The sequence below is a fragment of the Micromys minutus genome, assembly GCF_963924665.1.
Source record: "Micromys minutus genome assembly, chromosome: 1".
Taxonomy (NCBI): domain Eukaryota; kingdom Metazoa; phylum Chordata; class Mammalia; order Rodentia; family Muridae; genus Micromys; species Micromys minutus.
In genome coordinates this window covers 169,890,794-169,952,560 of record NC_137969.1, presented here as the reverse complement: position 1 = coordinate 169,952,560, position 61,767 = coordinate 169,890,794, and the positions used below count along the sequence as shown (strand labels likewise).

At 46.3% G+C, this 61,767-nt stretch overlaps 2 protein-coding genes across 4 annotated transcripts; one reads left to right on the top strand and one right to left on the bottom strand.

Annotated features, from left to right (window-relative positions):
* Positions 1–1,244: 1,244 nt before the first annotated feature.
* On the top strand, positions 1,245–37,187 carry ATP6V1C2 (ATPase H+ transporting V1 subunit C2; the record flags this gene model as incomplete). Of its 3 annotated transcripts, XM_080909104.1 has the most annotated exons (14): positions 1,245–1,373; positions 2,841–2,908; positions 14,582–14,667; positions 15,505–15,534; positions 21,717–21,811; positions 25,152–25,243; positions 27,802–27,900; positions 28,396–28,464; positions 30,842–30,934; positions 31,039–31,132; positions 33,487–33,624; positions 34,435–34,532; positions 36,703–36,835; positions 36,989–37,187. In XM_080909104.1, 14 exons carry the CDS (start codon positions 1,245–1,247, stop codon positions 37,076–37,078), a joined length of 1,314 nt encoding a protein of 437 aa, XP_080765230.1. In that variant the 3' UTR covers positions 37,079–37,187. The 3 variants fall into 3 exon arrangements, with proteins under 3 accessions (XP_080765230.1, XP_080765231.1, XP_080765232.1); XM_080909105.1 differs by lacking the exon at positions 15,505–15,534; XM_080909106.1 differs by lacking the exons at positions 15,505–15,534; positions 33,487–33,624.
* Positions 37,188–37,557: 370 nt separating this feature from the next.
* On the bottom strand, positions 37,558–54,881 carry PDIA6 (protein disulfide isomerase family A member 6). Its single transcript, XM_080909092.1, has 13 exons — positions 54,810–54,881; positions 51,588–51,729; positions 47,920–47,977; positions 47,375–47,501; positions 44,503–44,609; positions 43,277–43,407; positions 42,925–43,039; positions 42,106–42,246; positions 41,376–41,460; positions 41,203–41,275; positions 40,781–40,939; positions 38,670–38,766; positions 37,558–38,017 (listed from the first exon to the last, which is right to left on the bottom strand). Exons 1-13 carry the CDS (start codon positions 54,841–54,843, stop codon positions 37,949–37,951), a joined length of 1,338 nt encoding a protein of 445 aa, XP_080765218.1. The 5' UTR covers positions 54,844–54,881; the 3' UTR covers positions 37,558–37,948.
* Between the last annotated feature and the right edge of the window lie 6,886 nt (positions 54,882–61,767).

Here is a 61,767-nt window from a genome sequence, read left to right as displayed (position 1 = left end):
TCCCGGGAGCCGGCCGTGCGCTCCCGAGGAGCCTCCTGCCTGGTGTCCCTACAAGTGTCATCTACAGCTCAGGTAGTCTCCCGTAGCTCCTGGTAAGAACTCAAAGCCTAGCGGCAACAAAAGTCAGGGGTGGGGAGCGAGCTGTCGAGGCCGCGACGAGCGAGGGGCGACACGCGTTCCTTTGGTCGAATCCGTACTTCCGTGGGTCCTCGTGGTCTGGGTTTGCACTTTCTCAATGGGAACATGGGAAGCCGGCGCCCACACCGCACTCTCCCTGGCTTGGCAGGTGGCATCTCCCCGGGAGCTGCGCTCTAGCCAGTTTGTCCCCAGGCGATATTCACTCAGCTCAGAAAGAACAGCTTTTGGTTTGTGCAAGGTTAGCAGGGCCTGGCAGGGTCTCAGGTCCGTATGAGGTGGTGAGATGTAAGGAGAGACAAAAGGACTCAGAGGGGCACCCGTTATCCTGCGGCGATTCTCCAGTTTTCTGCAGATGTCCCAGGACGGGATGCACTAGGGAGATGACAGGCGCGGAGAACCTGCCGAGGGGAAAGTGTGGGTGTGCACACATTTGAATGAGCAGAACAAATCGAGGCCCCTACACCTCTCTGGCAACATTGAAACTGCTAGTTCTGCCGGCCCAGCCAGCTACCTGGTCCTACTGAGACCTGTCTCCCTTGGCAGAAGACTCTAGTAGCCCTTCGAAAAGCTTCTTTGAAGTTTGTTTTTAAAGTTTGGCCAGTCTTAAAATTGGCCAGCTGAGATCTGGGCTTGGCCTGATGTTGTACTGTGAAAAAAATCCTTTGTCTCCCACCTTCACCCTTCCTGGGTTCCATACAAGCCAAGATGAAAAAAAAATCCTCCCAGAAGCCTTCCATGCTTAGCTTGCTGTCTGTCCACCTTAGAACTGCTGTAGACTGGAGCTGGGAAATGCAAGGAACCAGTGTGGGCCAATCAGAGCCACCCAGGGAGGGTAGGTGAGAGGTTTTCCTAGGACACGGGGCTGCCCTAGGGCAGGGAATAATATTGCATGGTGGCAAATGGGTGTCCTTAAAGATGCTGAAAATGAACTAGAAGGTCAAGGAATCCAGGCATGACAAATGGAAAGAGTGACAGGGCCCAGAAAGGATTAATTCTGAGGTAAGGAAAGGTGAAGTAGACACCAGACACATTTCTGCTCCTGTTTCTGTTTGTGTGCATTAGTCTTGGTGCCCGTCAGTAACTAGATAACCGGAAGACTTACAGACATGTCCGAGTTTTGGCTTATTTCAGCCCCTGGCGATAAGGAAAATTTACAAGCTCTGGAGAGGATGAACAACGTAACTTCAAAGTCTAACCTGTCCCACAACACCAAGTTCGCCATCCCAGACTTCAAGGTAAATTCTTGCAAGAGGAAGAAGGAGATTATGGATTGGAGGAGGGCATGGATTTCTGAGCAGGAGGTGGCTTCTGAGCAGAAGCCAGGCATAAAGACTTCCAGCAAATGTAGAACAGTGACCATGAACAAGCCTGAGTTAGAAGATGGACAGAGGGGTCAGTGGGATGTTATGTCATAGCCCCAGGTTAACGGTGGCCCTTCTGGACCTGAAGCCATAGATAAGTACACACAGGGTAGGCCACGTGGATAGTGTCCATGGGAAGTGGAAGGAAGGGCACTGTGTATGTACACTCTGATCCTTTGGAGTGCTCCTCAGAGGCTGCTGCATCTAAACAGACCCATAGCACAGCTGGGTGTATACTTTAGGAGCTTTGTACCAGTGCTTCTGTTTGCATGTATGTATGTGTGTGCCTGGTGCCCATGAGCATCAGAGACCTTGGAAGTAGAGTTACAGTTGTGAGCTGTCCTGTGGGTACTGGGAGTGGAACCTGGGTCCTCTAGAAGAGCAGTCTGTGCTCATAACTATTGGACCATCTCTCCATCCCCAGGAATAATCTTTTTCAAAAAGATTAGGGCAGGCCAGGCCTGGTGGCTCACATCCACAAACCCTGCACTCTAGAGGCAGACTAGAGGGTTGCTATAAATTCTAGGTCAGCCTGCTCTACAAAATGGCTAAATTGTGAAACCCTATCTCAGAGAGAGGGGTTGTGGCAAGAGAGAGGGAAGAAGGAAGCTTAGGCTACAGTCAGTTGAGGACCTGAGTTCAAGCCTCAGCCCCCAGGTAGAAAGTTGGGTGTGATCTACTTGTAATCTTTTCTTCCCATATCTCTGAAAGACCCTTTAAAAGTTCTTTAGATACTTCATTCAGTTTTATACTAGGAAACAGACCTTAAATAATCCAAAAAGGACCTCTATAAACTGGACTGAGGTCAGGCCACCAACATGATAGTCCTTCCTACAAGAGAGCTACGTCAGCTTATTCTGTTGTCATTCTGTCCATATGTTCATGTAATAAAGTGCTTTGTGTACAACTGCAAGAAACCAAGTTCGGATCCCTAGCATCCATATGAGGTTCACTGGCGTGCTCCTTTAATCCCAGCTTGGGGCACAGACAGAGGTCCATGGTCAGCTGGTCTAGCTGAACCGGTGAGCTCCATATTTCAGTGGGAGACTCTGTACCAAACAAACAAGATAGAAAGAAAATGAAAAAGATGCTGTATATTGACCTCTGACCTCTACATGTATAAGTATCCACATACATGCATGTGCACACTACACCCAGAGATAATAATAATGAAGTAAAATATATAGTCCTCAGTTGATATGTTTCCACTTTTTAGTCTGGTTGTTGGCTAAAAATGACCAACTCAACATGAAGTGAGAGTCCCTGGTGTGGTTGTTAGAAGAACACCTCACACTTGTTAGCCAGAAAGCACCTGAGCTTAACTCCTATGGTTTTTCCTAGGTGGGGACTTTGGATTCCCTTGTTGGTCTCTCTGATGAGTTGGGGAAACTCGATACCTTTGCTGAAAGGTAAAATATTTCTTATTTACTACATACAAGTAAGAATTTGCCATTGTTGTCAGAGGACACAGTGTTCTTGCTTTGGCCAAACCAAAGTATGACTTGTCTAAACCTGGTCTCAGAAGCCAGAAGAAAGAATCCATGGGGTCACTTGGGCATGTTGTGTCAATAGTGCTGTGTCCTCTGGGTCCCTTGTTGCTTTGATTTTTGGAGACAACTTTCTTCCCTCCCTTCCTTCATTCTTTCCTCTCTACTTCCTTCCCTCCATACTTCTTTCCTTCCTCCCTCCCTCCCTCCCTCCCTCCCTTCCTCCCTTCCTTCTTCTCTCCCTCCTTCCCTCCTTTCCTCCCTTCCTTACTTCCTTCCTCTCTCTTCTCCCCTCCTTTTGTTCCGAGTCTCGGTAAGTTGCCTACGTTGACCTTCAACTGTGTAATAGCTATGGCTGCCTTTAAACTTCTTCAGCATGCTAAGTGCTAACCAAGGCTACATGTCTGCCTACAGTTTTTTTTTTTTTTTTTTTTTTTTTTTTAGTAATGTGTGCACATAAGAAAAACAAAACAAGACTACAGAGTGAAATTAAGTTTTCTTTGTATCTGTTTGTCTACTCCATGTTCCCTCATCTCCTGATTATCTCTCTCTCTTGAAGCTTTGTTATCATAACTTACTAGGTGAGGCTTCATGAAAGTACAAGTCAGTATGTATAGCGTTTCTGAGGGCAGTGACACATGCCTGTAGCCCAGCACTCAAGAGACTGAGGTCAGAAGATTATGAGTTCCAAACCAGCTATGTCAACATAGCAAGATTACTTTTTTCATTTTCCTTTTTCTTTCTTGTTTTGGGTTTTGTTGTTGTTGTTTTGTTTGTTTGTTTTACTTAGTTTAAGATAGGGTTTCCTCTGTGTAGCCTTGGCTGTCCTAGAACTCACTTTGCAGAGTCCTGGGATTAGAGGCCTGCACAACCACTGGCCCAGCCCTCTTTTCTTGTTTTGTTTGTGTGTGTGTTTTTTTGAGACACCGTCCCATGTGCAATAGCCCTGGCTGTCGACAACTGTTGTTGTAGGCCAAGCTGGCCTTGAACTCACAGAGATCCATTTGCCTCTTCCTGCCTCCCTCCCTAGTGATGGGATTAAAGACATATACCACTACACTCAGCTCAAAATAGCAAGATTTCAGTAACAAAATAAGCTGGATGTGATGGCAGTTGCCTAAAATCTCAACCCATGGGAGGCAGAAGCAAGAGGGTCCATAACTCAAGCATAGCAGGGTCGGCCTGGGATGCTTGAGACCATCTCAAGAGACACTACAAATAAAACTGTATAGCCTGAGAATACCTTATGTAAATGATAACATATATCCTACCTTTTCTTTTCTTTTGCTTAATAATATACCTCAATGAAAGTTTCATGTTAGCTCATGGCTGGCTGCTTGTTTGTTTGTTTCTGGAAGTGTTGCCTTAAGCAACTGCACTCTGACTTGCTCGTCTCTTTGTTGCTGGATGCTTATGTCTTCTAGTCCTTGGCCCTTTGTGTACGTGCAAAGGGATGAAAATAGAGATATGGGTTCAGAGTCTCTGCACATACAATTATAGGCACACCCCTGGCACCCCTACAACTGTCAGTCCCATTTATACTCTCACCAAAATGCATGAAGATCATGGCTTAGGCATTGGGCTTTCTGCCAGGCAGTGGTGGCATACACCTTTAATCCCAGTGCTGTCAGGAGGGTCTCTGAGTTCCCAGCCTGCTCTACAGAGCAAGTTCCAGGATATCCAGGGCTATAAAGAGAAACCCTGTCTCAAAAAACAAACAAGAAAATTGTGTTTTCTGATCCTTGACCAGTCCTTTTGTTCTATATGGGAGGTTGACTTTATATAGGTGGAGGCAGTCCTCATCACTGTAGTTTGCAAAGCCATGAGACGACACGAACCATGAAGACAGCTGAGATCACTGTGGCCACTGCTCTGCTACCAGGGCAGAGTGAAGGGGACAGATGTAATGCCAATCTTGTAGTTTTGAAAGCATGTCAGTCACCCAGGAAAAAGGAGCAAAGCCCCTTGTATCAACTTCCTTTAGAGGCTGCACTGCACCAAATAACACATGTCTAGCTGGAATGCTAGGTCCTAGTCAGTCAAAACAGGTCATCTGCACAGACGTAAAGAACCTGAAAGCAGGCCCCTGCCGTAGACTGCCTTGAGTTTTCGGTTTTGTCTCTGTTCAGGCTGCAGTGCGCACTGCCATGTACTTAGGAAGTGCAGGCTGTTCCCTGACGGCCTGCAGAAATGGCAGCTGTTATACAGTTCCTTTCTCTAGACCATAGATTGTTAGCTGCCCCTCCACACACACCATAGTGCCTCCATCTCTCACCGAAGCCCAGACAGTGCTAAAGCTCTGCCGCAGAACGATTCGCTCCCCCGTTGCTTTTAGCTTTGCTTGCTATTTCCCACTAGCAGGCACTCATATTTTGTCCTCTGCCTTTTGATTATGCAAGTCTCCTTGATGGTAATTCAACATGTGCTTGAGGAACACACACGTGTACGCAGGATGAGGACTGTCACTGGGAAGCAGATGCCATAAAACTATCTTTAAAAGCAGACACTAGGTGTGGTAAAAAATGAAAGTTTATATTGTTTCGTGTGTGTGTGTGTGTGTGTGTGTGTGTGTGTGTGTGTATGTATGTATGTTCCCAGGCACTTTCCTGCTGAGGAAAGAGGACGGTTGTGTGCTGTGAGCACCCCCAAATACTGTCTCATTCAAGACTGTATTTAGGAGTCTTGCCTTACGAGTCTATACTAGAGCTTAGGGCAAAACGAATGGACTCATAAATCCCTCAGTCCTTTGGAATGGCCTCCCTCATTCTTTGAATGGTACTCAAGTGTTACTAGATAAATAAATGCTCTCGGGGCCTGTAAGTCATGCAGCAGGAACCTGTCAGCACTGCCTCTGCCCAGGGGAACAGAGCAGGGACAGTTTTCAAGGTGTATTGTTTCCATATCCTTTTATTATTTATTTACTTGAGCACAAAGTGTTTTTCCATGTAGCTGCAAGGCTTACACTTATGAGAGCATTCCGTTTTTAGAAAGGTTTATTCCTTCACAATGCCCATGTTAGTTTACTCTGTAAATCATTTTAAAAAATAATTTAAGAAACCCAATGATTTTACCTCCCCTACCCTCCTAAAGGGTTGAGTCCTTCACAGGCCCTCAGCCTGCTCTGTGGTGCTGGTTGATATACTGCATTTCACATGCATATGGCCACTCAGCTGTGCCTCATGGGCTCCTCTGACATGTCCATGCCTGCCACTTGCCCTTGGGTACGTCACCTGTCATGTGGCTTTTCTTTTCCCTCGTGATTCTATGAAGCTGTCTCAGAGTTGGCTGACAAAAGATTCCATAGCCAGAGAGTTCTCATGAGGACACTGTAGCGGGTATGGATCTCTAGGTTTCCTCCCTCTGGTTGTATGACCTATGACTTCTAAAATTTTTAAACGTTTGCATATACTCTTGTTCCCTTCCTGCTTTATTTGGGTGCTTTTATTTTCTGTTTCCAAGAAAGCATACTGAATTGCTTGTTTAGTTTAAAATTTTTATTACATTTTTGTTTGTTATGTGTGCACAAATAGGCCAAAGAACAACTTATGGGAGCTATTTTCTTTCTGTCCATCATGTGGGCCTCAGGGATGGAACTTAGTTTGTCTGGTTTAACCAGTGAACCATCACACCAAACTTGTTTATATTCTTATTTTTTGAAATGCCAAAAGCAACTGAATTTGCCTCTGTAAATTATATGCTATGATTTCAATTGTCATATGCTGTGTTGTCTCTGCCCACCCCCTTTGGTTTACAAGATGGGGGTTTCTCTGTATAACCCTGGCTATCCCAGGACTCTCTCTATAGACCAGGCTGGCCTGCCTCTTGCCTCCTGAGGACTGGGATTAATGGTGTGTACCACCATGCCTGGAAATGCTGTCTTATTTTTTTTTTTAATTATTATATGTGTGTGTGTGTGTGTGTGTGTGTGTGTGTTTGTGTGTGTGTGTGTGTGTGTGTGTGTGTGTGTGTGTGTGTGTGTGAGTACACTATTGCTGTCTTCAGACACACTAGAAGAGGGCATTAGATCCCATTACAGATGGTTGTAAGGCACCATGTGGTTGCTGCAAATTGAACTCAGGACCTCTGGAAGAGCAGCCAGTGCTCTTAACCACTGAGCCATCTCTCCAGCCCCCAGCTGTCTTATTTTTAATTTAAGTATTCTGCAGTTTTTAATCCTTCTATCGTTGGAAGGTTGATTTTTTTTTTAAAAAATTGTTATTTCTGCATCTTTCCTCCCATTTTTAGTTCAATTGCTGTGTTGTTAAAGAATGAATCAAGGGCTACATCATCTACCTTTGAGATTCTGGAATTTTCTTCATTACCTGACCTGCTGCTGATTCCTTTTTAAAGATTGTGTGTGTGTGTGCACGTGTGCACAGTGCTTGTGAATACCAGAAGAGAGTATCAAATTCCCATTTGTAAGCCACCTGACAGGGGTTCTGGGAGACACACTTCTGTCTTCTGTGAGAAAAGTAAGCCTTCTTAACTGCCCAGCCATCCTCCCTCCTCCCTTATAATGTAGCCCAGACTAGCTTTGAACTCTCCTAGTCTTACTTTCTCAGTCCTCCTGACCACTAGGATTATATAGGTTTGTACCACTAAGCATGTCCCTCCTATCCACCCCCTCTTTCATTTATGGTGATAGAATACATGTTTCATTCTATTATAATTAACACATTGAATATGTTAGCCATCTTTGTTCTTTTAAATATTGCTTTCATCATTAATGTAACTATTTTTTAATTACCCTAAAATTATACCCTCAGATTGCATTATAGGTTTTTCTTGGGTTTGATTCCCAGTAGTACACACACACACACACACACCCCACATGGAATATTTAAGCTGTTTGTACACATTGCTAAATTGTTCCTGTAGTGTGGCAAGAGGCCCTTTCCTCACCCCATCAGCTAAGTGCCCTTGAGAGACAACACGTTTGCCTGGCAGAAGGAGGAGGCTGTGTGGTTGTTTCTGTGCGTATTTCTGGGATTCCCAGCCAGACTAAACACTTTCAAGTGCCTATTAGCCACCTGTAGTTCCGCTCTCTTGCTTTACCAGTTCCCTGTGTTTGTTCATGCAGCCCCTGGGCACCTCCCCAGGGTGCCCTTCACCTTGGGTGTCCTGGAGCCCGACTGAGTCAGGGCACAGTGGTTGTGCTTGTTGGTGTGCAAAATATAAATGCCTATGTGATGACCCTTTCCTATTCTCTCGATGTTTAGGGGGTGCTCGTCTTAAAAGGCCCTGAGACCTTAGAACATTTCTCGACAGTCCTCTGGGAGCTGAGTTCAGATCTAGCAGCCTTCCTTGCCTGTGTCTCCTCTGGGGGCAAGTAAACAATGGCTTAGGGTGCTGTGGCTTTCTGTCATCTTTATTTTTTTGAGACAAGGTTTCATGTAGCCCAGGTTGGCATTGAACTTGTTATATAGCCAATGATGACCTTAAACTCCTGATCTTCCCCAACCTCCTGAGAGCTTACTCTGCTGGGCCATAGCATACAAGTTCTAGAATGCCAACTAGCCCCTTAAACAAGATCTCACTAAGTTGTCCGACTTCCTGTCCTTGAACTCAGTCTACCATCCAGGCAGGCCTTGAGTTTTCCATCTTTTTACCCTGAGCCTCTTGAGTAGCCGAGATCACAGGCATGCCCTCCAAAGCCAGCTTCCTTACACTTCCAGTGTCTTTAGAAGTTCCAGTCTCTCAAAGTCAGTTAGAATTAAAGCAAAGTGTGACTGGGCCCAGAGCTTCCTGGAGCAGAGAATCTCTAGACACCTCTGGAAGCTTCATTTGACCTTTGTTTTTATATTAAGAAACTCTCTGCTACCTCTTCCTGAAGTCTATAGACTGATGTCATTGTCATTGTCCTCTGGCAGAGGTGGATGCAGAGAGACAAAGACTAGGGTGATTCACACATCCCACCCTCTGTGGAAGTTTCTGGGCTCACTAGTCAGGCACTTCTCCTGTATGAGATTTCCCATCTGGACACATTGGAAACAGTGGGACACAGGGTGACTTTGGAGCTTTTGGTTGCCCTGGGGACACATGAGCACCTGTAGCAGAGGGAGACCTGTCTCTGTGATAGACACATGAAGCTTAGGGCAGGGTGTGTGACTTGGGGTCAGTTTTTCTGGCTCTCTGCCTCAGTTTTCTCAGCTCTTGGGCTTAGTCTTGTTCCGAGAAGATCCAGGTAAGCTCTACAGCTTCCTTTTGGTGGACCAAAGAAGGCTCCCAAGGTGGAATTTGTTCTTGGTGCTCCAAGCCCTGAAAAGGCTCAGGTCCTATAACCTGTTTTCTTTTCTCCAGGCATCTGAGCAATTTCAGACCAACTACATCCTGCTTTGCTAAAATTCTACAAAACGAGTCAGGGAAGAGGGGAATCCCTCCCATCTGCGTGTGTGCATGTGTGTAGGCCAAAGCACAACCTCAGATGGTGTTCCTTCCTCAGGGGATATGCACTTTTTAAAATTTTTTTTATTTTTATTTTTTTTGAGAGACAGAGCCTCTCACCGGGACCTGGGTCTGTCTCACCAAGTAGGTTGTTAGGCTGGTTGGCCAGGAAGTCTGAGGAACCTGTCTGCCTCTGCCTCCCCAGCACTGATTATAAACATGCACCATCACACAAGTCTATTTTATGTTTAGCATGGGTTCTGGGGATCTCTGAGGCAAGCAGTTGACCAACTAAGCCATGTCCAAAGCTCCAAAGCCTGGCTTTTGCAATTCAGATTTTCCCTCAGGAACTTGGAACCCTGCATCTGCCAACCTGAGAGATGGAGCAGGGTGATACTTCCTACTAGAAGGCTAGAGGGCTGGGCTACAGCTTCTGGGGCAGGCGGGGTTCCAGATGACAGCTTGTCTGGCAGAGCTGCTCACTGGGACTCTGCTGTAAAATACGTACAGAGAGAGCCCTTGGGGCCACTGTGTCTGAAGGCCACTTAGGAAGAATCTGCTCTGTGCCTGAGTCCTGAGAACTGTGACTCAGGCGACTAAGGATTGAGCCTTCCCTTCCAGATTCATCCAGTGCCTGCAGCCTCTGACTTCCTACCTACTGACAGGGACTGAGAGGACCCCAGCGTTCCTGCACAGCAGGGGTTTCTTGATGTGTGGTTACAGAAGCTAGGGATCTGAGATTTCTCCCACCTGGTGTTCATGTATACCCCTGGAGAGGAGTCTGCCTCATGCAGTTCCATGCTTGAACCTCGGGAAGCTACCTTGAGGGGGGGGCATGATCTAGTTTTTGTATATTTGTGTTTGCATGTGTGTGTGTGTGTGTGTTATAGAATTGTCATTCAATAATTAAAACAAACACCCTGTTATATAAATCAGTAAATGTGCAAATGAGACTATTAAAATAAATTAGGGTGGTGGCACATGCCTTTAATCCCTCTGCATTCAAGAGGCAGAGGCAGACAGATCTCTGAGTCTGAGGCCATCCCAGAGTCTACAGAAAGAGTTCCAGGACAGCCAGAAAAACCCTGTCTCAAAAAACAAATCAACAAATAAACTAAGGTCTGGGAAGATGGCTTAGTGTTAAGAGTACTTGCTGCTCTTTCAGAGAACCTGAGTTCAATTTCCAGGACCCACATAGGTAGCTTACAACTATAACTCCCTGCAATTTCAACTTAGGGAATCTGACCTCCTCTTCTAGATTCTGGGGGCACCTACACTTACAGGCATATATATCCACACAGACACTTGAATAAAGATAAAATAAGTACTGAAAATGAAATTATAGACAGCTGCATTATTATACATTTTTTAAAAATCTGTTTTATGTTTGAAAACCTTTCCTTCTCCTTTTCAACTGATTTGTATATTTTCTTTAAAAAATGTTTGCAGCTTTGTATGTATACATTTTTGTGGGCACATGTGTGTGGGCAGGTTCCTGTGTCTATGTGTGTGTGCATGTGGAGGCTACAGGCCCGCCTCCCTCAGTACTGTCCATTGGTTTGGTTTTCCTTTTGCTTACACAGGATGGGTAAGTGGTTCAAGCCTGTAATCACACTTGAAGGTATGGCACAGAAACTGGAAGACCTTGGGCTTACTGGTCAACCAGTCTCACTGAATAGTTGAGCTCCAAGTTCAATAAGAAACACTATCTTAAAAAACAAGGTGTAGAGTGATTGAGGAAGATATCCAAGGTATACCTCTGTTCTTTTCACATATAGCCAGATATTCACATGTACCTACACACAGGCACACATGTACATGCACAGCATGTGTACATACATACATACATACACTTGCCAGCTCACATGCATGCACATGTAAAAGAGAGAGAGAGGGTTATATACAGTGAAATGTGTCCATCTTTAGTAAACAGATTGGTGAGTTTTGACAAATATGTATATTCATGTGTCTGTATTCAGCAGGCCTGAGGAAGGAGGGACATGTAGCCTCCTGGATGATCATAAACCCATTTCTCTCCTTCCCTCTCTCCCTCCTTCCCTCCTTCTCTCCCTCCCTCCCTCCTCTCTCTCTCTCTCTCTCTCTCTCTCTCTCTCTCTCTCTCTCTCTCTCTCTCTCTCACACACACACACACACACACCTATACAAGAGGGTAAAATGTATGGATCATTGCAACATCAACTCAGACATGAAACAACCTAGTGTTATGGAATGCCTTGTGGCAGGGCAGGGTGGTGAGATTCTACGCTGTAGATGAGGAAGCTGCTCACTCTGACATGAAAGGGATATATACACACATAGTGTAAAGGGAGAAAAGGAAATTTGAAAATGGCCCTTTCATTCCTTTTGCTAGGAAAAACAATCTTCTCGCTAGGTGACATGGTAATTCTCTGGTGACCGCAGTTTCTGATCACAGCAAGTTGCTTTTGTTCTGTGGAACAAGAGACTTTTCTTGCTTTTAAGCTTCATCGGAGCATGCTAGTCTGAAGTGTTCTGAAACCCAGTATGTGCCGAGAGACTCCATTTGCCACAGTGAGACACCTTGAAGGGGCCCAGATGGAGAACAGTTAAGAATTCCGGATGGATGAGGTGCTGGTTTTGTTTATTCATCCAACAGACATTGCTGAGCAACTGCTGGGCCCGGTGATATGGTAGTGCCCATGTAAATTGGTAATTACTGGATGGGTTGCAGTGGCTGCAGTAATTGGATCAACTTGCATGTGTTACTAAGGTGATTTGAAAAAAGGAAAAGGAATTTTCAGTAGTACTGAAACTGAAGTTCTGCGACAGCAGGGACTTTGCTTAGTCTCAGCACCTACATATTGCTAGATGCACAGTAGTTGATAAGTTAGTATAAAAAATCTCTTACCAAATCAGTCCCAGCAGATGACAGGAGGCATACTCATTTTAGGGTAACTGGAGGAGATACAGTTCTTGTAACAAAGAGATACAGGGTTGTGTGGGACTGTAGCAGAGTCTTACTGGACAGTGAAGAGACCTGGGCTGAGACAACCCTGAGGCTGCAGGAGCTGAGAGCTCTGCCGGAGGGAAGCAGACTAGACATTAGGTCTCCCTTTGATCTGCTGAACCCACTTGGGAGCCAGAGGGCAGAGAACCCAGAGCAGTCAGCCAGGAGCCCATTGCTCATCTCTAGGTCTCTCACGGAAACACCTGGGACCCCATCCTTTTCTCCGAAAAGAACCTTTGACCCTTTGGTACCACCCCAGACGAAAGCCCAGAAAACAGCTTAGCTAGGTTCGTGGTCAATGCTGCCCAAAGCAAGACTATTAACCTCAATTTGAAGAGATACAGGCACACCGGTGGGCATTTAAATGCAGAGCAGGCGACAGTGTCTACAGTGTAGCGTGACACAGTGGCCAAGACACTTGAGGGGGAGCAGATCGTTTCAGTTTCCTCGTGGAAGGGGTAAGACAATACTCAACTTCCCAGAAGCCGAGTGAGGCTAAAACAATGATCACAGGAAAATTGACTGACACCTGTTTACATCTACAGATGGGAGTCGATATCAAGAGAAACATTGAACACACTTGACCTATGTGGGAGGTAAATTCTGGAAGAATGCATAACTGGTTGTTTCCTGTGCTTGGAGAACAATACATTATATACATACATATATACATATGTGTGTGTACATGTATATGTATATGTATATGTATGTATGTATATATGCTTTTTGTAAGGGAAGGTCTCACTGTGTAGCCCTGGCTGGCCTTAAACTTGTTGTGCAGACTAGGCAAACCTCAAACTGAAAATTCACCTGCCTCAGCCTCCCAAATACTGGGATTAAAGGAGTATAGCACCATCTCCACGCCTACTTATTTTTGAGCCTGGGTCTTATGTAGCTCAGGCTGGCCTCAACTTTACTAAGTAGCCAGGGATGACTTTGTACGTTTGATCCTCCTGCCTCCCCTCCGGGAGTGAAGTCATGGCATCTGCTTTACAGTGCTGGAGACTGAACCAGAGCTGTGTATCTGCTGGCAAGTATTTGAGCTGCACCTCTAGTCCTGTCCACTCTCTTCCTCGTTTCATTGTTTATATATTTTTAGGCAGTGCTGAGGATCAAACCCGGGGCCTCACACAGGTTAGGCAGGTGCTGTGGTTGTTCACTGTAAACTACTTTATTCTGTGTCTTCCAGTTTCTTTCGGCTATCAGCTTCATTACTTAGGTCATGGAAACGTGTCTACCTGCTTCTCCTTTCTTACTCTCAACAACAGGGTCTTTCAAGATGTTCCTCTGCCCAAGGTTCCACACTATGAGTGGTCAATGGGACTTATGCCTGCCAATAGTGGAAGACGTGTAACTGGGGACATAACTCAATTGGTAGAGTACAAGGCCCTGGGTTCAATCCCCAGCCCCACAAAAACTAGGCATAGGGATAAATGACTCCATCCCCAGCACTGGGGAGGTAAAGACAGGGGCATTAGAGTTTAAGGTCATTTTTGACTACATAGTAACCTTGGGGATATTCTGGGGTACAAGAAACCTTATATCACTTGGAGTTTTGAGAGAGAAAGAGAGCAGGGGAGAGAATGAGAGTAAGAGAGAGAGGGAGAGGGATTGAGAGAGGATGGATGCATTGCATTTCTCTTCTGTGATCTGGTATATGGCTTGAGTTCTTTTAGTATGTTTACTGGAGGCCCGAGGTTTGGCTTTTTTAATAAAATGACTGCCAGATTATAATAAAAAAAAGTATCAAGTAGAAATATTTGCCCATAACACAGCCAGTGAGCATCTTACTGTCTAAGTTTCTGTCTTGTGTTTTTCCATCTAACGTTATAATACATGCCTTGTTCCACGGTATTTAAAATTCTTTGTAAATCTTATTTTCAATGTCTGCCTAATAATCCCTCTGCTGGATAGACCATCCTCAAACAATTCTCTATTGTTGAACCTCCAGGTTGCTTCCAATTTCTTATTGTCAGCAACTGTGCCGCAAAGAACATATTTTTATTCAGAAAGCTTTTCTGTATTTTTTTTCCTGTTTCCTCAAGATGGTTTCCCAGAAGTGGAATGACTGGTTCAAAGGTTCTTAATGTTTTAAGTCTCTCCTTACAGATTGCTAAATTGCTGCCCCCAGCGGCTATGAGGGCTCCTTTCTCTGCCAGCAGGATGGGCGGAGTGGTCCTGCCAGCAGCGCCTCACCTCACTGGCTCTTTCTTCTCTCCCCAAAGCCTCATAAAGAGAATGGCGCAGAGTGTGGTGGAGGTCATGGAAGACTCTAAGGGAAAAGTACACGAGAACCTCCTGGCTAATGGAGGTAGGTCGGTGACTGAGTTCTTCTCTCTCAGGAGCCATTTCCCTCACCATGGCCACAGTGGAAGGTCTGAATATCCAGCTCTGTTAACCCTTACTATCCCATTTATAGAAACTCTCACACACTTCCACCCACTTATCATTTTTTACCCAACAAGGTGTGAGAAGCATCCGCATGTGCCAAGCGATGCCTCCAGCCAGAGAGATCAGGGCTGCATCTCAACACTTCCTGCCAAGTGTTCCCATTCCAAAATTTTGCTGATGGACACATATTCCAATACTATCTAATGTTGGTTTAGCTATTAAATGTGCACACGGCATTTGGGCTGTATTTTCAATGTGTAGCAATAACCTGGAGACTTTGGAGTCCAGTTGTGGTGGTGTATACAGGTAACCCTACCACTGGGGAGGTGCAGGTGGGAAGATCAGGTTGTCAAGGTCATGCTGAGATAGCCAGTAAACTCAAGGCCAACCCAAGCTATATAAGACTCTATCTCAGAATGTATATAAAAGTAACACACGTGCGCACACACACACACACACACACACACACACACACACACCAAAAACCTTGGACATGTTGAAAGCTCTAGAATTAAATATTTACATAGATAGAGAGAAAATTAACTTTAAGTCTTTACATGAACATGAGAACATACATGTTTACAATTATATCATTTGGATAAGTAGCACGTAGATGAACACAAATGCCCACTTGCCCCCGTTAACATTTAAAGGCTTCCACATTTACTGGCTGAAACCAGCAAATGGAAACACTCATTCTGAACCTGGGTTTGCATGTCTTTGCGCTTTAATAACCCCATCTTACATTATGTTTCAGGTCTGAAGGAAAAGATGAAATGCTTAAAGAGTAGGTTGTGTCTTGTTTGCTGTGCACGTGCTCAGTGTGCTGTTGCATGTCCCTGGGGAGTGGGACCTCAGGCTGGTTGTGGGGGTACAGTGATCAGGCCTTAACAATTTCTCAAGCAACAACTTTAGAGCTTGGTCACCATACCCAGAGGATGCAGCTCAAAGTTGTTTCCTTCCTGTCTCCCTCTCCTTCCCGTCCCCCTCTGCCTCTCCTGAGCAACATGCATGTTACCTGGAAACTGCATCAACTTCGTGGGCTTTGGGTGAATCTCATCCTTTGCTTGTTAACTTCCTGGTCTGAAGGCCTGTTTCTTGTGTCCCACCTGCTCTCTAAGGATGTCAGCTTAGATGCCAGGCCTCGCTCATGTGGCCTGGATGAGGTTTGTCTTCTAGAGTCTTCTAGAATAAGCTACTCCTGGTGTGGCAGAAGGAACTGTTGACTTTGTATTTTTTTCTCATCTTCAGTAACTGGCAGAATAAAAGAGCAAGTAATATTATTTCATTTTACTTTTTGAGAAAATGCCATATGGCTGAGGCTGGTTTCAAGCTCACTATGTAGCTTGGGGCGATCAGTGTGTTTCCACTCCCCAAGTGCTGGGATTGACAGGTATGTCCCACTACCCCTGGCTTATGGTTCTTGTGGTGCCGGAAATGAAACCCTGGTATTTGTATGTGCAAGGCTACATTGAGCTACATCAGCAGGCCAAGCAAGTCATTTCAGAGTGAATAAAAATCCTCAGAACAAAAGACTCTATGAAGTCTACCAGCTGATCCTGTTTCCTAGCTAATGACTTGAAGGGCCTCAGACTGACAGGCTGAGGAGGTTCTTTTCTGCATCAAAATTTCAAAAGGTCTTCTGGGTAAGAAGGAAAAATCAGGATTTAAGTGTACGCTCAAATGTTGGTCAAAATGCTCACATGGTCCAGGCCTGGGAATGGGGATCATTGGCTGTGTTTGCCTAGCAAAGTGCCAGACCGCAAGTTCTACCTTAACAGGGCACTAAACCAAACAATCCATGGAAAGCAAACAAACCCATACACTTAGCTTTCACCTCAAAGTTGATGCCACTTAACTGTTCTATGTGGGATCTACCCCTGTCTGGGTACACTGTTTCTAAGAGACAGAGCACTAAGAGGCCAAGGGAACTTGGTTTTTGTTCTTGGTTAGCATGTATCATTATCTCCAGGCCTCCTGCAAGGTCTCTGTGGGTTAGTCCCAGTCACTTCCAAAGCTATTTCTGAGCATGCTCTGTGAACTAACCCTCCCAAAGGCCTACCAGCACCATGAGGCACTGCCCACAGTAACAACCCAACCTTAACCATACATCAGTACCTCCCAAAAAGTCTAGCTAGGGAGACCTTTTAAACTTCACTCAACCCCAAATCTCCCAGAAGCCTTTTCTTCTGCAGGGCACCATCAAATTGGGGATAGAATTTCCTAGAGTTCTTTGCTCTACAAATGGGCTTTTAATCCTGTGTCCTTTGGGGGAGTTTAGGGAATTGATATCACGAAGGCCTGAAGTATTCAGACCTGGTCATGTCATGCTGTCCATCCTGGTCTTGGCCGGTTAACTCTCTGCATCTCTCACTTGTGATGGACTTAGTAACAGTCGTATTCTAGGATCTTAGCCTTTACTTCTGTTTGCTTTGCCACCAGCTGAGTGCGGAGCATGGTAAGACCTAGACACATGTGAATCCAGAAGAAGTAGAGCAGACATACACGTGTCTGGCTTAGGCTGTGGAAGACCTGTCGGGCTAGCCAGGAATTGGCCTGTTGCCTATGTAGTCAGAATCCTGTATGCTGGCAGGGCCTTGGCTCAGTTTTTCAGATGAAGTCATTGTTGCTCAAGAGGCAGCCGCCTGTGGGGAGTATGTTTTGAGAGGGCAGGAAGGCTGGGGTGGCAGAGGCCACTCTGGAACAATATTCTTGCCCAAGGTGTAGACGGGAAGGACTTTCAGGTTGTGATCTGGAGCAAAGGTTAGTGTCCAGAGCTAACACTGGAGTGGGAGACATGGAAGAGGATCAAGGATGAAGAGAGCAAAGCCACCAACCCAGAGGCCCAATGGGCTCCTGCAGGAGATCATTGCCATCCTCCAGAGTGCCTCTGAAAGCTCACAGGCATTGGGAAAGAGACCCACAGTGCCCTGCAACCTGCAGTAGAATTCAAAAGCCACAGAGGCCTTGGACTTGGTAGCAAAGCATGAAGAACAGAGCTTGCTCAGAAGTGTTGCTCAGCAGCCTGCAGAGTGTAAATTTCCACTGTTCTCTTGGCTGTGATGACCATGGCTGTTGGCGTCTTAAGCATTCTGTGGAGCACTTGGTTCTGTGGGGTCCCGTGATAGGCTCTGGAGACACTGAGGGATGGGGTCAGTTAAGGCAGCAGATCCAACCTTAGCATTGACTGATCAGAGCAGCTGGCAGAGGGACTGGGGGTTGGGCACTACATGGCCTGGGTTGAAGGGTGACATGTCTGGAGGTGACAGTGAGGGTGGGGAGGGAGTGTCCCTGAAAACACATCACTGTGACATCTGTTCTGGCTGCTGGTTCCTCGCCTCCAGGAAAGGCTTAAGATCTCCAGTGGGAGGTCTTTCTCTTGCCCAATGCTCTCCCACAATTAGCACTGCTGTCTCTAGAGAGGCTTCTTGTGACCTTGTTTAGTTTTGGGGTCATGCTAAGGACAAAACTTGTCCTAATGCTAAAACCTAGATTAATATCTGTCAGTCCAATTGGACCACCGTCCCAAAATTCCACACACTGGGAGGCTTCCACAACGTATTCTATGTTCTATGGTCCAGGCTGGCCTAGTAGAACTCACCATGTAGTTCAGGCAAGGCTCAAATCCAAAGCAAACCTCCTGAGAGTTGAGATTGTGGCTATGCACCACCACACTTGGCCAGGTGGTTCAGGTTCTAATGAGGACTCTGCTGGTTATGGGTAACCCTGATCTGTATCCTCATAGTCTTTCCTTGGCCGTAGGTTGGGAGACAGTGAGCATGGGCCGGGCTCTCTAATGCCTCCTCTTCAAGAACATGAATTGTCAGGTGTTCTGTTCCCCAACATCTTAGAGATCTTCTGTAAATTCTAACACCAGTGTGATTACTGTATGGTTGCAGCGTGGTTACACACAGATTTTCTCTACAGCCTCTGCCAAGTCCAACCACTCTAAATAAAAAAAAAAATCAGGAGTGTGGATGTTGTACAGGAACAGGTGAGGAGAGACCCCCCCTTCCTCCTGCAGCTTAGCTGTACCCTGATGCTGGAGGTGACAGTGAGGGTGGGGAGTTGGACATGATGGGGCGAGGGACCAGGGACCTTCCTTCATGATAGTGTTGGGTGCTCTGTTTCCTTTGTTCCTGCTGCAATCGGGCATATAAAACTTACCATGGGCTGGTGTTTTCCCCATGGAGACAATGGCATTCCTCAATAGGGCTGAAGGGTAAATCAGATGAAATGATTCATGTATCCAGGCCCAAGGTAAGCCTCAATCCACATCTCCTTACTGGAGATCTCTGTTATTCTAAGGCATTCCTGCCAGCTTAGTACTGGGGCCACTTCCCTCTTAAAGCTCATTTGGTTTCCATCTTCAAAGTTGAACTTACCCCAAGCTGAATCCAACCTCTCTGCCCTGTCCCTTCCATGGCTCTGTGGTTCCCAAGTAAATTAGTGTCCCTCCCTCCACCTAGTCACCCAACCTAGGAATGTGGGTATCACTTTGCTTAATGGCCTGTGTGTCATTGGCCCCACATCCTGCTGAGTGGGTCACCTCCTTCCTACTCAGAAAGCTTCTCTTGCCCCTCTGGGCCTTCTCTCCCACACCCCCACTGGCTCTGTCCACTCCCAGCATGGACTCTCCCACTATGTTTAGTCCTGTCCCACTTCTCCATGTCCTCGTCAGACATGAAGGTACAGATGTGACCTCACACCTGGTCTGTCTTCCTCCCTAGCTCCTGCCCACCTCCCCGATCCAGCAATTTCATGTAGACACCTAACATTACCTTCCCAGTGTTCACCATGGTCATTGTGACCCTTGACCTTCTCATAGCCACAAACAACAGCCTCTGTCTGCCAGCTTCTTCAGGGTCCCTGTCCAATTGTAGCCATAGTGGCTTCTCTGGGAACTTGATATTGTTTCTCACCATTGCTTACCTAACTGTCCCTGCACACTTATGAGCACTTGGGGTGGGGGGGCGGGAAGGATGTGTGCCCTGGACTCCAAATATCAGGGAGCCAGATTCTACACAAGTTCAAGTACAGAGTGTGATGATAGGTTCTATCCAAAGGCTTAAGGAAAAGCACACATAGGGAAGGTCTGGCATGTAAGGACCCTGTGGTGGGAATCATACACACACACACACACACACACACACACACACACACACAGAGGAAAGGTTGGTATTACATACCTGTCATTCCAGTTACTTGAGAGACTGAAGCAGGAGGATGGCTTGAACCCAGGAGTTCAGGCCAGGGTGGGTCACACAAAGACAAAGAATTCTCAAAAGAAATAAAGGGAAAAAAAGAAAGAGAGGAAGGAAGGAAGAATAGGAAAGGGGAAGGAGAAGTTAGTTACAAGGTCTCATAGCTTTCTCTGGATCTGCAGAGTATAATTAATCCTTTATGCCAAATGTGGTGGTGCATGCCTTTAATCTCACCATTTGGGAGGCAGAGGCAGGTGGATCTCAGGAGTTTGATTGTAGCCTGGTCTACATAGTGAGCCCAAAACTAGCTGGCCTGTATATTGAGACATTGTCTCAAAACAAAAGAAGCAAGCCTGTAAGAGGTGAGTGAGTGGTCTGACTACTTTCTCTGCGAGGAATAGTGACTCAGTTTTTCTCTTGCTTGGGATCTGGGCCTTAAACCAGTGTCCTAGTTTCATTTGTGATCATAAAAAAAAAAAAAAATGACTTTAATAGAAAGTTTACTTCCCTGACAAAGGTTACAGTGCATTACTGAAGGAAAGTCAAGGTAGGAAGTTAAATCAGTAGTCATAACCTCAGTCAAGAATAGAGAGAAAATAATGCATGTGTATTTCTTATGTTCAATTCCCTCTCCATACTTGTACAGTCCAGGACCCCAAGGGAATGGCACTGCCCACAGTGGACTGGGTCTTCCCACGTCAGTTACTTAATCAAGATGGTCTACATGCAAGCCCACAGGCCAGCCTGATCCAGACAGTCCCTCACTGATTTTCTTCCTATGTGATTTTAGATTGTGTCCGTTAACAATTGAAATAAGTATTACAGCTGAGCATGGTGGCTCACTGGGAAGCAGAGACAGGCAAATCTTTGAGTTCAAGGCCAGCCTGGTCTATATAGTGAGTTCCAGGCCAGCCAGAGATACACAGGGAGACTTGGTCTCAAACAATCAAACATATAATTAGTCAGGCTTCTTGAACTAAAATGCATCAATTCAGCTGGGCCACCATCAGCTCCTTCCATTCCTCTTCTGCACAGCTGACTAGGGTAGGCAGGAACATCTGTTTTTACAGTGGAATTTGTTTGGTTTTAATGAAAATGCGAGAGGCATTCACTGAATAATACCTATGGCTCCAGGTCGAAAAGCCAGTCAGTCGCCAGCAAGCTCCAATGTGTGGCTGAGTTGTAAAAGGTCTTCCTTGTAGTGGATGATGTGGGTTAACATTGTCTTGCTCTTGTTGGGGCTCAAGAAACAGGGAGACTATACACCAAACAGGTGGCACCTGTGACAGACCGTGGCTGTGTGGTTTGGGGAGCTTGTTTGATGCTTTCTGGCATGCATTTGGGATACCCTAAAACAGCATTGACCCAGCTGAGAAGGGTAGGCCAAACAATTATGAAAGGTGGAGAAGTTACCAATGGCCACAGAATGTTACCTTCTTGGTTTTAACCTCTATGAAGAATGGGCTTCACAGCAAACTCCAGGCAGAAGCTGTGAGAGAGACCAGGGGACTGAGTTTAGTGTCCTTCTCTCAGCTTTGGAGTGTTTTGATGTCAAGCTGATGGCTCCCATTGGCTCTGAACTGCTCCCTCATGGAGCATCTTGACTTCCAGAGTCCACGCCTATTCTTCAGCTTCTCTCTGACTGCTTCTTTGGTGTGAGCAGCAAGCTCAGTTTGTCTCATCTTGGCTTGGTTCTGGGTTCCAGTCTTGGTCTTGGGAGGCAGGAAAGCTGTGTTCACTTATCAAGCTGTCTTTGCTCTTCCAGTTGACCTGACATCCTTTGTGACACACTTTGAGTGGGACATGGCCAAATATCCTGCCAAGCAGCCACTGGTGAGCGTGGTGGACACACTGGCCAAGGTGAGGAGAATCTGCTTGCAGACATCTGACCATCTGAGATGATGGGCATGGAGTTGGGTCTCAAACAAGGAGGGCACGCAGTGTTGGGGTGTTAACTCCCTGAACGACCCTGGGTAGGTCTTACCGTGCTCTGGGTAAGGTTAGAACTCAGGAGAGACTTGTGTGTACTCTTCTGTCCCTGTCGCCGAGAGAACTGTCCATAGTCTCACAGGACAGTCTACTGAATGGACCTGAGGCATTTGACTTTTGACCTCAGACCCAGACACCAATTCAGTTCGCTCCCTTGTTTCTTTTCAGAATCCATGATAGGAAGGCTTAGTCTTTCCTCCCTCACTCTGCACTTGGGAACCCAGTGCCCCTTGGATGATTGATTGGTGGCTGATTGATTGATTTTGTGGTACTGGGTATGGATCCCAGAATCTTTCACATACTAAGCATCCTACCGCAGCTCCCTTTTAATTTTGATTTTGACCAGGCTGGCCTTGAATCTGCTTTGTAACTCAGAATGGACTTAAACTCATGACCCTTCTGTCACAGCCTCCTTCATAGTTGGAATTACAGGCATTGGGTACCAAGCCTGCCCCCCCACCCTGGGAAGAAACCTTATTGTTTTTTTTCAAGACAGTTTGGCTAAGAACCCCCAGAGTCAGACTGTGCCAACTCATCCCCTAAGTGTCTTGTGATAACAACAAGGTGGCCCCATGACAGGGTGCTGTCTGTGAAGCCATGGTCTCCAGCTCACTCATACTGTGTACAAGCCCATAGCAGAGGGGTCAGCAGGGACATTGTGGGCATCCCATAGCCAAGGTGGCTTCTATGTGCCTTCACCATGGGTGAAAGCTGACCTGTCCTGCCCTGTTACCGATATATACAGAACTCCATCTGTGTCATGTCTCTAGCTGGCCTGATGGCTGGGGAGATCCCGGCTCTACTCTGAACAAAACTGCCCTGTTCTCTAAGTGAGTAGCTGAGTTTCCCTGAGGGTGGTAGGCAGGTTAGGGCAGGAAGGGTGGCTTTGAATCCTTTTCTTCAGGTTTCTTAGGAATCTGGGTGTGGTTCCTTGGGCTTACATCCCCTTCCAAGACAATCAGGCAGAGGTTCTCAAAGGTATTTCTACAGGGGCAGCCCAGGCATTGTGCCAGGAATGACTTTCTGGAGAGCCTCCGCCTGTCCACCACTGAGCCAGAAAATACATTTTTATGAGGTTGGGCACACCAACTTGGGATTTTGAGTCCCAGGGAACTAGGCTTGGAGGACTCAGAGAGCAGTAGAATCATAGAGGAGACCTGGTCCCCTCAAGTCCAGGGCTCCCAAATGCACAACACTTGAAGCATCAAACTGGGAGGAGATGTGAGTAGGAAACAAATCCCACAAATCCCACAAGTTGTGCTGTGTGCGTGGCTCCACTTTCCAGCATAGGAAACCTGTGGGCTAGTGGGGCAGAGGGTGTGGAGACTGGTCCTCAGTCCGTGTCGCCACAAGAGCCTGTGTCTCAGGCCAGCCTCACTTGGTTCTTCTGAGGTGGTGGTAAGGTTTTTTACAGTTTGTGTAGCACATTTTCCTGTAGTCACATGGTGTAGCCGCCCCTTGAGTGTGGCATGTGGCTATGATCCGAGTGTGTAGTGCAGCTGTGCAGCCTGTGTAGCCAAGTGTGCAAGTGAGTAGGGTGCCAAATGAGTGTGCAAATGAGTTGGATGGTGTCAGCGAAGAAAACTTCAGAAGGCACAGGGATCTCGGTGAAGCATTTTTGTAATGTCCTGGGAATATATAATCTTTCTGAAGAAAAATGTGTTTAAAATGTAAGGAAAAGATAAATCTTAACCCCATGATCAATGTAAAAACAGGGACATTGAAAGTCTGCCACTGTTTCAACTCCTGATCCCTTTCCCTCTCTAACAGTGACCAGTGCCTATGGTTCAGAGAGGACCCTCCTTTTTTGGATGTCTCTTTAAACTCAGAGTTTCCACAGTGCCGTGGGTTTCATCTCATGATCTCAGTGTCTCCTCATGAGCATCGTACCCTGCCCTACAGCACAGACACGCAGTGCTGGGCCAAGCACTCTCATCATAGCCCACTGTTGAACTGTAGCAAGGGGATGCCAGACGGCTTGTGTGTTAAGGCTACGGCAGTGGTTTTCAACCTTCCTAATGTTGAAAATATTACCTCTAATAAATAACCCTCTAATACGGTTCCTCATGGTGTGGTGACCCCCCCAACCATAAAGTTATCTTCACTGTTACTTCATAACTGTAATTTCACTGCTGTTATGAACTGTAATGCAAACACCTGATATACATAATATCTGACATGGGACCCTATTAAAGAGTCATTCAACTCTCAAAGCGGTCACAACCACAGGTTGAGAACCACCGGGCTACACTTCATACTCAGTTCTGAAGTACCCACCACTGCCTGTCAGCCGACATGCATCCATGCACTATCAAATACACACCCACCTGTTTGTAGTTATGGCTACAGGGCATTGTTCGCTGTCATGCTGTGTCTTTGCAGGGCCAGATCTCTGTGAGCCCTTGGAGACGCAGAACTTTCTTTAAATTACCACAAAGCTCAGACTGTGGGCGGGGCTCCCTGTGGCTTTGAGTCACTTGCTACCTTCTGGCCTCAGCTTAGTTACCATAGCCTTCTCGAACTGCTCTTCACAGTGGCCAACTGTTCTTGGGGCTCTTCTAAAGTGGCATTTGTGCTCTGTTGGGTAGATGGGAAGCCTGAGGCAGGGAACGGAGATGCTCAGTTACTGTCAAGCCTGGAGAGGTGGACCACTGGGAGGCTGACTATGGAAGGTCATCACAGAAGACAGGATAGATGAATGGCTGCCCTCCAACAGGGCCAAGGAAGGTTGACATGGGGGTTGCCTGGCTGACAGTTCAGCATTGCTTGCTAGAAGAAGTCCAAGCTAGTGTTGACTGGGCAAACTGCGTGGCTGGTACCTCAGCACCTATAAAGTGAGGTTTTGTCCCCCTTCTGCTTCCCCATGTGGAGACTAAGAGGGCCAGATGCTTGGGTGTTGGAAGAGTCAGGAGGGAGACAAATGGGACCACCCTGGTGAGTCAGCAGGTTGCTGGGTTTTTTTCTTTTTTGTTTTCTTGTTTCTTTATTTTTACTCTGAGACAGGATTTCCTATAGCCCTGGCCTCAAATTGGCTACAAATTGGTTTTATAGCAGAGGATGGCCTTGAACTGATCTTCCTGTCTCTGCCTCCCAAGTGGTGGACATGGTTGGCTTGGTCACTGTTGTTAAGTGTCCCATGGATGCTTGGTGAGATGTTTGAAGAGTTTCACTAACTCCTCAAGGTCACCAGGACCTTCCTCCTCCCTCCCAGCAACTGGCACAAATCGAGACAGACCTGAAGTCCCGGACAGCTGCCTACAGTGTTTTGAAGGCCAACCTGGAGAACTTGGAGAAGAAATCCACGTGCGTACTGTGCCCATTGCATTCTCTGTACACGTATCTGGTGGGGTTGGTGTGGGAACATCCCCATGGCTGTGGCTCCTGAGCCAGGTGGACAGATGGAGCCATGAACTAGGAACCTGGAGCAGATGAAGAGAGAACAGAGCCAGGTAGGGTGGCTGCCCTGCCTATGCACAGGAACATGATGTTTCTTCTACACGTTCCTTCATTCCTTCCTCCCTACTCCTCCCTCAGTTTCTGCACAGGCCTCTCACTGCATCCCTCCCTTCAAGGGGAGCAGGTAGGATGGGATGTTAGAGCCCAGATGTCTTCAAGGGGAAGATAGGATCAGCAGCCACCCAGGGTGGACAGCTGCAAGGACTCAGTCATAAAACTGTCTGCTGGTCTTATCAGGACAGTGTGTTGTTCAGGCTCCTGACTAAAGAAGCTCCAAGGTGGTGGAATCAGTAGAAAAGCAAGCTCAGGGCCTTCATGGCAGAGCCCTCATGGCAGAGCACCCTGGAGAAACTGTTACCTAAGAACCCCTGGCATGCTCCTGTGTGAAATGGAAGGATGCATAGGGCCAATTAGCATGAGGTGGCCCTCAGCCCTTGCCTCTAGATCCTGAATCTGTGGTCAGAAAAGCAGAGTGGCCCAGGATCTCAGAGCCAACGTCCCTCCTTCTCTTTGGTACTGTCAATTAAGCTTCCCTTGTTAGGGTCCCTAGACCAGATTTACTAATCAGAAAAGAAAACAAAAATTGACCATTCCTAATCTTAAAACTCAGAATTCAAAATGCTCCCCAAAAGGGGGGAAGTTTTAAGCATCGTTACGACTCTTTAAATGGGAAGTTCTGTACCTGAGCTCATGGCTCTGGCCACAGCCACCACACAAAGACTAAAGCTTCCATGTAAGGATGCCTGCACCTACTGTGTGAGCGCTCTATGAAGCCAGTGTGTTTCTGCTTTAAGCTACCTTCTACTGCCAAGAGAGCACGTTATTCTAATAAAATATTCACATGTCCAAAACAACCCCAAGTCCAAACAGAAGGGATGTGGAAGCTGCTGTTCATCTGCTGTTAGAAAGTCAGTTTTAGTTGTCTGACTGTCCCAGGGTAACTGGACGTGAGCAAAAGTGGATACTAGTTGTTAAGTCAGACACAAGTTACCTTGAGCTCAGGATAGGTTAGTCCCTCCTCAAGCCGGAGTCCAGACCATGGTGGGCCACCCACTCCACCACCAAGTTATGAACAGCTTAGCAGCTGGCCAGATGGATCAGTGGGTAAAGGTACCTACCACCTTCACGATCTGAGTTCAGTCCCTGGGTCCCATCTGATAGAAGGAGAGAACTGACTTCTGCAAGTTGTCTTCTGACCTCTACCAATGTTTTGTGGCACATATGGAACACACACAGTAAATAAATACAAAGTGTAATTAGAAAGAGAATTGGGAAGCCTGGAGTGCACATGCCTTTAGTCCCAGCACTCAGGCAGAGACGGGCAGATCTCTGTGAGTTTGAGGTCAGCCTGGTCTACATAGTGAGTTCCAGGACAGCCAGAACTACACAAAGAAGCCCTGTCTCAGAAAACCAAAGAGGAAAAAAGGGAATTGGGATCTTAGCAGATGACTGGTCCATGTTCTCTTCTCCCATAGAGTCTCTTCTTCCTACTCCTTCACCAAACATGCTGAAACAGTTTCTACCCTTGAAAAGTCAATCACTCATTCAACAAACCTGTGGGTTGTTGCTTTGGGCTGGGTACACTATAAACCAGAGGTTAGGCTCCTAGCAGGCTAATGTGTGTGCTGTGATAATGGTGTGTCTGTGCCTGGGGTCCCTCTGGAGAGGACCCACGTGCATTTGTCCATGACCACACAGCTGTATGGTGTTGGTCCTGACAGGAGAGAAGAAGCCCTTGGGGAATGGGATTTTTCTCCTGCCTTTGAGGCTTTGCCCTTGGCTCTGTCTGGGAAATGGGAAGCCATGGGCTAACACTGCAGCCCCCGTGCTTTCTGGGCTCTCTGGCTAGGACTCTGCAGTCCAGCGGTTCACCATGTCTTTGTAGGCACATCTGTCCATGCAACAGCATCGTTATGTTATTCTTACCGTGCTGTTCATCCTAGCTAGGGCTGGTGGCATAGGCAAAGCTATTTCAGGTGAGTGTCCCCAGCTGCTGGACTGAACTGTGTAAAGTGACACGGAGCCAGCTCTATCTAGGCCTATCTGTCCTCTGCGATTCAGAGACCTGGCTGCTGTCTTGATACTTGAATAACTTTAGCTGCCTGCCACCTGAGTTCCCCTCCCAGCACCGGGGTTGGCTTTTGGGGAGAGTGCAGGTCACTGAGGTGTTGGATTCAGCAGCCCCTTGAGTGACAGGTGATATCTGTAGAGGCCTTGCCATCCTCCCTGCCCCCGAGGGAAGAACTAGCTCACTTACAATTTGGCTGTACCAGGTGTTAGCAGATGGGGCTCAGGATCTCCCCCGAGCTTGCTCCATTTCCTGCTGTTTGTCTGGATGCTAGAGGACATGTGGGGTCGGTGATCCTCTCTCTGATGGTCTTGTCTGTTGTTCTTCTACCTTCCAGGGGGAACCTCTTCACTCGGACACTGAGTGATATTGTCAGCAAGGAAGACTTCGTACTCGATTCTGAATATCTCATAACCTTGCTGGTCATCGTCCCCAAGTATGTGGATAGAAAGGCTGTGGGGTGCCTGACTCTTGTAGAGAATGAGGTGGGCTCCTTGTGCCCTGCTGTCCACAGGTCAGCAAACATTCCTGCACAGGGCCTGTAGAGGGCCAGTGTCTCCACAGAAGTAGGGAGATGGTAGCAATGGCAAAAGATTTATTGAGTACTTCTTGTGTTATGCCTATAAGCACAAATCTGAGTTCTATTGTTTCTTTTGACCTGAAGCTAGAAAGGCCATTCAGCCAGGATCAGAAAATAATGACTTTCAAAACATACCGATACCAGGGCTCTCCACTTGGGGACCTTCTGGGAAGTGAGAACCACAGACTGGGTTCAACATGGCACCAGGCCACAGCAGGACCTTTGGAGATGTTGGGGACACTCCCTGGTTCTATCTCAGGACTTTCAGTCTTCAGGAGAAGGTGCAAACAGTTTGCCGAGACAGTAGAAGCCTTGTCTTCCCAAAGCACCTCACAGTTTGTATCTTCATAGGTCAAGCTATGTACAGTGGCAGAAGACATATGAGTCCCTGTCAGACATGGTGGTCCCTCGGTCAACCAAGTAAGTGAGACTTCAGCTTAGTCTATGTCCCCAGAAAGGAATGTGTAGATGTTCATGGAGCACCAGACATGCGCCAAGGGTGGGACACATCACAATACCATACCTTTGCTTTGAGTCCATGTGGCCTGGAATTCCTTCTTGGCACCTTGGTGGATTCCTGTCTACTGTTGTCTTTCAAAGCTCCACTTCCTTGTCCCTCCTCTGGGAAGGCTGTTCTGGCTGCGTTCAGCAGAACCTCTTCATGTATTCTCTGCTTGTCTTCTCTGCGTTTGCTTCTTAACATCCATTTTGTTCTGCCTAAGCAGGTGTGTGCAGAGACTGTTCAGCAAATGCCTGGACAGAGCAGCAGCCCAGGGGCCAGCAGCCGTGTGAGCACAGAGGGCAGTCTCGGTGTGTGGCCAGCTAGGGTCAGAACAGAAACAACAAGAGGGCACAATAAAGATGAAGTGTAGGACTGGGTTAAACCTTTGTAGGCCATGGAAAACCAGCAACTCAGCCACACACATCAGAGCTCACTTTGAGAATGGGCAAAACGTTAGTTGTTGACAGGTGTCTTAAACAATGTTTATTGCTGTGAAGAAACACTGTGACCAGGGCAACTCTTACAAGAGAAAGCATTTTATTGGGGGCTCGATAATGGTTTCAGAAGTTTAGTCCTTTTTTTATCATGGCAGGGAGCATGGTGCTGAAACAATAGCACAAAGCTACATCCCGATCCATAGGCAGACAGGCAGGCAGGCAGGCAGGCAGGCAGGCAGGCAGGCACGCACGCACGCACGCACGCACACACACACACACACACACACACACACACTGAGGAGTGGGGACAGAAAAATATGAACACATGCATACTGGGCCTGATAAGGGTTTTTGAAACCTGAAAGTCCACCCACAGTGACACACTTCAACAGGTTACACATACCCCAACAAGACCATGTCTCCTAATCCTTCTCAAATAGTGCCACTCTGTGGTAACTAAGCAGTCACATAAGACAAGCCTATGGGAGCCATCTTTATCACCACAGCAGGTATACACAGAACCATGTAATTTATCTAGAATCAAAAAACATGTGACAAGAATGTCTCAGTGCCTGGGCCAAAGTACAGCAGAGTCTTGGGGACCATGGAGACGAGAAAAACTACCCGCAGGGTCATGAGATCAGGAGTCTCCAGCCTAGTTAACTGGGAAGAGCCTAGGACACTCCTAACCATGTGATCCCAAATCATGCATCTCTAAGTATGCCATAAAGGAAATTTTAGAATGAGCCACAAGTAATATGAGCTCAATTATCTGCCCCAGCACATTGCACCCAGAGCTGCCCACTTCACCCCACCCCATCTCCTCCAATCCCCACCATCCCTTTACATCCTGCTCATCCTACTACATCACACCCCACCCTATCCCATCACACTGTACCCTACCATCCTGCCTTATTCAGTCCCCCAACTCCATCCCACCCTAGCTCCCTTCCTGTCTCAACCCATTTGTTCATTCCTGAGATACTGGCCTTGAGGACCCTATCACTCACTCCTAAGACACAGCTACCAAGAGCTAAACTATGGGTTTGCAAAGAACAAATTAGTCACAGCCTAAGGTCTTGGGAGAGACAGATCTTGATGAGGTGCATCTTTTGGGGGCAGAAAGCACCAGACAGGGGCTGTCTGGTAGGCAGAGATGTCTTCTATTCTTGAGGCTTGCTTTCCTCTGGAGGAGGGTCAGCTCAACAGGGTGCTGGGCTACAGAGCAGAGACTTCAGGCCCATTATGGCTGAGAGAGTACTTAAGTCTACACCAACCAGTCTTGGAAAGGTCTGAAGCTTAGGGAAGGTTTGTATGGGTATAGACTCTGAAATACAAGTGAAGTGACCTGTAAACCAGGCATGCCTTAGGGCCTTAAGACTTCTTGCTTAGACCACTGTCTCTGAGTTGCTGAGAACAGTGACTCCAGCAGCCTGTGCTACATGTTGGCAATGACATGTGCAGATAGGGCTTCATGATATCAGAAGTGGAGTGGCCCTTGTAGAATGGCTTCTGCCACTTGCTTCACTAAACCCTGCTTAGCCAGCAACAGTATCTGGGGCCCTGTGGGGAACTGGTTCAGTCAACCATTTGAGGAGCACAAGACAGAACAAGTTGTTGCTCCCAACCAGAGTCTCCGCTGGAGCTTGCAGGCTGAGTCTGGAGGAGTGGGTAGTCAGAAGTTCTTAGGGCACCCTTGGTCCCAGCCAAGGACTGAAGCATAGGCCACCAGGCCCGGGGAACCTGAGTACCAGTGGGTTGACAAGGTTGACGAGGAGCTCCTTTGAGCTCAGCTTCAGCTCAGAGTCCAGGGGAGTGATCCTAAGTCATCCAGATAACAAATGCTTCTCCCTGCTAGATTGATTGCTGAGGACAACGAAGGTGGCCTCTTCACAGTGACTCTTTTCCGAAAAGTGATTGAAGATTTCAAAGTCAAAGCCAAAGAAAACAAGTAAGGGCGTGGGCCTTGGGTCCTATCAGGTTTGGTGTAAATCCCTGGGTAGTCCATATTCTGCTCAGTTACAGCTCTAGTTGCTTTTTTTTTTTTTTTTAAAGGTTCATTGTCCGGGAATTTTACTATGATGAAAAAGAAATTAAAAGAGAAAGGGAGGAGATGACCAGATTGCTGTCTGATAAGAAACAACAATACGTGAGTTCGTGGGGGGGGGCTCTTTAGACCGCTGACATGCACTCCCTAGTATTCTGTGGGTCAGAGTCCCTTCCTCAGTCTCACTGTTCCCATCTCCTGAGCTCATGCTGGGCACATGTGAGTTCAGATGTTTGAGCTCCGCTCCCTGACGTAGCTCACAGCTTCCTGTACACTGTCCTGGAAAAGCTTGTCAGCTCCTCAGCAGTTGAGATGCTGAAGTGTACCCTGGCCAGGGGATCATCCTGGACTTTGCCACGGATCAGCCAGAGCAGGGGCACTAGGATGAAGCATCTTCCCAGAGTAGATAGTGCCGCTGACACAGCCACCAGTTTCCTTCTGCCTGTAGATCTCAGGCTGCTCCGGCCTCTGCGCTTACCATCCCTGCGCTCTAGGAGCCGGGGTGCTTATCTGAGACATTGTGGCCCCAGACAGTTCGTGGAAAGGTCAGCCTCTGTCACTGGGGCAAAACTGAGAGCTTGGTGTTAAACTGGGAACCTGTAGCTCTGGGACCATCAGTCCAGGCTGTGTCCTGTGATGGCAGCACCAGGCTCAGTTCCGCACTCTCAAGGTACTCGTCTAGGTGGACGTTTTCTGCTTCCCTCTTCCCAGCTTCTGCAGAAGGAGGCTTCATCAGAGGACACTCTAGCAGCTCGTCAGCAATAGGTGGGAAGAGTAAGCAGAGTGTCTTTGAGTCCTCAGAGGAAGGCCCGAGTGTACCCACAGCCGCTGAATGTGCCTGGGGAGAGGCAGAGCAGCTATGTTGGTACAGTGCTTCTCATGAGGCTCAGTGTGGCCCAGGCCTCCTCACTGGGCAGATAGCTCAAGCATAAACAAGCCAACCTTGCTGAGTGAGAGGCTTTTCTGAGTCGCCCCCAAAAATAGTTTTTGGAGCCCCACCTGCCTGCTGTTTCCTTCTCAGACAGAAACTGCAGCTGAAGGTAGCTAGCTCACAGGGGACTTTATGTTGTTTTTCATTTGCTTTTGAGAGTGGGTCTCATGTGACACAGGCTGGCCTCTCTAACTTGATATGTAAGTGAGGATGGCTTTGAATTTATGATTTTCTTGCTTCCACCTACAAAGTACTGAGGTTATAGGTGTGTGCTACAATGCTCAGTTTATGCTCTGGGGATGGAACCTAGGGTATTGTACATGATAGGCAAGTATGACACCTTCACGTTCAGGTCCATGTGGATACACACACACACACACACACACACACACACACACAGTCATGTATATGCACTGAGCCTGCACCCACAGTGCCCAGATCCAAAGTTAACTGGATCCTAACCGAGGCTCCTGAAGACAAAAGGCATGGCTGGAGGCCTGGCCCCTGAGCTTCTGAAGGTGCTCAGCTCCTTGGAGCAATGGCATAGACATGGCACATATTGGTAGGAGTGGCTCTCACCAACAACAGAAGCCAATGGTGCCCTTGCCTGACCTCAGCTTCCTGGGACCCTGTCCATCACAGCCTTGCCCTTAGGTGGAGGTTTTCATTGATTATTGCTCTCCTGACTGAGACCCTGCAGGGTCCCTGGATGGGGCCAGATCATAAGGACCCTGTCTATCGGTGAAGCAGGACATTTGTTACCCACACTTGTGTTTAAGTGACACAAGTGAGCCTGCCACCTGCACCTTGGGGCTTAGATTGCCAGTTGGTGGTGTCTTTACCCATAGACTTCTGTGACTCCAACTGCCCCAGAGAACCTTCTAGAGTTTCCATGTATATGGGAAACAGAGCTCCTGGGAGACACTCAGAAACTGTGCTGGTGAATGGAGCTTCAGGGAGGGTCAGTGAGAATCCTCACCCACCCCTGTACTTTGCAAATCTCTCTCATTTGGTATGGTTGGGAGTGGATAAAGCCAAGTGTCCCATATCCTTTAGTTACTGGACCTCTGGAGGCTAGGGGCTGGTTTGCTCTGGGAACACAGGGTTGAGTTGCCCTGTGTTTTCTACTCTTTTGCAGAAAGAATGGGTGATAAAGGGTAAAGTGACCTGGCTGTGTGTCTTTCTAGTGTCCTGTATGTGATATGCCAAAATAGTCTATGAATGACAAAGAGGAAGCTGTTCCTGAGTGTTATGGGGCCGGATAAATGAGCTCCCTAGGTCAGAATAGTTCAATAATACATCCAGGAGCTGTCTTTGTCTGCTGCTGACGGGGTACTGACCTAAGCAAGGCACATAGGGTTGGCTCTTTCCCTAGTGTCTGAAACAGACCTCGGACCCCTGCCGCACTCTTCTGTGAGCAGGGATTCCAGAGCTTGCTTGCATATTGTTCTCCAGGCCGTGGGAATTATTTGTGTTCACAATATATACTTGCTGAAAGATTAATAAATCATTTCTGTACCTTTAGCAAACTTCCTGTGTTGCTCTTAAAAAGGGATCAGCCACCTACCGTGACCACAAGGTTAAGGTAACCCCGCTAGGTAACCCTGCTAGGCCTGCTGCGGGGCAGACCGACAGAGACAGAGAGAGTGAGGGCGAGGGTGAGGTAAGCACCCCAGAGAACCCTGGGGGTTCCTGGCTCAATTCTCTCCCCAGCTGAGGCTCTTCTAAGGATCAAATCTATGCATTTGGTGTTGTTTCCTCTTGCTTGTGAGGGCTGAAACCAGAGCCTAGAATCCTGCTGTCCTAACCTTTGTGGACTTTCTGGAGCTGACTCTCTAGGCAGGGAAGGGGGCTTGTCATCTGGCAGGGATGCCTGTGCCCTGGCTGAAGGTGGCTGGAGCTGGTGACTGGTGATGGGCAGGGCTCTGGCTGGAGGGTGGGTGGTTCGGTCGCTCAGCATTCCTCCCTGACTGTCCTGGCTGGGCCACCTCTGGCCTTGCCCAGCAGTTAGAAATGTCAGGTGGGGGCTGCCCCTAAGGAACAACCACATCAGGCTCAGCAGCAGGAACTATGGCCTAGATGGGGCTTTAAGAGCCCTGTCAGGTACAACTTGTGGATGGTTGGGCTGGACTCTGAGGGCAGTGCGTTCCAATGAGGTAGGCTTCTTTACTGTTCAGTGTCAGACGACAGCCTTCAGATGCCAGTGACAGACTTGAGGTCAAGAGCTGCCTAGCTTCCCACCGCTGGTCTGAGGTGGCCTCTCGCATGTGCTGGTGGCTGTTCTAGAGCTTCCCCAGTGTCAGGTGCCAGCATGCAGTGGTCCTGAGCCTCTCTAGGTTCTTCCAATCATCTCTGCTTCTGCTGGCTCCGGGGCCTTTCTTCTGGTTTCAGGGCTTGCTCTGTATGTAGCAAGCTCTTTCTTGGCATTTATCAAGAGTGTCCAGAGGCTCACGTAGTTTTCCCATCTCTGCAGGGACCTCTGCTGCGCTGGCTCAAGGTGAACTTCAGCGAGGCCTTTATTGCCTGGATCCACATAAAGGCCCTGAGAGTGTTTGTGGAGTCTGTGCTCAGGTGCGTGGCAGGGATGCTGGGCTGGGCAGCATTGAGTGGCAAGCCCTGGAGGGGAAGCTTGGATGCTCTGCTCCACCTCTTGCCCTCATGCCCTTTGCTTTCCATGGCTACGTCTTAGCAACCTTCTCCATCTGTCAAAGGAATCCCAGTTGGCCACCTGTGCCCTGCTCTTCAGGACTTTCCTACCAGACTCATTTGTGGGCTCTACCTGCCTCACTCACCTGTGTACCCCACACTGACCCTCTGTGCTACTGCAGGGCCCCAGTGGCTCCTAGAAGTCATTCCCGGGCTGTCTTATTTCTCCACCCTCCAAGGGTAGTATTCAAGGTAGCTCCCCACAAATAGGAAAGCTACACCTGAAAAAATGATTGTGTCTTAATTTCTATCATGTTACAATAAAAGGAAGACAGTCACTGTGGAAAATGTGGAAACCAGAGGTTAGCACAAGTGTGAATGCAAATCACCTGCAGGGATGGAGTATAGCTCAGTGATCGACAGAGCATCAACCTGGCATGCATGGAGCCTGGAATTCACTCACCAGTGTCATAGAGCAAATTAAGCATATGTTGTCTTAAGAGCAAACACATCCTGGTGTGTGCTTTTGCTGTTGTTGGTTTATGTGGTTCTGGTTCCCCCAGTCCAAGTATTTAAAGTTCAGATATGTATCACTCCCAGTGTTTTCATGGAAACGAAATCAAACAGCAAGTGCTTTTCAAAGGAGGGCTAGTGGTTGAAGAAAGAGTGACACAGGACACTGGGTGTGCAGACTTGTCTTTTAAGGGACAGTGCGCAATCTCGTCTGAAATTGCAGTGGGATGGGGCAGTATTGGGAGAGCCTGCATGCAGAAGTAGCAAGACACCATCTAGTGCTGACCCCACCATAGAGGAGGCAGCTTCTCTATTGAGAAGTCTAGGGGAGCATTCTGAGGTATGGCCTTGAGGACAGGCAATGGGGGAACTGGCCAGCCTGGCTGAAATCCTGTCCCAGTGGGATGATGTTCATCTAAACTGTTACAGGAGGGTTAGCAGGTTGGATATCACTGACAGAAAAGCCAAGAGATCCATAGGACTTAGGAGGATGAGATGGCCCTGAAGTCAAATGTATTCATGCTTGTAATCAGCCAAGGCAAGAAGAGTTTCTGGTCAGCTTGGGCTAGAAGAGCAATCACTTGTCTGTAGACAATCAACTGGACTGTCGGCGCACCTGGGATTTGCCTATGTGTTACGATCAGCAACTGCCTTAAGGATGAGCAGTACGGAGGGCCTCTCTGGCTAACAAAAGCAGAGGTACCAGTGGCCCCTGCAAACATAGTGGGAAGGGCAGGGTCATATTCCAGGAATACTTTTTGCCTACAATGCAGACTGGGAAGGTTTAGGAGCCAGGGAGGAATTCATGGGCATGCTGGTGGTATCCACAGATTCCCCCCACTCATTTCCACAGCACATTCTAGTTAGGAAATTCTGAACTAGGTAAGAGCAGGGCACTGAGGACATTCATCGAGGGCACAGACAAGTTACAGCCACACTGGCCAGGCATGGAAGTCCAGCCTTGGATCACTGATGCATTTGAATAATATTCTGGAATGGACACCCCAGGCAGCTTTGCTACGCACCCAAAAACTGAGCAAGAGGAATAAACAGGACTTTTGCTGTTCTCCTTTAGTGTGCACAAACAGCTGAATGGAGACTCATAAAGTTCAGATCCGCTGCTTGTGCAATTTAAGTCCAGGTGGCTGGGGCCATGAGCTCTTGGTTCTTGTCATAGCTGTGACCTTCAGAATGGTTAGTATAGTTCTAGTCAGTATCATTTCTAGCCTTTGGTTACCTGGCCCTGTTGTCTTTTATAGTTTTGCTTTTCTTTTATAGTTTTGCTTTTCTAAGTTGTACCAGTTACATTCATTCCTTTTTTAGGGTTTATTTTTATGCATGTGTGCATGAATATATTGTGACACACACACAGGTACCCAAAGACCCCAAAGGCTGTAGGATCCCCTGGAGCTGGAGCTATAGGCAGTTGTGAGTCACCAGACATGGTACTGAGAGCTGAACTGGAGCCCTGTAGAACAAGCGCTCTTAAAGTCACTTGAGTGACTAAGTCACTCTTCTTTGGCCAGACCCTCTTGGCTGGTATTTACACTAAGCACCTGACTGGCCTGTCTTGTCTGAGCAGGTATGGACTTCCAGTGAACTTCCAGGCTGTGCTCCTGCAGCCCCATAAAAAGTCAGCCACCAAACGCCTGAGAGAGGTGCTGAATTCAGTCTTCCGGCACCTGGATGAAGTTGCTGCAGCAAGCATACTGGACGTAGGTATCCTGGTGGCTCAGATGCACTAGCGCACAGGTTGCACGGTGTCCGTCACTTTTAAGCATGGGATGTGTGTGGTGGCAGGGCAACTGCACAGGACAGAATGTCTAGAACCCTTAAAAACAAGAACCATCTTTGCCGTTGCTCTGCAGGCATCCGTGGAGATCCCTGGACTGCAGCTTAGTAACCAGGACTATTTCCCCTACGTGTACTTCCATATTGACCTCAGCCTTCTTGACTAGGTGGCCAGCCTGTTTCACTGCAGCCTCAGAACTTGCCAGACAACTGAGTCCTGCAGGATTCTGATTCAGAAGATACTCACAGACAATAGTTAGAGTGTATTTATTTTTTTAAGTTACAATAAAGTGCTCAGTCCGTAGTCTTGTGTTCTAACATTAACTCTAAACTTCTCTCAAGTGTTTTACATGAAGTTACAGGGTTGCCTGTAACTTGGCAACCCACTAGGTTTTTAATGGGAGATTACCGAGAGCACACTGAAAACCTGAGCCTAACAGTCACCAGTGACACTGAAGACAGACTTTGGGGCATAAAATGCTGTTCTCCCTTGGTACCAAGTTTTCTACACAGAACCACATCCTTGCCAAAAGGTCTGGATTTCCACTTACAGCCGTTTCTACAGGGAGTTGGGGATGTGAGTCATTAGGTCATAGGGCTAGTAGTTTTCAGGCTAAACCTCAGACTCTGGTTTTATGATGTGCTACTAATTTCATACATTTATCAGCATTGTCCAAAATATCATTTTATTCTTTAATGGAAAAAGCCATTAATATTCAAACAAAGGAATCACATTTTAAAAACCCTATACATAAGAAACAGCCTCCAAGAACATTCAAGCAGCAGTCAGGAGGGAAAAATATTTCAATAGCCCAGTTTTCTTCAAAATATGCCAGAGAATACAATCCAATTCACTGCTACAATTCATAGAATTCTTCAGTGTTTTCTTGAGACGCTGAGGTTCACTGGTGGCAGTTTCCAGTGGCCAGCAAGTGCTGCTCAGAAAGATCAGCGGCAGACAGCTGACCAGAAGAACGTTCACTGCTGGAAAACTGCTCGCTCCCAAGGAAAGACATTTGAAGGCTGGGCTGTAGCCCTCACAACTCATCCTTCTCCAGGTCATCAAGCTCCACATCACTGAGGTCAATGTCATCCTCCACAGGAAGCTAGGACACAAAGTCATGGTTAAAGCCTTAGATGACTAAAGGCTTCAGTAGAAAAGCAAATTCCAGGGGATTCCACATTCAGCCTGGCTCTTGCACCAATTCTAACCCCATGGGAATTCAGAGATCCAACCACCTGACTCCCACAGCTGACTGTACCTCACCCAGGCTTTCTGTTTAAAATAGGGCTTTGTTCTTTGGCTCAGTCTAGTCTGGTCTCAGACTCAGCCTTACCAGTGTCATATGTGCAATTACAGACATGATGCCAAGTTCAATTGACCTTTAAACTTTGATTTCTTATAAAATTTATGTGTGAGTGTTTTGCCTGCATGCATGTCTGTGCACCATGTGTGTTCAATACCCTAGAAGACTAGAAGAGAACATTGGGCCCCCACCAGGTCTGAAGTTACACAGATTTTTTAAGCCATTATGTGGGTGCTGGGAATTGAACTCTGGCCCTACTAAAACAGTATCCAGAGTTCTTAACCACAGTTCTAAATTGTGATTTTAGTAGAACATTCTTTCTAAAAGTGAAAGGTGAGGAGTATGCTGATAATGCCCCAGGCTGGACAGTAGGAGCGCAGCCCTTGGTCTGATGGGGACTTGGTTCCCAGAGATGCACAAACCGGGGAGAAAGCCCCTCAAAGCCACTCACCTCACCATCCTTGCCATCCCAGGGCTCCCTGGGAGTGATGGTAGGGAAGGAACCACCCCCTACCGGTGCTGTGGAGCCACGCCCGAAAGACAGTTCCCTTGGGAAGAAATACCAAACACACATTTAGATATAAAGAATGAATGAGCAAACTGTGAAAAGAAAATGCATCTTTAAAGAACAGAGGACTATTGCCTACTACACAGATATGGAGATGTGAAGATATTGCCCCTCGATGTAGTAGACATCCTGAAGAGCCTTTTCAACCACTGGTAACACCACAGTCAGGAGTGATGCTTCTCAGGCTCCTCACTGATAAAGCCAGCACTAAGTTTAAAGCCAAATTCCTAAACTAGGAAAGTGTTGTAAAATGAGAACATATTATCTAAGTTCATTCTGAGGAAAAGCTGCCCATGACCCTTGCCTCTAAGCCCATGTGCTTGAAGAGACATCACTAATGAGTTGAATGGTTTCGACCTACCCAGCCTGGTGCTAGGTGAATGTTGGTGTACAAAGCAGCTTAACAGTGAGACACAAAAGTCTATCCAAAAAAAGATATAATCTGGCTACTAGAAAACCAAAAATACTATCAGTAAGAAGATACAGTCTATCTAACCCAAAAAAAGTACAGGGTGACAGCAAGAGGAAGCCATGAATTGATGAGGTATCAAGTGCACTGGTAAGGTATCAATCTGCATACAGATTATTCTATATGCAGAACCTCCTGATCATCAGAGTCCTCTAGTAACTCACTAACTTCATTACCACTGAGAGAGCATGAATGAGGAGGGTCATTTTGTCTTCTAATGGCTCTGTGACTGTAAGTAGGCAAGCTGTTCTTGTTTTTTATAGTCTTACATAGCTCAGGCTGGTTTTTTACCAACTGCTGGATTACAGGCACCACCATTTCCAGCTCCAGTTGTGTTTCTGAAAGCTGGCTTGTGGAATATTTTTGTTTGTGGTGGTTTTGAGACTACTGTAGCCCAGGCTGATCCAACTGCCTTCACCTCCTGAGTATCCAGACAACAGTCTAAAAGCTGTGGTTTACAATGGGTCCTTTAGTTTCATACTAAAAAGTAATTTGCTGGGTGGTGGTGCATGCCTTTGATCACAGCACTCCAGAGACCAGAGGCAAGCAGATCTGAGTTCCAGGACGCCAGGGCTATACAGAGAAACCCTGTCTCCAAACAAAACAACCAACCAAACCAAACCAAACAAACTAGGGGCTGGAGAGATGGCTCGGTGATTAGGAGATCCTGAGTTCAATTCCCAGCAACCACATAGTGGCTCACAACCATCTGCAATGGTATCCGATGCCCTCTTCTGGTGTGTCTGAAGACAGCTAACAAAACAAAACAAGATAGAAACAAAAATAATCCTAAAATATTACTTTGGGTTTCATTTAATCCATGTTTGAGGAAAATATACACTCTCATTTCATGTTTTACTAATGTTAGAGGACTTACAGAAAAGTTCTTAATGCAACATCCCTCAGTGTTGGTAATCATGGTGCAGTGTGACTTACAGTCTACTTGGTCTTAAAAACAACAGCCTCAGTGTGGTCCCTGGTCCAGGCACACTATAGGACAGTGTGTTAATGCACAGAGGCAGCCCTAACCTTTTGTATCAAACAGTTCCGAACTCTCAAGTATCCTTTGTGCCACGTATCTTTCCCATGGCCGCTGAGAAATGAACAGGGAAGAAAGCGGGAATAGGGAAACCCTATCTCTTAGGCAATGCCGTGTAATTGCCCAAGTACCGATGGAGTCGGAGGAAGAGGTCAACAGAGGGCAGATGAAGAGCTAGCTCTGTACACTGGCTTTGAAAACCCACTATGTGAGCCCACAGCAGGAGGATCACATACAGTTACCAAGAACATGGCAAGGGTGGGAATGGGTGAGACATGGCTGCCCTGAGTATGTCCAAAACTTTGTGAGAGTTCCAATGAGGCGGGAATATGTGCAATATGACGAACAGAATCACCACGCACACGGACAGTTACTGCCACAGGAAAGAGTAATGATTTAAAAGCTCATCCTTCCTGACTTACATGTAACAATGAAAACCAATAAAGCTCAACAGAAAAAACAATAAACAACTGAAAAAGAAGTTACCTGAGAAACTCATTGATGCCTTGTTCACTGAAAGACCCTTTGAGAAGAGCGAATTTCATCTTGCGTGCATTGATGGCTGCCATGGCAGGGTACCCGAACCCACCGATCCCGAGCGCGTTCTCCAGTTCATACTGGGCTCCAGCTTCTGTCCACAGCCACCTGGGGAAGCAGACTGGCTTTAGGGTAAGGATGCCCTTTGCACTAGATTAAAATTACATTTTAACCTTCAGAAAGCAGAGTTGCATGGGGTGTGCTCAGATCCCACGAGAGTGTCCACTTGCATTTTCCTTCCCATGTCACACCCCAGTCTCGGGGCTGGTGAGCGGCGAGCAGACAAATACAGGCACAAGCTACAGACAGCACTCACGGCAGTCATGAGGCCTGCCCCGTTTCTCAGAGGTGACTTGGGCTTCAGAACTCACCCCCACATTTTCTTTTTGTACTTGTCAGCCAGTTTCAGAAGAACTTCCAAGTAAGAGTTTCTGCCTGCAGCTCCTGGGTTACAATAAAATATTTGAAGGTGAAATAACATGCGCTCACTTAGGAAGTACTTTAAGTACGGCAGTGACAGCAATGATAAAGAGCCTGTGCTCACCCGTGTCCAGGATGTGAGGCAGCACGGCCACCACACAGAGCTGGTGCTCCTCACATGTCTTCTTGGCTATGTCTTCATTGATTATCTGCACAGAAGACAAGGGCAGTTGGAAAGTTGTGCAACCTAACACTCAGACTCCTTCCACACGATGCCTCCTAGTACAGATACGTCAGCTAGAACTGGGTAGAACAAAGTGCCACTTCATTCCTAAGCCACCTAGCAGTCTCAGTAATTACAGTGCCCTGACCCAGCCCGATGTGCCATGGCTGAATACATGGGCCATGTAACTGTGCACGGCTATTTACAGTTTAAGGCTCTTGGCTGTCTGCTTCTCCAAGTCTCTGAAGACGAGAATGATTTTCCCCTTTGGTGCTGCTGTAAGAACTGAAACCATCTGTATAAACACCAGGGCAGAGCTGCGGCCATACCAGGTGCTCCAACAGCTCAAGTATGTCTGAATCCACTCTTACTTTTAATCAGCTTAGGTTAGCTTCAGCTCATAGTGTAATGCCAGGGAGTTATGAAAAGGAGTAATTTTAAAAAGGAGTCAATTACCGGGACTGCATGCTGAAAATCTTAGGCCTTGAGGGGTTAATTGCTGTGAATTTAAGGCTAGCCTGGGCTACACTGTCTAAAAAGGAAAGAGTTCATTTGAACAAGGGGTTCACTGCTGCAGTAGCTGCCATCAGCTGACCAGAAGCTTCCTCACTACTTGGGGGAAGTACTTTACCTCAAGCAGCTCTGGAGGTGGAGCATTATCAGAGAACAAATCAAGGGCCCTTGATACTATGTCAGATCTCGTCCGTCCACCATCATAATCCACAGGAGACTCGCCTTTCTGAAATATCTTGATTGTAGGGAATCCTTTAATCTATCAGAGTTCAACAATCAGAATATTTAAAATGAAAATTTGAATAAAAAAGATCAAAAAACAAACAAAATAAAACAAAAAACCAAAACTAAACCCTATAATCTTTATGGTTTCTAAAACCACTTCATAGACATTTCAGTATCACAAAAGTATGCTCCAGCCAAGCATGGTGACATCTGTAATTCCAATTATTTGGGAGGCTAAAGCATGCCCACAAGTTGGAGGCCACTCTGGGCAACTTACTGAAACACTCTGTCAAAAATAGGTATGTAAGGGTAGGGACCATAGCTCAGTGGTAGATCACTTTGCCTAGTGTACACCAGCCATGGCTTAAATCACCAAAACGGGGGTGGCTGGGTGGGGGTGGAGGAAAAGTGATCCCAGCTGGAAGCACAGTCAGAGGTTCACTAATTGTGTTGTTCAGGCAAACCCTGTTCAGGCTCTGTGTATAAATAATACAATGTATGTATTCCAGAACAAAAGGGTCAACTTAAAAAGCCTTGTGAGTGCTGGTGAATGAACCCACAAGTCCAGAGTTCTAAACCTGACAGTGAGGGATACCACCTCTTCACCTACAAAATAGTCAGACATTTCCCTGCCTACTTTGAAGGGAGGCCAGGAGCCAAGTAGCTGTTAAAAATCTTATTTCTCAAAGTAATGAGCTGTAAACACACTCACCCCATACCGGCTGGTCAGAACCTGATTCACGGTGGCGTCCACAGCTGCCAGTTTCACTTTTCCCTTCGTTTGCTCCTTTACCTCTGTGGCTGCAGCAGCCCATTCTGGCTCCAAGCTGCAGAAACAGCAAATTCATAGCACAGGTCCTCACACTGAGCTGCAGAGCCTGATCCTTGTTTCATGTCACAATTCAAACATGTCATGCTGGCTTCCCCAAAGGGATGATGCTAGCCTTTGCAACTATCCCAAGTATGCTATCACTACTCCAAGTCTGGACACCAGCCAGCCTCCTGGTTATATCTGGAAACAGTACAGCTCTCACTGAACGAGCGGCTCAGTAGAAGGCACTTACTTTTTGCAGTGTCCACACCATGGAGCATAAAACTCAACCATCCAAACATCTTCACTGTCAAGGACATTCTTATCAAAGGTGTCATCCGTCAGCTCTACCACGTCCTTCTTACTTGAACTATCACCTCTGCCCTGTCACAGCAACATGACAAACATGAACACCACTCCTAATACAAGTACAGACAAAACAATCATTTCACAAAGTAATCAAGTTTTTGATTTCTTCATCAGCAAAGAAAATCATTGTTCAATGATTGCACAGGAAGCTTGATAACCGTCTTAAACAATTCCTGGTACATTCATACAACAGAAGATCTGCACCTGCTATTTTCCATAGCTTAAACTGTTCTTTCATCTCCTTTCTCAGGCTGTATATAAGACAGGCAAACACTCTGCCACGAACCCTTAGACCTAAATTTTCCTCAGCGAAACCTACAGTACCGTTCACTCAGCTGTGCTGTGTCGTCTGCCACCTGGTTAACTGCCTTGGCAGGGGCAAGAAAACAGGGTCACCACTGGATGGTGCCGAGACTATCTCAAGCTAGTTTTTCTGGCCTCTTGAGGGGGTGGAGAGCATTTCTAAGGATGCATCAGTATTATAGTCAAGCCTCACACTTTATACAAAATCATGAAAACAGCAATCCCTAACACAGGAACTTCTGTCTCTTCCTCTTTATCCAACATAATGTCCCACGTGTTTCAGACTCACTGCTACAGACACAGGCCAAGAGTTCGTGCAGAGGCAATCTGGAAAGTGAGTCCATGACTCTCCTCTTGGAACTATGAAGGTCATGAGATCTCAGAGCCTGCTGCCCTTGGCATGGAGCTTCTTCAGTCTCTGTAGCTTCAGTTCTCCATTCTAGCCCAGGGCCCACGATACCTATCTGGGAACCTCATTATCAGACTGTAGCAAGATGTTCTGGGACTGAGTAGGTACTGCCCTGTAAGGATGCCAATGAACAGGCTGGGTGGTTGATTTTTTTCTCTGAGATCTGGTAAACCACTCTTTTAATAATATTTTAATAAAAAGTTTACCAATTTATAATATCGGGGGAACTGGACAGGAATTGTTCACTCCTACAATTCTAGAATTTGGCAGGCAAAAGTAGAATTAGGAGTTTCAGGTTATCCAAGGCTAGCCTAGGTTCCATGAAACCCTCTATAAGGAATACACATGCATTCAGGCAGAAAGCAAGACACCCTGAGATTGGTATTGTACAGCCTTACCTGCTTTCCAGAACTGTACCCACCACTTCGCCCACCAAGACGATCCTTCACGAGCTGGCGCAAGGCACTGAGGGCGGCGTCAACAATGGCTTCTCCAGTTCTGCCACCTGTGGGACAGCAGAGGACGGGGAGGTGAAGGGGCCTCTCTGAGGCCTGTGAAGACTCGGAACTGTCAGATGCAACTGGAGGCAATTATGTGTCACATGCACTCACTGCAGCACGTTCTATTTTAGTTTACTGTCACTAACGTGAACAAGATCTTTCTGTTCTCGGCCTGGAAAACAACATCTTCTAAGAAAATGTCATGTTTACTGCAAACAACATAGATACAAAAGAGAAGCTTAATTTCTAATCAGAAAAACAGGAAAAAAAAATCTCCAAATACATGGGGAAAAGGCGATAACCCTTTTTCTAAGCCTGTGTAGAAGAGTAAACATGAGACATCTCTGAAGCCAAGTCACAAGAAAACTTTCATGGCCTCTTCTTTTTTGCTTTTAGTTTAGCTAGCTGTGAAGAGCAACTCAATCCTAAGTGACAACCTCATTAATACTCAGTAAGCAGCTAGGGCTACATGGGACCCTAGCCCACAAAAACAAAACAAACCTCAACTATACAAGAGCACAGAAAGTATGGAAGTCTACCCCAAACTACAGGCTTGGACCCCAGGGCTAGTAACTGCCTAGAGGAGCAGGACAATGTATGCCTTGAAGCCATCTTCAAAGGCCAAGGTCTAATGGATTTTTCAACATCACATTAGAAGGAAAACACTACAGGAGCCACCCTGATCCGTGATTCCCATTGTCTATGGTTTACTCAACCATAGTCCAAAAATATGGTTTGTCTTAACTTTCAAGTGAGACCACAGTCACTGACTTTTAGTACTCTATTTTACTGTTAACTGCTGTTAATCTCCTACTGCCTAATTTATAGATAGGAAAGTCTACGCAAATTTTTTTTGGTCAGGTATCTACTAGGAGTCTTAGACCAAGTATACAGAGGGAGCATTCATCATAAAGTGCTCAGGTAACTGAAGGGCCAGACTCAGTATGAGAGCAGTCTCGCACTCTTAATGCAAACAGCTCTATATCGGAGCCAGTCCTTGTCCCACCGAAACACAGCTCATCTAGGGAAGGAGTTTCCCACTGTGCACCAGTGTTGACCTGATCTTCCTATAAAGGACCATAAGCATTCAAGTACTCTCCAGCTTTGAGGCTATACTGCCTCCTGCTGTCACTCAGCCCTGCTATTCTGTGCAAAAGCAACCTTGCCATCTACAAAGCTACATACAGGTCCAGCCGGGTCCCAAACACCTTATCAAGGGCAGGTGAGATGGTTCAGCAGGTGAAGGTGCTTGGCATCAAGTCTGACAACCCAAGTTTAATTTCTGAGACCCACATAGTAGAAAGTTAGAACTCCTGAAACTGGTCCTATGACCTTCATGTGAGCACTGAAGTCCATATATGCCACCAATAAATACATGCAATAAAACAACCTTATTTATAAGTAAATTTGGCAGCAGAAGAATGCTCTAAGCATTCCATTTTTGTCAAACAGCAAAACTATGACCAATTATCATTCCAAAGGAAAAGGGCAGGATGTTTACTCTGGAAAACAGCATTAGTCATTTCACAGGTCTTTGCAGTTTGAACATCTAGAAGAATGATGCACCCAAGGCTTTATCTCCAAGGATTTTGCCTCCCAAGTATGGAGATTTACCAAGCAGACTGTATCTATTACCAGGTATGTGTCTTCTATCCTTTGCATGTACTATTTTTTAAATTTATTTATTTTATTTATATGAGTACACTGGTGTGTCTTCAGATACACCAGAAGAAGGCGTCAGGTCACATTACAGATGGCTGTGGGCCACCATGCGGTTGCTGGGATTTGAACTCAGGACCTCTAGAAGACAGTCAGCGCTCTTAACCGCTGAGCCATCTCTCCAGCCCTGAATGCACTATTTTAATTACATTTCCGGTAGCCTGGAACAGGCGTTACCACCCTGCTCACAGAAAAAGAAGCAAGGCTGAACAGTAAGTGTTGTGTGGACGGGAGGCCCGAGCATGGAGAGGTGAGGCAGTCATGGCAGTCCGCTGCCTTGAGTTGACTTCAGAGCCTTCGGCCTCCTCAGCCTGTGTGTAACTGTGATTCTCCTGCTCAGCCCATAAAATGTCTGTTCACATAAGCAACAGTCAGGCAAACTCACCATAAAGATTATGCTCAACATTTTCATTAGGACCACAATTTGTCCCAATTCAACAACTCTGACTAGATATTGTTTGTGTGTATGTAGCTAATGACCAATGGAGGACCTCAAATGTGCTGAGCACAAGCTTACCACTCAGCCACATAGCTCTGTGATGCTTTAAGAAGAGCAGAGTGACTGAGACAACATTTGTTACCCAGAGTTCAAGGCCAGCACTCTCCTCTAGCTGCCTCCGTGACTCCTACCAGACATCCACTCACTATCTTGCACGATCTTGCATCTCTAGAACAGGGAGAATTGAATACCTATTGCCAATAGTTTATGACACTAATCACAGTTTCATAGTCAACTGCATATGCACACAAGGCATAAAGATTATGGGCCAAACAGTGCATGTTTTGCCAGAGCCTAGTCTTACAGTAAAGAGAGAAAAACAGATCGTCCATCAAATATTAAACAGCTGTAATGAAAAAGGCAGGGAGGTAAAAAAGTGTGGGTCTCCACTACACTCAATAATTCAAGCACACTCACCTTTACCTACAAGCTAATGCTCAAGAGGTACTAAGTACTCTATGCCATTACAGAAAGCAATGTTAAGATACTGCAAGTGCCAGGCTGTTTTAGAAGGTAATGCTGACAGGGGAATGGAGTAGGAAGAATGCTTACCCTGGTAATCTTCTGGTTTGTTTTTGTTAGCTCCAAATATCTTGATGGTAGGAAATCCCTGGACACCATACTGACCTCCCAGGGACTGATGTTTATCTGCATCTACTGCACCGACTTTAACTACATCCTGAGGAAATACAGAAGGATTAACCTCCTTTTCCTATTACTACAACCTCATCAGACTCAAGAAGACAGGTAAAGGGCTGAGTGAAATTGTAAGGACCACTCAGACTTTAGCCTCAGAAAGAGTAAGTTGTACGTTGTGTGCAGGGCAAGTCTAGTCAGGGGAGAAACTGTAGAGGACTGGATATTAAAGCCTTCAGAACCAGCAAGGCTAAGATAATTATATAATTTAGCTTGGAAACAGACGGAAGAAAACCAGACAACAGAAGCAGTAACATCTGCCCCACCCCCTTCCCCAGCAAGGTATTTGGCAACACAACCAGCACACAGGACTTTTATTATGCAAATTACCCCCAAGGGTAAACTAAACCATCTCCAAATTTAAGCATCCACAGGTGACAGAGACCCTCTCAGTGACTCACTTTCAATGCAGTTGCTGCTTTCTTCCATTCTGGTGTTAACCTCTGGCAATGACCACACCTTTAGAAAGACAAAACACAAAGGCAATGTTAAACCCTTTGACCTTCAGTTCATAAAATAGCTACCACGGTCTCCCCAGAAGAATGCTCTGCGGCTGGGGGCCTGCAAGGAAGACAAACACCAAACTGCCCAATGACTATAGGACACTGGCTTTTCATCAACCTAATAAAAGCTCTAGTAAACCATTATCATTAAATAAACTCCATCTCTTGTCCACTCCTGAAACAGGCCTATAGAACACAGGGGGAATGCCTTTGTTTTCAGGCACTAATACTGTAAAACAACTACCAAACAGAACTACTCTAAGTCAGGCAGGGCAGCTCTCCTGGCATTTGAGTGGAAGAGGCAGGGACTTCTTCAAGGCCAAGCATACTCTATGACAGAAACAGCAACCCACTTCTATTGTTCAATAAGGCCATGGGCAACTGTGCAGTTCATTCTCACTGCTGTATAATGTCCACTGTATGCAGACAGGACAGTTTACCTGTAGGCAGTATGTGCAGATTCTAAAAAAGTTTTACTAGTCTCTTCTACATGGGTCTCTAAAGACCCACCTTCACTTTCACAAACGACATCACTGGACCTATGTAAAGCTGAGGACAAGCCTTCACTATCTTCACTCTATAAATGATAAAACAGATAGGCAAATGATTTGATTCCAATGCTGGTCAGCCTGTGTCCACTGCCTTTTTGAATGGAGCCATTGCCTCATCATGTTCCCACATAAACAACATGTCATGTGGTCACTAATCTCCAGAGGGATCTGAACTCAGTCCCAACATTTTAAGCAAGATTATTTTTGGGCAATCCCTTGAATTGGTGCTTTGACATACTTATATATGCTTTGTTGTTTAGGTGAGACACTTACAATCCAGAAGTCAAATTTCACAAGGCTTAGTTATCTTAGGGAGACTCAAACTGTTAGAGCAGACACACCCCTTCAGTCTGATGTTAGGCACTACACAAAGACCATAAAACCACAAAAAATTGAATCCATTTTGGCTAAGCTGTAATAGAAAACTTAGGAGTTCTTTCTAGTATAAATGTAAACATCCCACAGTTGATGAAATTACTACTTAATGGCTGCCATGAATAAAAACCATAGCTATTCTTATCATAAATGATCATTAAAATTGCTGCAGACATTCTAGTATCTTAATGTGCACAACAACTTTAGAACCACACAGCGTTAGACTTACTGATGCCTCATGGTATCTGTTACTCTAGAGAACAAATACAAGTGAAGTGTCCATAATGCTGAAATTTTAATACCTGATGTAGCTCAAGCCTAGTATGCACTGCAGAGTAAAACCAAGCAAAACCACCCAAGCATGGAACCTTCTGAGCACTTTGGGGTTTTCATTTTTAGATTAGAGTTGTTCAATGAGTAAAATCTGTGTAAATATTTCAAACTCTGAGAAACTCCAAACACCTCTGGCCCCAAGCATTCTGGATAGGAGATATCAATTTGTACTCTATCATGCATGCTCTGTCTCCGTTCTTTTATTCTTTTTCAAGTCTCATACAGTCCAGAGGTTGATGAACTTCTGATCACCTTGCCTAAACCTCCCAAGTGTTTTGTGTTTTAATTCTTTTTTGAGAAAAGGCTGTGATATGTAGCCCTGGAACACTGACAGCACTCCCACCTCTGCCTCTGGAGTGCTAGAACATGGCCTGTGCTATGATGCCCAACTCTATATGTTCTGCTCAACATCTAAAGCCTTCACTCTATGAAGGAATCCAACGTTCTCACTATGGTGTCAAGAATACAAACATAAGGGCTGGAGAGATGGCTCAGTGGTTAAGAGCACTGACTGCTCTTCCAGAGGTTCTGAGTTCAAATCTGTAATGCGACCTGATGCCCACTTCTGATGTGTCTGAAGACAGCTACAGTGTACTTATATATAATAAATACATACATAAAAAGTCAATGTTCTCACTAGACATCTCTTACTTAGACTACTATGCATAAACCTACTGGCATAATCATTACCCACTACAACCAGAACCTGCCTTTAAAAATCACACCGTCAGGTGAAGTTTCACAGGGAAACTGCACTGTAGCTCTCAGAAACAAATCAACTACCCATAATACAAGAGGTAAGAGGCTGAATGTGAAAAACACCTCACAGAGCCAATTATTAGCAGCCCGTACAAGTAGTTATTTGCCTGAACTAATGTAGATGGGCTAAGCACAAAAACCAGCAACTGGATTTAAAAGCATAGCACCTTTATAAGATAGTCAAAGCATTAAAAAGAGCCAAATTCGAAATATGTTGGCATGAATGTTTGACACCACACCTCCACTTTCTACACTGGCCCTTAAATAATCTGCTGAGCAGCAGTACTAAGTTGCCAGAGCTATTACAGAATCCACCAAAGAATCCTCATCAGGCACATCCTAACATACCTGCTCAGACCACATCAGGCACATCCTAACACACCTGCTCAGAATTCAAAATTGAATGGTAGACTTTCATGTGAGCCCAGGTCATGTAGCACAGGTCTGTGATGCCAGCAATTTGGTAGGTTGAGTGAAAGGAACAAATTTAAGGCTTCCCTAAAATTTGGAAGTGAGTTCAAGGCCAGCCTAGGTAACCTGGTAAGAACCTGCCTAAAAATTAAACAAAGTTCATGTCATAGCCTGTGGTAGTTCAAATGAGATACCCCTCTCCCCTAGTTTCAGGCACTAAAATACTCAGTCCCCAGTGGGTGGCGCTGTTTGGACCAGCTTAGGAGGTGCAGCCTTGATGAAGTGTATCACTGAGGCAGGCTTTGAGAGTTTAGACTATTTCTAGTTGGCTCTTTCTGTTGCTCTAGTACCATGTCTTTTGTCTGCTGCCTCTAAGTCTCTGGGGCTGCAAGTCTACATAAAAGCTGCTTGGCCATGGTATTTTACCACAACAATAAAAAGGTAACTAAGAACATAACATCACTTTCTAAAGCTTACAAGATGCTGTTCACTTTTGAGAGTCCAAATCCCGCGTTACCTCATTTTTAGAGGTATGCGGTTTGCAGATAACTTCTCTCAGGGATCTTACAGTCAGTCTGTTGCTTGACAACAACCCTGACACGGTTCACATAGTTTCCACTCAACATTTCATCAAATGCTTCAGCTAATGAATAATGTAACACTGTTTACTATTTACGGAAACAGTATATTTACAGACTACATGTATGAAAGCCCCATGTCTCCTTCCACTACATGGGTCCCCAGGATTAAACTCAGGCCTCTATGCATGGCAGCACTTTACCCACTCAGACACCTTGCCAGACCACCCCACAACTGATGTTCCCCATGGTTTTCAGGAGACCTGACATGTGTAAGCCAGTCTCCTATTCTCTATTTCTACAACTATTTGAATATAGTGGTACAGTTCTCAGGAACATAAATTCTAGGCCAGCCTGGGCTATACAGTGGAGCTCCAGACCAACCTAGAACACATAGAACATTCATGTGCAGGCCTGGTGCTGCACACCTTTAATCCGAGCACTCTAGAGCACACTTTACGGCCAGCCTGGTCTACAGTTAAGTTCCAGGTCAGCCAGTTAGTGATCCTGTCTCAAAAAAAAAAGTCTTTAAAAAGCGTAACTATTTTATAATACATACCATGGAGCATAAAATTCTACAAGCCACAGACTATTACTCTGAATAACTTCTCTGTTGAAATTTGATGGTGTTAATTCGATGACATCATCACTAGAGGAATACAGACCGCTGACTGCTAGAAAGAAGGTACTGGACACCAGACCTGGACAAAAGACAAAAACACAGCAGTGATAGCACAAGGATCTTGCCCAACAAAAGCCCTTAGAGAAGGACAGCCAGGACCTGCCTCCCACTCTTTTGTTTTTCCTGTTGCAGTGCTGAGCATGATGGGGCTGGAGCTCAAAATCATTACAGCTGCTGCTTTTAATTCCAAATAAAATCACTTGATTCTTCACAGTTAGCTAGAATCTAGGAACCATCCTCATTTTTTTTTTTTTTTTGGAAATAAGGAAGAAAATGCCCATGTATACTCAATACATCAAGCGGCAGAGTATCTCTCTAACTTCTGTTTCCAAATTGTTGATTCAGTATATCTTGACACGAATAAACAGGTACATTACATTGTATTCAATTGAATCCATTTTTTTTAAAGATGTGATGGCTCAGTGAACAAAATGACTTGCTAGGCAAGCATTAGCATCCATGTATCCTTAGTGTCCACATGAAGAGCTGAGCATGGCTTTCTATGTCTGAAACACCACTGTGGAGGAGAGAGGCAGCGGTAGGAGGATCCTGAAAGCTTGCTGGCCAGCCAGCAGAGCTGAAAAGTGAGTTTTTAGTTGAGTTACAGACCCTCCCTCAAGGGAATAAGGTAGAAGAAGACACTCAACATGTTCCTTTGGCCTCTGCAGGTTCAGGCGTATACACCTCTACACTCAAGAGAATGTGCCACATATGCCCGACCAATCTCATACAAATACAAAGATGTAACAGAAGAACTATTGAGAAAGGGGAATGAGACCAGAGACGGAGGGAACAAGAATGGGTAATGTGTTGCATGTAGTGAATATAGTCAAAGTACATTACGTACATGCATGAAAGTATCCCAAGGAAATCTACTATTCTGTACAGCGAGTATATGCTAATGTAAACTGCACTCGACGACCAAAAGGCAGAACAGGGAAGGCTGAAGCTGCTACTGCATTTAATGACAAAGCTGTCTGTGAGCACCTGAGCTGATATGATAATGAAAATAAGCAGCAGTGGAGGGCAGAGCAGACGTGGAGGGAATTAGCCCAGAGAACATGGACAACTGTTTAAATGAGTTTCATTATGAAGAAGTGGAAAGAGCAAGTCTGTGTGGATATGTATGCATATGGGAAAGGCTGAGGACACTGAGGATCTGAACAAATAGCCCCGAGTCAGGAGCTCGGCAAGCCTTCCATCTATTTCACTAAGTGGGACAGAATGAGTATGGTCTGATGCTTGCTCAGCCAGTGGGGCTGTTCCCTCAAACTACTATCCCCTATGAAAGCCATCGGCCACATGTGGTTACCCCAAACCGAGAGCTTCTCCAATGGTAAGGAAGCATGTTGGTTCCAAACACTTGAAGAAAAATAGAAACATTTTTATTAACACTTTCATACTGATTGAGTGCTGAAATCACAATGGGTTGAGTACACAAGTGTGGCTTAAAGACAGGATGTGTGTGGAGCAGCATGCACTGAGACCATCTCACCACCGTGTCAAAGCCACAAATAGGGGCATCTAGCTCATCCTTAGGGATATAATCTGATGACGTTGCCATCATAAATGCAATTATTATGTAAACTTAATTCAAAGCCCCGTTATCTGTTCTGCTTTGCCTTTATTTGTGGCTCCTAGAAAACTTAGGATATCACAGAGTTTGCATTGTATTTCTATTGGATGGTGATACTCAGTAAAGGGAATAAGAGAGCTTGCCTCCAGAGTGCTGAAATTAAAGACATGTACTACTACGCCTGGTAAGTTTATCTTGTTTATGAAATTGTTATGAATTCATAATTGCTGAATACACTGAGTCTTGTGAAAATTCAAAGATGGAAAAAAATCTGAAGTTATGGACACTTTGTAAGTAAAGTCATTATGGGGCTGTCACCTCCCACATAACCTTGTTGCCAGCACGGAGCCTCCATCCCTGTGGATGCCTACAGAGAACATGCGTGCTCCGCTCCCCTGCTGCCCTGACGGGAGAGGAGAAGCAGAACCACCCAACCCTGCCTCAGTCTACCAACCGATGGCTCTAAGATGACCTCACAGGGTTAGGAAGGAGCAAACACACTGCTCCTTGCACTTGTGTGTGTGTGTGTGTTTTATTATGGCTGAAAAGGTCAATGTTGACCCATCAAATCCTGCTTCTAGAATTCACATGGCCACTCTACACAGTGGTATTGCACACCACCGGGGTAAAAAGAACCCCCAGGGTCCACAGTCTATGTGTGCAGATGGTTTTGCCATCTGTGGCTTCCCATTCAATCTCTCTAGCAGTTAAGGGTGTTATAAATTCACACCAGTAACATTTCTGCCTGGCACCCGCCAGCAGCAGGGTGGCCAAAAGAGGCTGACTACCTTATTAAAATAATGAGTTAATTGATAGAATAACTCTTTCACAGACACTCACTGGAAAACTAAAGATTAAACCTTTCCCTCTCGTCTGCTCTCTACTGTAACCCACAAAGTAGTATTTTTTTTTCTTGCCTACTCTCTTTAAATACATACTATAGCTCACGGGGCGAACACGGTTGAAAATAACTGGCAGAGGGGTGAGAAAATATGCTCCGGGTCTCAACCAGTAAACGGAGGGAGAGGGAGTGCAGGGACCACCGCCCTCTCCTACTTTCTAGCCAGGTTCGGCTGAGTTAACTAATGTCAGAAACTACAGGCCATTTACAATGCCAGCCGGGAAACGAAGGGAACCCTTAAATTTGCCCACCGAGTCACTAAACATCATTCCTGGACACCTGGGTGGACGTCCAATGGTATTTTAAGTGTCCAGGAGCTGTGAAGCCTCGCTCAGAGAGCACTGCCCACTTCTAAGACACCTTCGGGATTGGCCTCTGCTACCTGCCTCTAAAAGTGAAGGCTGAGCTGGACCGGTGGCGGACTGCACTCGAGGGGAACAGAGGCTGCAAGTATCTGACTCCCCGGGCCTCCTGTAGAGGGCCCGACCTGGCCTCTCCCACCCAGCTCGCCCCAAAGTCTCCAGGCTGGCTCGGCATCCCGGTCCTCCACTCGGGACTGCTTCGTGGCCCCGGCCCCTCAGGCTACTCCTCCGCCCGGCTTCCCACCCAGGCCCGCGCTTACCGAGCACCAGGCGAGCCATGATGAACACCCGCATTCGGTCCGCGCCGCCGCCGCCTCCGCTCTGCCGCGCCCACGTCCCGCCCTCAGCTTCTAGCAGGCGGTGCGCCGGCGCGCAGAGGCGGGCCGGAAGGGCTCGCCACCCCGTGGCCGCCAATCATTGGTCTCTGTGGACTTCGCTCATGTGCACGGCCAATTGAAAGCGGCCGGGTAGAGGTTACCGGTTTGGTTTTTTTTTTCCCGTGGGGGCGGGGAAGAGCGGTGGAGCAGGACGGGGCGGGGCGAGGATGGGCGGGGAATGAATGGGGCGGGGTCAGAGGACCTCAGGCCCTCTCCCTGCGGGTACCCTTTTCCCCCTAGTTCTTTCTGGGTTAACTGAAAAAGCAAAACAAAACAAAAAAACCAGGGCTAAGGGTTATTCATTCTTCCAGGCCCTCACTCTCTTTCCTTTTGGCCTCTCTCGTGGCCCCTTCCAGCCCTCACACCTTGACCTGTCTCTTCATGTCGGGAGAATAGTCCCAGGTCTTCAGTGTATTTGAGACCTTATTTATTCTTTTGTACGCGAACTCAGTATTCAATGAAAATGATTTGCCAAACTTATTCTGTAAATAGCATCGTTCCAAACTTCTTTATTTTGTTAAATTGATTGCAAAATCTTGTTCACTCATGTGACCCCTAGACCCTCAGAGTTTAAACAGCAGGGTTCGTTGGGTTTGGCTCTGGGCGCGAGGGATAAAATGTATTGCTTTGCAATATTTATAAAGGTGTTTAAGGCTAATAGAGTAAGACACAATGAAAAAGTAATGGCAGGGGATGCCTCCCTGTTGGTGAGAGTGCTTGACTAACATGCATGAAGCCCTGGATTGGATCCCTGGGCACCACAGAAACACAGCATGGTGACTATGCTGGCTAGTTTTCTAGCAACTTGGCTCAAGCTAGAACCTCAATTGAGGAAAAAAAAAAAAAAAAAAAAAAAACAAAAAACAAACAAACTTCTACATGATCCAACAGGAGGACATTTTCTCAACTAGTGATTGATAGGGCAGGGTCCAGGCCATTGTGGGTGGTGCCATCCCTGGGCTGGTAGGCCTGGGTTCTATAAGTAAACAGGCTGAGCAAACCAGGAGGAGCAAGTCAGTAAGTAACATCCCTCCATGGCCTCTGCATCAGTTCCTGGTGTGTTTGTCTTCCTGCCCTGACTTCCTTGAATAATAAACATGGAAGCATAAACCAAATAAGCCCCTTCCTCCTCAAGTTACTTTGGTTATGGTTTTCATCACAACTATAGGAACTCTACCTAAGACAGTGACACACCTGCAGTCCCAGTGCTAAAGATAGGGAAGCAAGAGAATCAAAAGTTCAAGGCCAGCTTTGGCTACATGGTGAGTCTGTGGGCCAGCCTGGCCTACATGAGATCCTGTCTAAATTTTTTAATTGCTACTAAACATTTTAATCGGAATAGTAAAATCATTCTCTCAGATGTTTGGAGTGGCTGTGAACACTCTTTGTTACTCCCGGGGGTTTGTTTTTGCTGCTTCCTTGTAGTACTGAATGACCACAACAATGCTCAGCCTGGCCAGAGCTCTCATGGGCAAAGGGCTCCAGGAGAGGTGGTACACAGCTGGAAGGTGTAGCCCTAGAAGTGCCTTTGGAGAAACTGGCAGGCAACCCCCAAGGAGCAAGAGAACCATGAGGCTAACTCTTTCAAGTCATAGGCAAGCTTTTCTATCCACAGCAGGCACACTGCTTATTTGGGGGACAGGAAGTCCCTCTGGTTAGCTCCACCTTTGCCAGCCAGTGATCACAGAGCTATGTGTGGAGTCAGAGCAGAGGCATGAGGTCTGTGGAGAGACATCACTGGGCCAGTGTGTTCTCCTGGAAGGCCCTGAGGTGAAATGCTATTTGTTTTTCTGATGCTTGCCTCAGCTTTCTAAGTTTCCCCCTGAAATCTGCAGTTCTGGAGAACTAAATTCCTGTGAGATCCTTTCTCTTGGGATGTAAGAACTGGGAATGAAATCTTGTCTTCATCCAGATGTGGGAATTTAATTCTGATCACCTGCAGGGAGTCCCCTCATCTCTTAGTCCCTAACCCAGCCTCCTCCTCACACGGACCACCAGGCTTCCAGAACTCACATTCTGAAGCTACTAGCTGGCTCTACCTCTCAGGCCTGCTCAAAAACAGTCCGGTTAGTGTTAATACTTCTGGTGCATTTCATGGACCCATGAGGTCTCCATCTTATCTGTCACAGAGTAAGGCGGATGTGGAACTTCCCATGAAGCATACTGTACACAGAGACTGGCTTGCAAATGCGTACCAGGATAAGTATGATCTAATTCCCTGTCATTAAAAGCAAAGCATATATTAATAGTCTATGCTGGTTAGTTTTTGTCAACTCAACACCAACCAGAGTTACCAGGGAAGAGGGAACTTCAATTTAAAAAATTGCTTTTATCAGTGTATAAAAGCCAGTGGGTATGTCTGCAAAGGCATTTTCCCCTTTTTAATTGTTAATGCTTAGAGGAGGGGCCAGCCTTCCCTGGGTTGGTGGTCCTAGATTATATAAGAAAGATAGCTGAACATGAGCTAGGAGTAAGCCAGAAGACAGAGTTCCTTTGTGGTCTCTGCTTCAGTTCCTGCTTTCAGCTTCCTGCCTCTGTGTCTCTAGAGGATGGACTGCAACCTGTAACCCAAGTTAACCTTTCTCTTACAAGTTGCTTTTGGTTAGTGTTTTGTGTTTTATCACAACAGGGATAAAAACAGCAAACAAACAAAACCCTAAGACAGCCTGACTGCTGGGCCCTGTTGGAGGCATAACCACTGCCAGGGAGCACGCAGCCTACACAGAGGCCAAGGAGACAAAGGCACATTATATTGCTGTGTTCCTTGGGTTCTGATTCAGTGAAGACCCTGGTACCATGGAACCCAGAATTAATCTCTTTCTTGTTTGCTTCCTCCCCGTGGTAAAATGTAGTACATACAATTTACTGCTTTGGGTTTTTTCACAGTGCTGAGGTTCAGACCCTAAGACCTCACACATGCGAGCAAGTCCTCTCTGCCTTGGAGCCACACCCTCAGCCCCACTCACAATATAGCCATCATCCATCATCGGTATCCCTGCCCAGAGTTTTCATTGTCCCAAACAAAATTCTGACTACAAGAACTTCCTATTTACCCCTCATCCCTGGTCATCATACTTTCCATTTTTAAAAATTTGCTTAATGTAAATGCTTCATACAGGCTGGATCAATTCTGTCCTTTTATGGTCTGGCCTACTTTCTATATCCGACACGGCATATGTATGCTGCCATACATGTTTTCAAAGTCTCTCCATATTGTAGTATGTGTTAGAATTTCATTTCTCTCTAAGGTGGAATAGTTTTCCATTGCAGAGATGCACCATGTTTTCTTTACCCATTCCTTAGACATTTGGGAGCTTTTCCCCTTTCAGTGTTAAGATCCCTATGGTTACTGATGGTGAAGTATCTTCAGTTCTTAGGGAATATAACTAGGAATACCCTTGCCCGCTCCTATGGTAATTCTGTGACTTACATTAGAGACATTGTTACAATGTTTTTCATAGGAGCCGCTATACTTGATACTGCTGCTGGCAACTTATAATTTGTATCCTGCCTTAATTACATCATCTTGATAGAATTCAGGTGTGTGACCTCTAAGCGGATTGAGAGCCAGTGTGCAGCTGGGATGTGGATGTCCTTCCTCATCAACATGAGATCAGTAGTACTCTGACAGGGACTACTCCATCTACAAGCCCCATGATGCCCTATGGAGCTGAGTGGAAGCTGGGCTATGAGAGATACGGTAAATGGGAGAGAAACCAGCTTTCATAGAAATAAGCCAGCAAAGTTTGGCTCTGTAGTAATGTAGCAAACCCCAATCCATCCTGACTATTGTAGCATCTGAGCTTTGAGGCTCTGGGATACCAGATGCATTCCCCACCCCACCCTAACCCTGTTCCTTTTTTTTTTTTTTTCCTTAAGTGTAAAAGAGATGTGGTCATTCCTTCTCACTAGAATCGATTCTTTCACTCAGCACAGATTTCCTGAATGCCTACTGTGCACTGCAACTGTGTTCTGCACCACGAGCTTGGCTTCATGGGCTTTACAAATAAGACAAATAGAGATGCAGAACTGCATAAGTAGCATGAAACGTTGGAAAACTGTTTTCTATTGCGAATATTCATTCATAGATATCGGCTGATAAATGTTGTTTATAGTACTGTTTATTGTCTGGGTCCATTGGAATCAGAGACTTAATCCCTTGTAAACTCTATTAAAGATTTCTGTAAGAATTTCACTCTTTCCTCATGTGATACCTTCTGTACTGTTCAATAATGACAGAGAGTGAATACATTCATACCTGCACTCAACTTACTTTTTCTACTTATAGTTTAGGATTTTTCCATATAGGGAATGGTGCTACCCAAAGTGGGCATGCTTTCCTACCTTAAAGAACACAATCAAGATAATTCTCCCAGACATGCCCCCAGACTGCCTTGATCCAGACAATACCTCACTGAGACTCTCTTCTCAGGGGATTTTAGGTTGTGTCAGTTTGATAGTTCTCCCAATCACAGAGGGAGACAAGAAGGGATTCGTGGGTGAGGGGCTTTTTTTGTACCTGTAGTCAAAGCCTCTTCTATATTTCAACTTTCAAATGTAAAGGTTTTATTTAAGAAGAACCTGATCATTCTCAGTTATAGCCAAGTATTAGTAAAAACTTTTGATTTCTTTCATGTTTTCCAAAGCATCTAGATCCATACCTATTGTGTTGCAGAACAGCTAATGTGTCTTCTTCTATGATCCAGCTACTTCTGTCATAATTTAATGTAAGCCATTTGCTGCAATGGTCACTGTGGTGGTTTGAATATGCTTGGTCCAGGGAGTGGCTCTATCAGGAGGTGTAGCTTTGTTGGAGTAGGTGTGAACTTGTTGGAGGAAGTGTGTTGCTGTGTAGGTGGGCTTTGAGACCCTCCTCCTAGCCACATGGGAGACAATCTTCTCCTGTCTGCCTTTGGATCAAGATGCAGAATTTTTAGGACCTCTAGACCACAGCTGCCTGGACGCTGCCATGTTTCTGCCTTGATGATAATGGACTGAACCTCTGAACCAGCAACCCAGCCCCAACTAAATGTCCTTTATATGAAGAGTTGCTTTGATCACTGTGTCTTCACAACAGTGGAAACTCTTAAACAAAGACAGTCATTTATCAATGGCTCCAGGCTGAGGATTTGCACATGTTTTCCTACACCGTGTGTGTTTGGGAGGCATTGCCAGAGCTGGGTCTCTTAAGCTGGAATGCAAACAGTCTGTCACGCATGATGTATCTCTTTGCTAATGGCCTGTGGACGGGCAGAAAGATTGTGTTTCTGGGCCTCTTGCCACTGCTCTCTGCCAGCCTGTTGTCGATGGGTTAGGAAAGCCACCCAAGTGCCCATCAACAGAGACACATAGAGTATGGACCTTTGAGTTGCTGAATTTGCTGACCAAGTGTGGTGGTTTGAATAAGAATGGCCCCTATAGGCTCACATATTTGAACACCTGGTCACCAGGGAGTGGCATTTATTTGAAGGGATTAGGAGGTATGGCCTTGTTGGAGGAGGGGTGTCACTGGGAGTGCACTTCAAAAGCGCAAGCTAAGCTCAGTGCCATTCTCCCTTCCTGCTGCCTGTAGACCAGGATGTAGAACTATCACTGACTTCTCCAGCACCATGTCTGCCTGTGTGTTTTCCTGCTTCCTGCCATGATGATAATGGACTGAACCTCTGCGTGTGTAAGCCAGCCCCGGCTAAATGCTGTCCTCTATAAGAGTCGCTGTAGTTATGGTGTGATCTTCACAGCAAAGAACACTGAATAGGTCTTCCACTATGGAAAGCCCTTGAAGAAGGGTGACAAGGGACAGGCCACCACCTCAAGACTCTACTCCTTTCCTGTGTGCAGGATCCCTATCCATTCTGGCCCTAAAGAGTCAACAGGCTCATTGGCCTCAGTTTCCATAGCTGCCAAATAAATATTGTAATAATTGCATCATATCTGTGAGGCTGTTAACAAGCTTGAAATGGTTCATGGACCAAATCTCATTGATTGCAATGCCCTCTGGAATAATCGCAGAGTCTGAGCTAAAAGGATTTAAAAAAAAAAAAAAAAAGCAATATTCCGTTTCTCAAAGTTGTATGGGTGTGTCTTAGTTAGGGTTTCCACTGCTGTGAAGAGACACCATGACCAAGGCAACTCTTATAAACAACAACATTTAATTGGGGCCGGCTACCTTACAGTGTTAGAGGTTCAGTCCACTATCATCATGGTGGGAAGCATGGCAGCATGCAGGTAAACATGGTGCTGGAGGAGCAGAGAGTTCTACATCTTGATCCTCAGGCAGCAAGAAGGAGACTTTCTTCTGCACTGGGCAGAGCTTGAGCATAGGAGACCTCAAAACCCACCTACATGGTGACACACTTCTTCCAGTAAGGCCACACCTTTCAATAATGCCACTCCCTATGGCCAAAAACTCAAACACATGAATCTACGGGGAGTCAAACCTATCTAAACCAGCACAGGGTGTGTGTGTGTGTGTGTGTGTGTGTGTGTGTGTGTGTGTGTGTGTGTGTATGTGTGTGTATGTGTGTGTGTGTACATGTGTTCCTATGTACCAGTACCCACAGGGAAACAGGCTACCTTTTTTGCTCTCCATTTTCCTCTTCCTCTATTACTCTTCATATTGCTTCCTTGAGATAGAATCTCCCACTAACCCTGGAGCCCACAGTTTTTCCAGCTATGCTGGCTGTCCAGAGAGTACCAGTGGTCCTCCTGTCTCTGACCACTTTTTTTCCCCATCACTGGGATTACAAGTACATCCAGCTCTGCTCAGCTTTTCACAAGATCAGATTCTCATGCTTTAATAGCAAGATGTTCTTACCTAGTGAGCCACTTCTCTAGTCTCTTG

Bases quoted from the DNA above. Each gene is read 5' to 3' on its own strand.
- PDIA6 (XM_080909092.1), bottom strand. From the start codon at position 54,843: ATGCGGGTGTTCATCATGGCTCGCCTGGTGCTCG. The intron at 51,730-54,809 runs GTAAGCGCGGGC...TCTTTTGTCCAG, and splicing joins CATGGCTCGCCTGGTGCTCG to GTCTGGTGTCCAGTACCTTC. The intron at 47,502-47,919 runs GTGAGTCACTGA...GTATTTCCTCAG, and splicing joins AAGCAGCAACTGCATTGAAA to GATGTAGTTAAAGTCGGTGC.